The following is a 72,089-nucleotide window of genomic DNA, read 5'->3' on the forward strand; positions in this document are numbered from 1 at the left end:
GCACTGTCAGTGTTGGCTCTGAGACCAGGCTGGTTGCTTCCAGGAGAGAGGGGCATGCTCAAGGGGTGTAGCCCCTTATGAGCCCATGCCAGGATTGTGTTTCCTTTTTGTTACTCACTTTACACATAATAGATAAAAATGAGATATTTTTTCAAGAATTAAGTATCAGAAAGCCATGTGGAGATTCAGTGGGCATCAGGCCTCTAGCTGCTATTTAGGTCTTTGAGAATCTCTTCGTTTTGGAATTTTAAAAAACAGGTAATTATTTTGTAAGAACTAAATTATAAAGTAGGTGAGGGTCTGGAAAAAATGTGTGAGATGAGAAGATAGAACTCAACTCCTAAATTGTATATGATACAGTACAGAGCACTAAAATACTTTATGGTATTTTGATATGTGATACCCCATGCTTCTTGCCAGCCAGACTTCACTAAAAATCATTAGGGATACCACTTTGGAGTGTACTCTCTGGTGGAAATGAGATATCAAAAAAACAAGCAATTGGCAGTGCACCTAGGCAATATAAAATTGAAAAACTGGAAAATAAAAATTCTCTTTTTAAATATGACTTAGTATACCCACATTTCTCCTTGCAGTAGGTWCTTAATTCTTAAGTTTTCCATTCTGGAACTAGAACTTCATTGGAAAAAGCAAAGACATGTGCAAGGGATTTCAATCAAAGTGAGGCTGAGCTCTAAATCAGATGGTTGTTTTATGTGGCTACAAAGGATATCTTATTTTGTTCCCAACAGGTATGTCGCATCAGGTATTTGGATTTCAAATCAAACCAGTTTTCTGTCTCTTATTCCTGTCACCATTTAGAGCCACTATTTCTTGTGCCAGAGCCACAGAGCAAATGGTAGATTGATCTCTGGCTGTGGTAAAAGACGTTGCTGGCTGCCCAGTGTTTTCTGACAAAAGGAAGACATGTCTGACTTCAGCAGAGAAAGTAACGTACCCAAAGAGCCAGAGAATCCTGAATTGCAGAGAAATCTTTTCAGATTCAGTAGCATACAAAAATCCTCTGCTTCTYCTGCTAGACTACTTCTGACAACTAGTCAGTCACAAAACAGTCAACAAAATGGCATTATGCCAAACTGGACATTTATCAAGTTCACTCTGCTTGAGGCACAGATTTTAAAAGATCATTGAGACAAAGCCTCCATCAGGAAAAAGAGAGTGATCTTAAAGAAAGACTGATTTTACTTCTCTCTATAACTGTGACATTTATTTTAATTACAGAATAAGAGCATTTTCATGACAGTGTGACCTTTGGCTGCGTTTGCAGTCACTTGTTTGGATACAAAAATCTGAGGACAAGGTGTTAATTGGTATTGTTGAAATATTTGTACTGTTTTTATTTTATTTTTGTAATCTCTCTGTATGGTGAAACTGTGATGACTCTTTTTCCCTGGGAAGCAATGTGAGAATATGTTTGTGTAAGGCATCCTGATAAATAGTAACTGACGGAAGCTGGAACAGTGGAGATGTAAAAAAAAGATACAGAATAGTCTGACTGTTCTTTGTGTAGCTGGGATAAGTWTTGAACTGAAATTATAACAAGACAGAAGCTGGTGGGGATATAGAGAAAACCTTCTAGGAAGAAAGGGTAGTGAAATCTTGGATTACACCACAAAGGAAGGAATAGAGGCTCCATTTCCAAAGGTCATTAAAAACRGGCAAACATCTCTTTAGCCTTGCATATGCAGAAATGGCCATTACTTGAGGAAAGGAAATAGTCTGGATCTCTATTTCTGTTTTTGCATTTATCCAAAGAGATAATCAAAAAGCTAAATGCTCCTTCAGTTAAGAGGCACCCTCCCTAAGTGATCTTTCAATTTCTTAGGAATTCCTGGTCACATGACATCCTAGAAACGTGAAAGCAATTTTGGCTTATGAGGCTGTCTTTCTTGGGGAGAGAAGGACTGTGTGCAATAAATGTGCATTGATAATAATACATAAAAATATGAGCTTTGGAAAATCATTGAAGAGTTCTGGAAACAGGAATGAGTAATACTGTGAGAAGTGAGGAGGATAGGGAAGACTCATTAAAGGAAAATGCAGATTCCAACTGAATGCCACTACTACCAGTGGAATGACCATGTGTCTTAGAAGCCTGATGCAGTTTTAGAACAGAATTGTCCCTTAGCTGCTGCCTATTACTGTTACCCAGGTCCTCAAGTAGATCTTAAGAGCAGACAGGGTTTCTGTTCTTGTGCACTGCAGACATCTGTAACATCTCTGCCTGTGTGGGAGGACTGAAAGATGGGAAGCATTTGAGAACATCAGTGATGTTCTGTTTAGTTGAAAAACTCAAATTATTCTGTGCTGAACTGGGACCCACTCTTCTTAAACCTCCCAGGCAGTTGTCCTGACAAACTGAAATTCATTCTCACATTCTCAGACTTGCTGAATGCCCTTTGAGCAACTACAGCCCTGACATGCTACATCACAGTAATGGAAACACAGAGATCTGTTCAGGAAATTCTCTTATGCAGAAATATATATGTGTATATATATATATATATATATGTATATATGTATATATGTATGTATGTATGTATGTTATGTTCTTAGGCTAGGATTTTTTAGAGTTTGACCTGGATCACTTTGAAAATTAAGTTCTTGTTGACTTTTCTGTGAACTGACAGTTCATTTTTTCTTATGCAATCTCTTTAGAGGCTTTCAGTTTTATATTACATCAAATAACTAGCATCACCAGTATCTTCAGTTAGTGAGATAATCACTGTTACCTCCTAGTTTTCTACCCATAAGTATTTCCTTGCAGAATTCTAAATATCATTCTATCTTCTCTTTAGAAGAAGAAAAATCACAAATTGTTTTATATTATGAAAATTATAGAATATTGCTTTTGTTTTACAATAGCTCACATGCTGGTCAATCCTCTAAAGAGAGACTAATCTTAYTCTTAAGGAAAAATGTTTCTTCTTCAAGTTTGTGACTTATCTGRGGTGACCATCTCCACATAACCTGCAGGATGTGTACAAGATGCTTTTCATTTCAAGCTTTGTTGTATTTTCTCACATTTTTGAAATAAATTAATTATTTAGGCTTGTTAAGTGCCACAGATCAAACCCTAAGTACCGCAAAACAACTAGCCTTCCTGTGATTGTTGTGAACTAGAGTGAACCTGAGGAATGCATCTATAAAAGCATGCATTTGTTCAGCATTCCCAGTAACCTGAGAGTGCTGGGAAGAGTACCTGCCACCTACACCAACTAATACTACTTGCTTTTTTGAGGTTTCTCTGAGTTTCTGAGGTATGTACAACATTATGGGTGGTAATCAGAAAAAGAATTTTCTTTGCTGTAATTTTTGATGGCTGTAGTTACSTTGTTTTATCTATTTTGCTTTCATACTGCCTCCCTGCTCCCTTCCTTTATGTAAGTATGTAACTGCTCCTTCTGCTGCAAGTGACTTGAACTGTCATCAAAGATTAATCATCTAACATTAACCTTTCAGATCTTCGAAAACCACTATGTCATTACTTCTCTTTTTAATTCAACCATTCTTTTAGCTTGAGACTTCTTTCTTGAAATTCTGTCAAACTTTCAATATTTGGAAAAGTGTATTAGAGGAATGAAGACATACTACAAAGTTAAGTGATGGTGTGTGTGCAAGGCTTGGGAACTTGCTTATTGCTCTCTATCATTTCTTCACTTGATTTCCTGTTCAGCACTCCCAGAAGATTGAGGACACCCAGTACAGCTACTAATAATCTACAACAAAGCTTATTACAATGCTTAGTCTTTTAATGAAATTGTTGGTAATTTTTAAGAAAATGAGGTGTCATTTTTAAACCTGCTAATCCAGGCTCAGCAGAGGCGTGAGTCTCACTGAACCATATGAACTCACGTGTGTTACTTGAATACAAGTTTGCAACAAGGCTGAAAAGAAACAAAGGGTGAGAGTAAAGGCCACTGACTAAGTTTAAACTAATACATAAATAATAACAATARCAACAATAATCAACATCATAGCAGTTGTAACCAGATCAGACTTTTGGTCCAATTGTCCAGTTCATTTTGTAAGAGCGGAAAGCTTGGAGGACCAGCATCACGAAGAGAGCACAAGAAGCCCGCACTGAAAGGCCTCATTTGGAACATGTAATTGTTTGCGGCAATCTGGATTTACAAGACAAAAATCAACATCCTTTGTCTGTAGTGCTGCATTACATAGGTCAGCGAAACTCTTTCTGCAGAGGGTTTCTGCATAAAAAAATGATTAGTGTAACGCAGTGAAAGTGTGATCACTTGCTGTGTTGTGGTATTGCAACCACATGCCAGAGCCCTGGGAATTTCTTGTGGCTGTCCTGCGCATCAGTGCTCTTGGGAAGGGGTAGAARGCCACCATCTGCTGCCCCTGAACTCCCTGAAATCGGGCAGGTTCTCTGCTGTACGGCTGCTCCGTTTCCATTTGTGATAGTTTGTGCACAAGGAGGGACTTTCCCTAAACCAGGCCGTGCATGGTGCTTGCATCAAAAGGAGGCTTTCCTTAAACCGGACTGGGCGCAGTGGGTGCATCCAGAGGAGGCTCTGCTTGAACCAGACTGKACACATTGGGAACTCGCCTGTAGTTGTTCTGCAAGGGAACCACTAGAGAGCAGTGTCAGAGTGCTCTGGTCGTGCCCAGCAAACGCCGCGCGTTGGGGAAATTGAGCTGGTCCCAAATAAGAAAGGCACTCGGACTCTGTGTTAAAATGGTTTTGGAGCTATCGCTGTAAAATGAGAATAGTATGGATACTCTTACATCCCTGTAGATGCTAGGAGCCTGGAGCGGTGTAGAATGAGCAGGATGCCAACTCATGCACGGGATGAACATACTCTGCCTAGTGCAGTTTTGTATGCTAAGAATTTAAGCTTTGGCTACTGATCACACAAATTACAGCACAGTCGTTGTAAGTCCGATAAATAGTGTTTTTGGAATGCCATAATTTTTAAATGCCATATAAGCCCTGGTGGTAATTTTTTGAGTTTTTGTTTGGGTGGTCTTGTTTTGAGTTTGGGATTTTTTTAGGCTTATTTCTTTTAGTGTATTGCTTGGTTTTCTTATTTGTTTCTTGGGGTTTTAGGGKTTTTTTTGGTTGGTATTGTTTTGCTTTGATTTTGTTTGGGTGGGGKTTTTTTTGTTTGTTTGTTTGTTTTTTTGTTTAAAATTTGTTTCCTCAGCTTGCTTCCAAGACAAGAACTATCTGGAAAATTTGAATGTCAGAATAAATAAATCTATTGAAGGATACCTGAAGTTTTCATCACACTAATTTTTGACTTCCTGCTGCAAATTGCTATCCAAAATTGCTTGAAAGCACATAGGTGGCAATTGTTCAACAATATTGTATCCATTATTATTATTTGCTACAAATATTACACATTTATATTTCAGTTTTATGATTATTGAAACATTGATAAGAATGCATTTTTTAACAAGATCTGAAGTTAAATTGCTGATACAGTTTTGAAATGTTTTTATTCTCCCTCTGTTTCTTTCATAGTAGAAGTTATTGTGTTAATGAAATGGAAATAATGTGGCTTAAGGGACAGTCTGAGTACAGCCAACATAACAGAAATWTATCTGTAAATACAAACTGATTTGATAATTTGATTTCAATCAGTAGAAATTACCTGGTGGTTTGGTTTTTTGTTTGGTGGTTGTTTTTTTTTTCAGATTAAGAGATCCTTTGAAGAGAAGAAGCCAAAGAACTCAGTGTTTTGGCACTAAGCAAGTAAAGCAGCAGTACATAGAGCTCAATCTATGCTAGAATGGATCTGGCTGTTGTAATAAACTCATCCATGGTATGATGCAATGTTAAGACATTAATGAAAATTATATACCTTCGTCTAATTTACAGACAGTAAAAGGAGCAAATGGAAAGCAAATATTAAGTTTGAGATGAGTACTTCATTTTTTCCAAATCTATTTCTGTTTTTTTTTTTAATAAACTGAGAGTTGTGGATAGATCTGAAGATTACATTGATCACTGAGCTGTCAATCCTTTGTTTTTACTGAGATGTTAATATTGCACTGGTTTGCTTTTTGAAATTTCCAGTTTTTAAATGTGGAGATGGTAACATGCCCCAAGTAGCTGGGATAGATTGTTAAATCAGATAATTGCCAACCATTTATGTCCATCCATCTTTAATCCAAGATTCCCATGTACATGTGGCCATTCTCCAGAAATTCTGAATGAGATGATAGACAAGTATCTGTGAAGGTGACATCTGATATTTACAGTCCCTGAATCATGCTGTCAATGCCATCTGAATATTTGTCATTCCTATTAAAGAAAATAGGATCAGTCTGTTAATCTTTTGGCTTCTGTATAGTCTAACAAGTTGTAATACTTAGCTTCCCTGCCAGCAAATTCCTTATTAAGTAAAGATAACCTAAAACACAGCTAGTAAAACCTCTCCAAGATGTTAATATAATTGGACTCTTTTAAGCACGGAATTCTGCAGAAACAAAAAACAAAGCAAACAAACAAAAAACAAAAAACAAAAAAACCAAAAAACACCCAAACCAAACAAAAAAACCCCAGAAAAAAGTGAAAAACCCCAAAAACCAAACAAATGAAGCAAAAAAACACCAAAGAAATGAAACCAAAACCAAACCAAACAACAAAAACTACCACCAAAAAAAACCAAAAAACAAAAACAAAACAAAAAACAACCCAGAAGAACTGCACAGTGGCATGCTGAAATTCTTGTAAAGATTTCCACATAGTGACACCTATCTTTTGGGTGAAATTTTCATAGTGAAGCACAGGAAGACAGAACACCAATAAGGTTTAGGTTCTCACAACAAACATAAAACTTCAACCTAAACATATAAGTTTATACAAATAGCTCTTTAATGAGTGAATCTAAACAGATTTTTTAATTTATCTACAGCCCTTTCAAGATCAATTAGGTACACATTACTTTTTTTCATGCAATTTGGGTGCAATAAATAGTGAAGTCCAAACATTCTGACTAAGATTCTTAACACCAGATTGGGCTGAGAGACAATTCAAGAGGAAGCATAGAGAAATATTCRGAAGAGCTGAATCACAACTGAAGATTGGTACTGGCAGGGCTTCAGCAAACATAAATATTCATGAATTCATCTATGACTTTATTGTACCAGCATGGCTACAYAGAGGTCCATTTCACCTGTATATGTAGCAGGATTCTTGGGTAGAAGTCCTCACCTTCAGTGTCTGAGAAATTGAAGTCGCAGGGTCTCATACAATTCAGGTTGGAAAGAAGCTCAGGAATCTGGTCAGCTTCTAGCCTTGCCATTTATCTTGTGTAGGTAGCCTTTGCTTGCCTTGGTGTTTATATTCCTCCTCCAGGCTCAGTTGTGTTTGTATGTTTATTTCCACAGCATCAATTCCTCTGCCTGAGGGTCAAATGCTGTTCACATTTGACAAGGCACTGCAAGAAAATCCCACCAAACGGTTTTCCAGTTTTGAGCAGGAAGGGGCACAATGGTCTGAGTCCGGAGGTGCCCCAGCAATAAATGGGGACTTTTGAATTACTTCAGCAGCAGTGCAGAGGAGTATTTCCACTCTGCACCATGAAGTGGGCTAGGGAAGAAGAGGGAAGGAGGAGGCAGAACAGCTGCAGCAGCTGGAGTTGCCAGGATCAGCTTGCCTAGCAACCCCCTTTTTAGGCAAGGGCATCTGATTCAGAAGCAACAGGAACATCAGAAGCAGCCCCGACACTTGGTGAGCTGTGTGCACATTAGGGAGCATGGGAGCCATCAAAACACCCGCTGTAGAGCTCCGAAGCCTCCTCAGTTTATTGGTAGGTCTATCTAGATCTGCTTATCAGAACTTATTCCTCTGATCTGTGCATACAGAAAGAACTGTATATGGCTTATTGCAGTGAAACAGCTATTTATACCATACAGTTGTTGGTTTTCATTTTAGTAATATAGAAGCCAAAAGTAATAGAAGGATATACTGGAAAAATCAGTTGTATCATGCTATCTTACTCCATTTATGTTGGGATAAGCAAGTGTTTAATACAGTAGATGATTATGTTTTAATAATACATAGAAAAACAACAGCAGATTGTATAAGCAGAAACTATCTTTTATTAGAAGTAGAATAAGCCCATAGTATCATAGAGCATTATCAATGTATTCTGATCTGTTCAGATACATCCTAGAGTATATTTTATAATACATGACTAATATAATCTGTTATAATGCATTATATACATATATAATGTATATTTTGTTACAGTTGCAATTCAATTTGTATCCTATTATGATGCTGTATTCTACCTATAATAGGCTTACGCAGTCTTAATTTTATGTGTCATTGTGTATATTAACATTTATGTGGTTAAAATTTGTGTTATTAAAAGTATAGCAAAAAAATTACTTGTTGAAAGATTTTAGGTGTAAAAGATTAAAAGAAACTGAACAGTTGGGATTTGGGGAGAGACACTAAACTGTCTCTCTGGATATGGTCTTTAAATCGCCTGCTCTTTGTAAAGAGCCCTTCTGGAAGAGAAAGGTTAGTTAAGTCTCCTCACTGTTTCATTTGATTTCTGGACAGATAAAAATAATAAATAATGTAGTGATTGTGTCTATACCCTGAGGGATTTTTTTAAAAAAAAATTTTTTTTTGTTTTTTGGTTGAAGTTGAAGTTGAAGGGAGCAAAATATACCAGGCTGTGTTTCTGCATTTTGTTTGATTTCTTGAAAAGAATTATAAATTTAGGAGATAAAACCCATCCTTTCCTTGTTCTCATACTCTTTTATTTTTTACTCTTTTGGTTTTTTTGCTTTTTCTTTTTTTCCTGGCAGGTGATCTTAGTAGAAGGGTGGCATGATTTAGGTAACAAAGACTATGACTGTTGGCCCTTGGAAAAGCCAGATGAGTATAACATGTTGGACTGTGGAGGTGAGTGAGTCATAGAGAAAGGTGATATCTTACTTGGGAAATCGCTGAAACCCCAAAACTGAAAGATTCAAAATAGTACTTTGCTCATGGTGGGTGTTACCCCATGGTGGAAAGCATCTGAATCAGTGACAACCTCTCTTCTAGAAAAATAAGTGAAAGAAAACAACTGTAAGGTACTTCAGAGTAATTATGTATCCAGTTTACCTTTGTTCAAACAGAAAAAGTAATAGCAACGRCTATATCCCTTTGCCCAGAGAGAAACTGAAAACATTTTCTTTCTCATTAGAGAACCAAAAGCAATTTAATCCAAGSAAAGCATGGAAGCTGCGCTGCATTATAGGAGATCTACTTGCTGAAGTTTTGTAGTGTCAGTTCAAACGTGCAATGTGCTTAAAAAGTAAGCCAATAAGCAAAATCACTGATTCTACATTTCATGCTTTTCTACCTTGCTCAAAACTGTACCATGAGTAAAACAAAAAAACAAACAAAAAAAAAAAGGCAAAAAAAAAAAAAAGCATTTACATTATGAGGTTAAAAAAAAAGGATATTTTTTATGTTGGTAATTTGTTGAGATGAAGAAATAACACAGGGGTAACTGAAATGTGGTAAATTCAAGTTAAATATAAGAAAAGTTTCTTATACTCTAGGGATTGTGAAATAGTAGRACAGGTTTGTTACAAAATAGTAGAACATGTTTTTTTTTTTCTCAGAAAGGTTGTGTCTTCTCTGTTCTTGGAGATTTTTAAAAGCTGACTAGATGAAGGCTGGAGAAAAGTCCTTGAGATGACCTTGCCTTMAGCAACATAGGCTTGGACCAAATGATTTCTGCGGATTCCTTCCAGTTTTAATTCTTCCGTGGTTTTGTGACTGTAATGAATAAAAAACTAATGTAAAGGAACACTTTTTGTTTATGTTGTAAAAGGTAGGACCAGAGACAAGTGTTCAATAGGATTTTTGAAAAAAAMCAAGAATACCTCAGAAGGTGATTGTAATAAAACGCTCCAGCAAGTATACTGMTGCGTCACACTCTGAGCTCAGTGTTACCGTTTTCTCCAATTCATTGTGTTGAAACAATGAGGTTCAAAGACTATCTGATATTTCAACTAAGACTTTCATCCCTGTGTGAATTTACCGTCATTTTAACATTGAAACAGTTATTTATCAGTACAGATGCCTTGTTTAAAGCTATTTTTGCTACAAGGGAAACTAACCTGAGTAGGTTGCTTAATTAATGTATACCCATGGCAATCAGTTTTAAAATTAACTCCAAACTCCATCCTGCCTTTTTTGTGGCTTTTCTTTGCCATTTTCTGGTTGTTGCTAGAAGCAAAGCAACAGACATATATTGTAGCCACATTGCTGTGGATTTAACAAAAGATCTTCAAAGCTTTTATATGTGGGAGTAGCTATCATTGAAAGAAGAGTTTGGTTTACCTTTGTAAGACCTTTAAAAGGAAGTAGAAAGTAATTTAACTAAAATTTGTGCTGACCTTTTGTCTTCATTCTCATATTTTCTTTGAAGCTCAAGTCTCTTACCTTTTRGTAGAAATCACACTAGCATTTTTTTTAAAAATCTTTGTATCATAGTTTTTCTCTTAGAGTTAGCAATTAAAATGAGTTTTTACTTTTCAAGGGAGATAGGAAATAAAGAGGTTATTTTATAATTTRCCTATTTATATCTGATAGGAAATTAAGGAGAAAATAGTGGTTTCAGTACAGTGCAAGTGAAAAACATACATACATACMTAAACAAGTATGAGTAACATGGGAGGTCATAACCAAACAACAAGAACAAAAAAATGAGGCTGCTTGTAAGTCAAATTTACCAGTCCTCTAGCAAATTTAGTCAAGGGGTTCTTCCCTTCTGGTAGAAGGGTTTAATACTTCCTGACATACTGAGTTATRAAGTTGCATTATGTAAGTAACTTGATGTGGCACAAATTAAAACCTTCATCCAACAATACAGAMGAATATAGGTGGATGGAGTGGGATGATTTTGATAGAATTGTTAAAGTTTATGGATTTAAAACTTTTCCCAGCATTTTTTTTCATTCATTCTCAGTCTCAGAGTGGGTTATATGGAGTCCCAGGGCAAAGAGACATGATGGGGGTTAATCATCTTTCCCAGTTAAAATTGTGAAAATGGAAAATGACAGACTGATTAGTACATCTTCCACTGTCCTCTGTTCTACATGCCATATGGTTCTATCAAATGTGAATGCATTCTTAAGTATGTAATTATTAGTAGATATAATTTGTGTCTCATGAGTTAAAAGATTTTGACTGAATTCTGTGTGTGGTAGAGTTGTCTGTTCYTCTTCCATAATAAGGTGTGTCTCAGTGCAAGCAGCCAAGAATTAAGAGCAATGTTGCCTGATCAAAAGAATAAAGCAAATATACTAGGACAAGCAGCAATGCCATATATTGGGAACAAAGTTAGTTTACATAAGATGAGCAGGTTTTTTTTGGTTACATTTCTACAACTGCTTCATCTTTTCTAAGTGAGTGTCAGAATACTTTAATTAAAATGCATTTGTGTTTACCTATAGAGCCACTAAAATGCATCACTCTTCTTATCAGATAAAAAGTAATGGAAGAATACTCAGGGCTACTCAGAGGGCAGTGAAACACGGCAGTTGCCCAGAGCAGCTGAGGATGCCCAGTCCCTGAAAATGTTCAAGGCTAGGTTTGATGGGACTTTGAGCAACCTGGCCTATTGCAAGGTGTCCCAACCCATGGCAAGGGAGTTGGAATGATATGATCTTTAAGGTGCCTTCCAACCCCAACCTCTCTATGATCCTATGAATAGATGAAAATCACTACAGAGAAAGTTTTAGATTTGTGTGTATCTGTTAAGTAAAAAAGTATAGCAAATATTCTGACCCATAGTTGTGTTGTTTCTAGGACTGGAAATGACATGGGTGCAGAGGCCTCCAGAAAAGACTGTGAGTGGGGAATCCTTCAATGTGACCTATGCAGTCTTTGCCTCAGACAGATTTTATCAATATGCTGTGCAAAATAGAATCCTTTCCCAAAGGTATTACTTCTGATAGAAATGCTGCCATGATCATATGAGGATTTTGTGTGCACATATTCAGTAATATAATTGGAACACATACACTGGGACTCTTCATCAATTCCTTCTGTCCTTTGGGTTCTCTTATGGCTTTGTTTGCCCTGCTATGTTTTGCTTTGCTCTCAGMGCAGCCATCATGGTATGTTTGCCTGCTAGGTTAGAGACTGGGCACATCACTACTGTCACAGTGCGATTCCAAACACCACTTTTAGCCTTCTSTATGCATAGAATTTATGGCTGAAGTTTAAGCATGAGTCACAGACTCTCTGTATCTTATACTCATTTCAATCATAAGTATGATTGAAGTACACAACATGGATTTGAAAAAGAGGTAGTCCAACCCTGAATCCATTGAATTTGGCAGTGACCCTTGCTTGATTTCTGGGATTAAAATCACTCGAAAAGCATATATGTCAACTCACACATTGTGTTGATGATGCAGCAGTTAAATATAGAGTAAGTGAAAGTACAACTCCAGATCTAYAGATTTGGATTTTTAAATCCAGGGGTAATACACTCTGATTTSACACTTTTGTCTGATCCTGGCAATTCTCCACACAGGAACACCTGGGACAGAGAGTGGAGCCCCACTTTTTGTGCTGTTAGTATAAGAGATGTTTGTGGAACATTTTCCTCTGCCTTAGTATTCACATTGMAAAGTTCAATTTATAAAAGCTGTAATCCAGAGTTATTTTATTTCATATTAAAATATGGTCCATAATCTATTTGCCATGGCAAAAAGTTGATTGTTTTTATCATGTATGTTAAAAAACTTACTTAAAATTTGTTTCTCACATTTTCTAAAATGTATGGCTAATAATAGTTCKGAGAACTTAACCATGAAGCAGTTTTTTTCACTACTTGGCATGAATCTGGCTGACAGTAAAGGTTATAGTGGCTGACCCAAATATGTCTGAGGCTGGCAAGTCAGTGACTGGGCCTCAGCGGAATTGGGTGAACCCATGATAAAGTTATTGAATAAAAAATACAGAATACAGGATAAATTCTAAAAAGGAGCCCTAAAGTAAAGTAYATAATGGAATTAGGCACCAACTTAATTATGCATTTTTCTTAACTTTCAGTATGATCTCAAAGGCTGATAAATTCTAATATTTAATCTGTTTAGATGTTTTGGAGATTGACATATTTGCTTATCTCATGTTTTGAATACATCTATGCTCTTGTAAATCTGGCCATGAGTACAATCTATGTTAACTAAATCCTCTGTGGTTTTGTTTATTTCTCAACATMAACACAGTTTTCTCATAATGAACCAAGCCTTGTATCTTAAATCTACCTATTATTGGCTAATTCTTCTTTCATTAAGAAGAATTGTATTCTGAAATTGTTGTATAAATGTCCAACACAAGTGCATAACATTTCAACTGAACTTCAGTTAATTCTGGCTGTATCTAAGTATATCATGTTTCCAGAAAACAATTTTATCTTACAGCTGAATTTATTAGGATGATAACTGTTGAAAATGTAACCGAGGAAACAGTGTTGCATCACAATTTCGAGGTGAATACATTAATCTTTCAGGAAAAAGCTTTCAGAAATTGTTTTGTGGAACAGTCTATTTATAAAGTCTACTATAATTTGTGGTTTGGGGAATTGTATGTGTTATTGTCCATTATACTTATTTTCCTTGTCAATCTGGATTGTGGAGCAAAGACTGGAGCTTAMTGGTCTGTATGAGTGCTATGCATAGATGAAGGTATATAATTGCAAACTTTGAGACTGGAAGTAGCCAGGGACACATACGTCTGATAGCCGAAGTAGAATTACTTCATTCTGGCACAGAATCTGTCTGTGCCAGATGAAGTAATGTCAAGTAATCCCACCTGGTCATGRCTGGAAGAAGTGGAGATTGGTCCCTGCTTGCAACACACTGCTGAAAGTTCCTAGTGTGTTGCAGTAGGCAGAGGTCCGGTTGACAACAATCTCCAGTTCTCCAGGAACATTTCAACCAGAAGCAGAGCAAAAAAAGGTGTTCACTAGTGTTTATCTCACTGCATATGTTTTTGCTGCTWATTTCTCTGTGTAGGATAAAGGACAAGATCTCACGTGCTTGTTGCAATTTTTCTGAATGAGGAATAGATGTAAAAGTTTTTCTCTCTTTTCTGTTTGGTTAGCAATGCTACTGCTGCGAAGGAATTTTGTGAGGAGCATGAATGTCCTTCCAGATGGAAAGATGCAAATGGAGACAACTGCTGTGTCTACCATGCCAACATTCATTCCTGTCCTTTGGCCTTCATGGTTAGTGTGATGGTGTCACATCATGTGATCTGTTCTTGCTACTGGAYGAGACATCATTGTAATAATCAGGTTCAAGTTCATGAAGTATTTATGTGATTACAATTAGACCAAATTACAGTTCACTAAAACCACCATGGCAATGTCTGTCAGTTTTAGAAATTTTTTTTTGCACTGGATGCAAAGAAAGTGTCTGGCTCTTTGGACAAGGTGATATTCAGAATCTCTCATTAGTGGGACCGGTCTCATCTCTGAGTTTACCTGGCTTGGATCACTGTGCAGCCAACAGAGAAAGAAGGACAGATCACTGCATTCTAAAAGAAGCATTTGGAAGTGTTCCAATCTCTCCCTCTTTTAGAGGSACTGAATAATTTGCTTGGATTACTGGAGTTGAGGGGTATAAGTATCACCAGCTGTGACTTTTAGAACTGAGGCTGCATACAAACATCCTGAGATGGAATTGTTTTTCTCCATTATATCRGAGCAAAAAAAAGGAATCCAAATACAGGTTAACAAAATTTGTTCATGCAGTGAAAGCACRATCCATGCTTAGCCTGTCTGCTTGGCCTCTCTTTGAATGAATACTTCTAATTCCAAAGTCCTGATTCTAAAAATATAGTTTGAAACACCTTGATTTTTTTAAATCTCTGAGGTAAGCCTTATCCTGCACAAGAGCTCTCTTGCAGTTGCCCAATTTTTCTAGTAAATTTCCCTTCTGGCAATGTGACACATTCTTCATGRACAAAGAGTGTGTAATAGGAAGCCTAGTGTACATACACATCTTGCAGCTGTTTCATGTATCTTTCTGTGTGAAGGCCTAATGACTCCACAACAAATCTAATTCGCTTCTTGGCAGTCTGTTCTTAAGGACCTGTTTTATTACTGATTCCCTGATAGCCTTAACTGGCACTGGGACTTTGGTTTAAAAGAGGAATCCATGCTGGAACCATCACATTTTTGTCTAGAGCCATAGTAAAGAACTTCAACATCCCATTGCTGTGGTGACCTCTCTGTTATTTCTATTTTTAGGATTAGTTCTACTTGGAATTATGGTATKGAAATGGCAAAAGCATGTTCACCAACATGCATCATCTGGTTTCTTCATAGTATTGTAAACATAAGAGTTTCTGCTGTAAGCCATTTGACTGTCATACAGTTGAATATCACTGCATAAAATTGAATATACCTTCAATGCAAACTTTTTCCATTATTTGAGAGGAGTTTTGGTTTTTGTTGTTTTATTGAGTGTCATGAGTTCTAAAACATTTTATTTTGGTTAATATGTGCTCCATTTCTTTTGATTTGGTCTATTTCTCACAACCCTTTAAAGGAAGTGTCTGAAGAATTAGGTGAAGTTAGGAGACAGACTTAATCCTTTCAACCAAATAAAAAACTATGTGATCTTTGCACAGCCAAAATTAATCCTCTGTGTTTGCAGTTGTGGGAAGTTTACATCTTAATAGCTTTATTCAGAAATGCTCTGCAAAAGGTCCTGAAGAGGTGCCTCCCTTCCTCATTATAGAAAAAAAAGAAAAAAAAAACCTGCTGTATCAGAAGGGGCACTTCAATAAAACCCCTTGAGGAAAATACCACAAGTGGAATATKACTCTGCTTCTGGTTCTAACACAGCAAATCCTGAAGAAGTGAACCAGCTTTATAAGACTCTTTATTCTAYGAGTACACTACTGGGACATATGTATTTTAAGAAATAACAATATAGGTGAGATTTTAACTGAGTATAAGACCAATTGCTTCCCAGTTTTTTTATCTTTTATTTTGTCACAGACCAGTGTTACTTGTCCTTTGGCATTTTGATAGCTCTGGTTATAAAATATCACTTCATTTGCTGTTAGAGAACGTAAGTAATTTTGAGAAGGTAAAAGAGGAGGAGCTGGGAGTTCTATTGTATCATGGTTTACTGACATAACCAATATGTCTGCTAAAGGCTAAAGGAGGAATATGTGGTCCATGGATCCCCGATGATGGTCAAATATTTACTCACACTTTGTCTACCGCTGGCAAAATGAGCCAAAGAAACTGGACAGCCAAGGTAAAGTATGTTTATTGCATATATGATTTTATCTGATTTTCTCATTTTCAGAGCTTATGTGCTAGTAATTTAATGCAGTTCAGGTACATGTTCCCCATCTCATTTATATGTGTGTGTTATAGCATAAGTTATGCGTATAGCTGAGTACTATAAATTCCCAACTGACTTGACTTGGAAGTAAGAGCTTTGCTTTTGCTTTTTTTTTAGGTAGTTAGTGGAAGTAGTAGGGATGGGAGGAAAATGAATGGGCATAATCTGCCCATTTGAGGTCCACACTAACAATATATTGCACTACTGACTGGACTGTGATGCAGGTTCATATGATAATTGGGTGGCTTCTACCTGGCAGAAGTAATAGGAAGCATACATGGCAGAAATCACAGGCCTGTTAGCCCTGCTTGGAAGAAGAASTCACACTAGGAGTGGAGTCAGACCAGTCTTTCTCACAAGAGCAGTCTCTCCTGATTCTGAAAAAGTGTGTAAATTCTTCTGAAGGACACCACAATCAGTCAGTTCTTTTTATAAAAGCCTATTGTATGCGAGTGAAGTTTTGATGCATGCTGGTTTGTTCACTTGTTTGGCAGGTTGTTTTAGTTCACATGGGTGTGACTTCTCTCATTGCACACATCAGAGTTGGGAGAATGCAAGCTGCTCTGGAAGCAAAAACCACAGTCCTTCCTGCAGTAGGTATGATATAAAATGAAAATGTGAGGTAATTGCAGATTGACTGCAAATCTCAATGCTTTTATCACTCATGCATGGCTACCAAGAGCAAAAGGGGCTCCCCCACCAACTTACCTTTGAAAATACACAAATGTCTTCCTGAAATTCTTCTTAACATAGCACTGAAATCTGAAAAAGTGTTTGAGCTTCTAACTGTGACAATGAGCTTCAATCTGCAACAGTAGAAAGCCACTTTTGTGAAATAAGCAATGTGAAATACCGTGACCATTGGCTTCAGGTACTACAAGACTTGTCTGTAGCTCATGGGAATGTGAGAATGTTCCTCCAGCTAGTGTTCTGAGGAACTAGACACTCTTCCTCTGAAGGGGAGCAGGCTAGTCTTAAACATAGTGGAAAGGTAGAAATCCATAGTGGCTCCCTTGTTTACATCAAAAATTGAACCCAGTGGTATCAGTCTTTCATTCGCTGTAGTACACCTATACGGAGGGAAACAGAAAAAACTGTGGCAATTCTCTTAGTGCTGTAAAACTTAAAAAGTGAACTTTGTTTAATAAATTAAGCACATAACCTGAAGAAAATTCTTGGCTAAAACAAGCATATTATCACAATACTCTTGTTAGCTACTCTTCTAAAAGTGTAAGAATATATTTCCCAATGTTATGGAAAAAAAAGAAAAAAAAAACAAAGCAACTCCAGTGTGAATAAAAGTATTAATCTATAGAATTTTCTACTTATTTCAAAACAACTGCAGCTGAATTTTCCAGGAAACTTACAATATATCAGAGAAGAAATTTTTCAAAATACAGCTCTACCCCTGAGGCAGAAAGTGACATCTGTTATTATCTTGGTATTATACTGGAATTAATGAGGCTGAAACAGAATTATTACTGAGCAGTGATTTTTTTCTGTTGAGGCTTTTTTATTAAAAAAAATTACATAATGACACAATAATACCTTCAGCTCACCTCTCAAGGCTGAAGTACAGCATGATATTAGTTTAGTCACAGAGGTAAAATTGAAAGACCATTCAAGACATGGGGGAAGGAGTTTTGTTATTTAAGACTTTTGTTTTAAATTACATCTGCTACTGCTGATAATTTATATAAGACCTTGGAGTAAAGTAAAGGAAATACTTGAAGTGTGGGTTGCAAGGGTTCTTTCTGCAGTACCCAGTATCTTCTGCTGCTGCTGAGAAAAGGTCATTGGCTTCTAACGATCATGAGGGCTGGATTAAATACAAAGAATACAAAAGAAAATGCCTGCCTTGAAGAACTTTAAATTTAAGAAAAAAATCCTATATGGATAATGAGAAACACGGGAGTGATTAGGTGATTTATACACAAAACATGTCAAAGGCTTGAATGTAATTAACATTTAACCTGTATTACTTCAGAAATTCAGATTATTCTTTAAGTTGCTGGGATGAATGGTATCTCTGAATKCTTCAAAATTTATTATTTCTGTGACTCTTGAGTTTCCCAGATCAAGAACCACATGTTTAAATCTGAATGCAATCTTGTGGATGGATGAAACTGCCTAAAAATTTTCTGTTATATATTTCCTTTTCTAATCAGTCTGTGGAGATGGCTTTTGTGAGGAAGAAGAAGGTTGCTCCATCTGTCCAGCAGACTGTGGGGAATGCCCTCTTTCTGCTGATGTTAGGATAGCAATTGCCTTACCAATATGTTTAGTCTGCACTGGCTTCATTTTGACAGTCATGGTAAGTACCCTTTCTCTCTTGTTCTATTTCTTTTCTTTTACTTCCATGATCTTATTAGATAAGGAAGCTCTCTCTCAGTGGAGGGATAGATTTTCTTCTGCACTCAGCCACCTGCATTCTATGGAAAAAGGCAGAAAGAAGGGAAACAACTCTTAAAGCTTCCTAATGTTGTAACTCACATTGTACTAGGCATTTTCGTCCTGTAAAGAGAGAAGACTGAAGTGGAGTGTAACCAGGAATGGGTTTATGAAAAAAAAATTCCACAACATGTGAAGTAGGGGATGCCAGCAAAGTAAAGGTACTTTTCACTCACAATAAAACCCTGCTATGAAATYAACTGCTTCAAAACCCTATGGAGGTCAGAATTGTAAAAGAATTCAGAAATAAATTAGGTAAATTCATTAAGGGACTAGCTCCATCAGAGGCCATTAAATCTCAGAGTCCAAATTCAAATTAAAATGCAAAACATTGGGATATTCTCAAAAGAATCATGGGGAGAGGATAATTTTTTTTTCTGTTTTGGTTTGTTGATTTTTTTAACAGGTTTGTTTTCGTAGTGTAACAATCAGCGTGGTTCAATTCAAAGTGATTAATTTCACACAATTTTCTCAATTATTATAGCAGACTCAAGAAGGAAAAATGAAAGAGGAATGAGAARAGAGGAGGAATATTAAAAAAGTAATTTCGGGTGTCTTTGAATGAAAATGTCTGTGTAAAGAGAAGAGAGAATGCTATTATGGCTTACTACTTAACAGTACTTCTGGAAAAGAGGATCTATATTCCTTATATGTGTGCATCTTGAAAAACATGCATTTACGAGTTTTATAGAAGAGGTTTAGCAGGTTAATATGGCAGTTGTAGAGTCATTRTATTGACTATGTTTGTAACAGGTAATTTATTCAGAGCTTGGCCTATATATCTTGTAAAACGATAGGCTCCTCTTTCCTCAGGGATTCCTTTTTCCATCTTGCACTGCAGTTGCAGTGAACATGTGAGGTAGGCAGCTGCACTGAGATGCAATGAGTAGGAGAAAGCTGGTGGCCCACAAACTGAGGTACTAAGGGAGGACCAAATTGCATCATATGTTTTTCTGTACCTCATTGTGTGGCTTTGTGAGTTAGGAACAGAACCATTATTGAAAACTATTTGAGCATTCATAATCCACAAGGAAGTTGTGACGATGAGTTTATAGGAACTGTCCTGTAAAACCGTACGATCTGATAGAACTATGCAATTGGACAGATGAGAGGTTGAGACAGTTTAGGTAACTGGCTTTTTAGAAAGAGCAGTGGAGTTTTTTGGTCTTGTATATGCATATTTAAAGGTCTTATAGCAAAATTTACCTGTTATTTCTTCTGGTTTTCTGAAGGTTTGGGGTTGATATTTTCCTTCATTCTTGCATTTCTGTATACATATTCCTGCTAACTTCTTCAATAGCAACATCATGAGTTTTTAAAGTTTTATTGGTTTTATCATAACAAGATAGGAAAGATTATTTTAGACAATTCAGTAACTGATATTRCATAAAAGGAACCATGTAGGAAACTAATGCCTTCTTTAATCACTTGAGTAGAGGAAAGGATTCCTTTGATATCAGTGCCAAAGGAAGTAAGCCTAGTAGTCACTTCTTGCTAATATGTYTTTGTAGACATATGTTTGCAAGATAATATGTAGGTTTCTTTCCTCAGAAGCCTTTCGAAATAAATGGGATGAATTAATTTTGATTYACTGAGCTCTATATTTCTAACAAATGTTGACCAATATATCAACACAATGTCCACCACCTGTTCCTTGTCTGTTATCTGGACTTTTATTACCTGTTTCAATGAATGCATCTTTTCCAATATTAAATYACTCACTATAGAAAATAGTATCATTATAGTAAAATACCACTTTGATYTGACATTTTGTCATTGACTGCAGTCATAACAACTGGATAATTTAATCTGGTACTTATTTGAAAGCATGTTTTTACACTGTGTATATTAGCTTTGTATATCAGCTCTACAGAAAATCAGCTATATTAGCTCAATGCCTTCTTTACAAAGTAGCCACAGAATCCCCGCCTAATATTCTTTATGCTAAAGTATTTGACATAATATGACCTAATTTGTAGGTCATGGGCTAATTCTSTTACAGGATATAAGATACACTGCTCCTTATCTTGGGGTTACGATGGAGTATATTCATGCACTTACATAGCATAGGGCACTTCCATAAGATGAGATCATGTAAATCCCTCATCTGATGTCCACATTGAAATGTAATCTATAAATGTTAGCAATAATGGACCATTTGTTGCCAATGCAAAATATGACATGTAATTGCTTCTACAACTGTYTTGGTTTAGAGACAAATTTTAGGAGGATTGCTCTAGAATGAGTATTTCCTCTGAAGAAAAGGGTTTCAGCAATCCCTTCTGAAATGAATTTTCGGGATCAAAGYGAAAAACCTGTTTATTTGACAAACAAGGTGCCTGCAGGGCATGGGAAAAAATTAATAACTGTTAGATATTGAACCTTCTCACCMCAAGACAAGAATATAGACTATACAGTGCTTAATATATTTATTAGATGATGTTTTCTTCTAAGCCAGTTCTTAATCCTTTTGCTTCTAATGTTRCTTGTAAGATATATGCTGTAAATTTACACATCAGATGTAGTTTGGATACTTTTAAATTTTCATATTTTATTTTAGAAATCTCTGATTTAATTCCTTCAGAGACAGGAGGGCTGCATTAGGAAAAWATTTGTTTCATTTTTATAGTGGTTTCAATATCAGAAACAAAAGATGCTTTGGGATGAAAGCTGGATTATAGACTTCAATTGCATCAAACAAGGTTAGTAATTTGTTATTTTGRTACTGTGATCACTTTTCCTAATAATTTGGAGAAATAATTTCAATCGTAATTTTTGTGTTTTAAGCATCTTGCAAGAAGGGAAGCGGTTTGTGAAAGATATATCCATTGTTTCATCCTTTTAACCTCTGTGAGCTGATCATTCACAGCTTTGTTTATCAAAGCTCTAGATGACAAAACTATTTTAAATAGTTGCCTTCTTTTTATTTATGTTGATCTGTCAATTGAAAAAGACAAGACTATCCCAAAATAAACAGATAACCTCTGGAGTTGGACAAAACAAATTGCAGCTGCTATAGTGGATATATCCTTTTGTATACTTGGTCTCACTAAGTTGCTCTGGAATTGCACAAATATATTGAGGGATATAGCACTGTCTTAGTTTCTCTCTGTGTATGCTGTCTATAGCAGACTTGCTACAAAAAGTAATTCATTTTGGCCAGAGTTTTGTAGGGGTTTCTTTTCTATTTTATGTTCTGGCAATAAACTATTATTTAATTCATTCTAATTAAAGAACTTGAGAATAAATTCAGGTGTTATTATGTTCTTTACTATTCTGCACTTAAWATAGACATAGATTATTTACTTTGCTTCCTTCATTTAGCATTCAGAAGGAAAACAATACCTAAATCCTCAGACAGGTTAAATCTGTAGAAGTCTGCTGAAGTTGACAGGTGTGTGCTGATGGTACATTCTCATTTTCTGTCTTTGGAAGAAATTGCTAGGCAGATGTATGCTTTTTCTGGATTCTGTTATTGTGTTGCCAGTGTCAAAATGTTCTTGTGATAATATATAGTGAAGATACTTTCAGCCTTAGACTTGAACATTAATTTCTATGTMGTTTTGATACAGGAACCAAAATGAATTTCAATCTAGATTTGTGAAAACAGAAATGGAGAAAAGTAACATAAGCAAGTTTTGGGCTGATAGTRAATTAACAGATGTCATAAGCATCACTTGTGAGGAGAAACAAAAGAAAGAGACTGCAGGAAATTAGTAGCATGATCAAAAAATAACACATTAAAAATAATTTGTCAGCTCCAAAAAGAGAACTTTCTTGGAAACAAGCCTGCAAAGCAACAGTACTGTTTAAGACCTTAAGTTATAATTAGCAACTTAATGAGGACTGATAACATTGTAAGAAGAGAGACAATATGTCWCCTCTGAGTAAAGCTTTTCAGAGCTACTCACAGCAGCCTGAAATGCAGTTATCTGAATGAGAACACATCAGCAGGGTGTATCCAGGGTATGTAGCACTCAATATGAAAAATTAGTGTTATTTTTTCCAAGATAACATCTCTTTTTGGCACCATATATAGAGATATAGATATATATGCACTCTTATTCTCAAAGCTCTCTCAGGGATCTCCARTGTATTTTTGGGTGGAATGCTGTAAAAAGCTTCAAATGTCTATGCAATTTTGAACTGCATATGGGTAATACTGTGGTGTGGGAACATGGCAGTCCTAATTCAAGGTGATATACTGAACTTCCTCAGTGAGATATTTCTACCAGGGAGAGTTGAGAGGTCTCAGCAATGCTGAGACTAATTGGCTAAATCTGGACTTTAATTGGAGATGGTGACATGATATSTAGTTCATTAAATTTGTTTTGAAGTCCATTTTTTCATCCTGAGCTGGTCAACAGGGATTAAAAAATGTACWTTGAGATCACTGGGATTTTTTTCCTCTTACTGTATTGTTGCTTTTCTCTGACTTCTCTCTGGTGTCAGAATCACTTCCCACATTCTTGTACTTTACAGTCTTCTAGGAGCTCCAAATAGACTTGTTAAAGTATGGCATAGGGTTTGCTCTCCTTCCCTGGGTTCTGTCCTTGGCTTCTATGTAACARTAAGGGCTAATCATCTCAAGAGCAGAGAAATGAAATTTGCATCAAATCCCGAGGATTAGTGAGAAGGATCTTGGCAATGAATCATCTTTGAAACTTTTTAACTTTTATTCAGCATTAACATTCCAAGCAACGGCTTTCTCTTGTAAGTGTAACAAGAGCAGATGAGATGCAAAGATTTGGAGAATTTTTTGTATTTGTTTGCCTCTGGAGCCTCCACCTGTGCAATAATAGGAAACTTCATGTGCCTTTTTTAATCACACATCCCATTTAGATTGCATTATAGGGACAGCAACAGGAAGCATGATGAGCACTCCTCTAGCACCCAGTGACTCCAATATCAGTTGTGTTACTGCTCTGAGTTCCTGCACAGGAGCTGCCAATGTGTCCAGGAAGAAATACTTCACCCAGACTGGGAGATAGTAAGTCAATATGTTACCCATTTACTGCAGTATCTACTATATTATAGTTTCATCTTGATTACTGGTTCTTGTCACTTTACTGTTGACAGGCACCAAAAAATCTTGAATTTATCTTGTTAAGCCAAAGCTGTTAAGTTAAGATATGACTTCTGTACCAGATACTGGCTGTGGAGTATCTTATATGCCAGGCTTCTGGTTTGGTTGTCATTTCCCCTTTTCTCTCAGGGACTTGTTAAGAGGCAATTGGTGCATTAAATGTCCTGCATCTATTAATGAATGGCCATTGCTGTTCGAATGTATCCATAACTAAGGCTTTTATGCACCCCCTTTTTCTAAAATGCATGCAGAGCAAGCTAGATTCTTTGCACTAAAGAGTCACATCCTCTGCAGTAGCACATTAGATATGTTGTGTTTAAACCAGCTGACACAACTCAAGATTCACAGCATTTCACCTCTGAATTGAATTATAAACATGCATATCATATAAGGACAAACTGTATAGCCATAACCTGCTCCACAAGGTAATTTTTCCCATAGATGTGAAAAAATTAAGGGGTTGGAGCCAAACATATGTAAAAGTGGAAGCAATGCTTGCCATTTGAATATAACAGGGAAAGATCTGTGCTTTGCAGGATGAAGAAGCTTACTTAGGATCATTGGCTGGTGAAACAAGCGCCCTTTTAGCTTAGCTTGTGGAAAGTCACAGCCACTTCACTGATGAAATACTGTGTCTGGCATTGATCTTTTTTTCTGCTTCTTTCTGAATGGTGATATTCTCGTCATCATCATCATCATCATCATCACCATCACCATCATTGTCTTCCTCAGAGGAGGAATGAATGTCAAAAACATTCATAAATGATGAAAAATGTAAGAATGGGGCATTCATTGGTGAAGCACCTACAACTGCTACACTAGAGACATATTTATAGGGTGGGTAACACTAAAATTCCTGCAGGTATCTCCTCTAACAAGGAAAATTATTTTACTCTCTATCAAACTCAGCTGCCTCTTTTCTTAGAATGGTCAACCCCGTGAGAACAAAAGTATGTTGAATATCGGTGCAGGATCTACAGAACAGTAGTAAGAACTAATGGATAGGAGGGATGTGGCTGTACGCGTTCCTCTAGCTCTGACATTTCCTTTGCTGCTATTTCATCATCAAACTGCCTCAAGTGACTCTTAAAACTCACATTCCAAATGTGGTGCACAGATCCAGACTGGTTGAATATAATCACTAATGCTTTTTTCATCAAAAGAAACAGGGTCTTGTCCCTTGTCTTAGATGCAGATTTACAGCCACATACATGCTTAAATTCTCTGCCTCATCTCTTGAGATACAAAGCTGTTCCCCATTAGAAATTATATTAATTCCATTTTTGTAGTGTTGGTGGCTTTTGACATTTCCTTAAAACCTTGTGAACAGCATTTCATTCTGTTTCAGTGATGGCAGAACAGTGGCCATAAAGAAAATAATGAAGAAGGCATTCACACTGTCTAAATCCATACGTAAAGAAGTAAAGCAAGTGAGGTAAGAGGTGAAATTAAGAAGTGTATGCTTTTCCATTTTTACACTGAATTTTTAGGGCTTAAAATCTTCCTGAATGTGAGTGTAAATTAATATTCCTCTTTCTTTCAAACTTTKCTTGAAAGAAAGCAAATATCAAAATTTCCTGGTGTCTCTTTTTTCTTTACAAATTTGAGACAAGGTACTTGGTTGTCGAATTATGCCGCAAAACCAGGAAGGACATCTGTGAAAATTGCTGTTGTTCTGTGATTTTCACAGGGAACTTGATCATCCCAATCTCTGCAAATTTATTGGAGGCTGTATAGAAGTTCCAAATGTTGCTATTGTCACAGAGTACTGCCCCAAAGGCAGCCTGAGTGATGTGCTCCTCAATGAAGACATTCCTTTAAACTGGGGTTTCAGGTAAAAAAAACCCAGCTTTTGAAAAACTAAATGACATATAYTGTGTTATATGCTGTTTAGGATAAGATGTTAATTTTAGGTGAAGTTCTTGGATAATTAGGCCTGTASTGTGATATAGAGAGAATGAAGAAGAAAGAAAAAAAGTTTGAATATCCAGTCCAGCTTGTCATTTGGGTTTTTTTGAGAAATCATATRTTTAGTGCTGGTCATGCTAAGCCAATGACTTTTCAACTATTTCCCTAGTTCTACTGTGAAACTATTTTAAAACCCTTTTTTCCCACAGAATTTTGCTTTGTTCCCAAATATCTTAGGCATCCCTATTTAACTAAAACCCACTACATTTTTGTTTGTGAAGACATATTGATGAAATGGTTAGCATACCTACAAATACTTTGTTATACTCACCAATACAGAAAATGAGTTCAGATTGCCAATGAAACTTTCTCAAAGGCTTTGACATATTGTTTTTTGAGATTGTCTTCTTGACGTGCCCTTTCTGCTTCTGCTATATGTTTGCCTTCAGCAAAGAAAAATGGTTTTCAGGAAGGAAACCTTCCAGATAAAGCAAGGAAGGTAATAAAATTGTTTCTCTTGTAAACATGTGAAACTCCCAAGGATATGAAGGTACTGATAATTTCTAGAAGAAATCCAACTGTCTTGGCCTTTGAGCTCAGAGAACTATGAGTTTTCAAACAGTCACCTTAAGTGTTTTGGAAATGTGTGCATGGGARCACAAACTGAAAGCTATAGGGAGGGTTTCTGTAAACTTCAGTAGGCTTTGGAGCCATTCTTGAGTGAAAGTGGAAATACTAACTCACTGATTTTTGACTTTCAGGTTTTCTTTTGCTACTGATATTGCACAAGGAATGGCCTATCTCCATCACCACAAAATGTATCATGGACGGTTGAAGTCAAATAACTGTGTGATAGATGACCGGTGGGTTTGTAAAATTGCAGGTAAAGAGAAGACTGGAAAAAAAATTCAGAACTGTCTGGCTAACTCCCAAATTACAGATTTCACACTCAACACTCCTCCAAAGTGTCTTCATGTGGAACATTGGGCTGAAGCAAGTTTCATGTCACACGATCAAGCCATTTAGTATGTGTCACTGATGCACACATMAGATCCCACAAGTGATACAGTCTATGAACATCAGTCTGAGCTGAAATTCTGCCTCATTCTCAGCTTTGATACAGAGAARAACCTGAGGCATGGGCAATTATGTAAAGAAATGTAGAGATGTTGACTGATTGGTAAACACAAGGTAGTTTAATGGAGMAAAGCTCTCAACTCAGAGCTTTTAAGTCCTGTTCACACACTGAATTGTRTTCTTCCAGAGTTGGAGCTACAGGTCAGGTCTACTCTTGGTACAGGGAAGACAGCCTGTGGGAACAGGAAAACTACTGGAAGTCTAGTTTAGTTTGCAGCAGCCAAAGGGAATTAAGGCAATGATAATCTCTTCTACATTTTGCCCAGAGTAGTCATCATACTCTCTAACCCACAGCCATCCTAAAAAGCAGCAGCAACAGACTTGTTTTTCAGTGGTGCGTCCTATGACTAAGGCTCCTACATGGGGCCAGGCATGCTTCTCCAGCTCCTTCACTATCCTTCTGCCTTCAGAACTGCCTACTCTGTTTGAAGCCTGTTCTGGAAAAAAMCACAAAAATTAGATATAGTTGGATTACATCAACTACATCACCTTAGCACAGCTCCTCTCAATTAAATAGGATCTGTATGAAATTATTCTGAAGCTTCTGTTTTGATTCTGTTCTGTGTCAAAATGTAATGATTTCAAATTTTCATCATTTATCTGGATGCAATATCAAACAAACTTCCCAAATAATAAATGTGGGAACTATTTAAAAAAACACTGTCCACATAAAGATTCAGTCCCTAGGAGCATCTTAATTAGAGGTCACTCCAGATAAAACCAGATGTCTTCATACAGCTTTCTGGACGAACCCTCAGAAGAGTGCCGTTTACGTAAGAAAGAAAACAGAAGTCATTTGTTTTTTTCTCYTTCTTCCTGATTCTGAGTCATATGCTCAGAATTCCTTCTATATTAGGCTAGAAATATAGATGGAAAGATGTTTCACATCTATGCTGCCTTTGTTCTGATGCTAGTGGTGTTCATGTAACGCCCACCATCTGATTTTCAGTTGTTATTCTGTCTAACTAGTAATTACTTGAGCAACCTGCCACCAGAGATAAGGATCAAGGGACAAAGTAGAACAGAAATCTGTATTTACAAGCTAAATATTGCACTGAGGTGAGACTATTATCTGAATAAAATTTGATAAAATAATAAAATAATTCTGATTGGAATGGGTTACATAATTTGATTTCCCTGCTGTCAGGCAGTCTTGCCCAAACATTTGGATTTCCAGATGCTGTGTTTGCCATAGTTTAGGGTGGCAAGAYCACCCAAACTGCACTATTTTAATACTAAGATGTGTATTTAGAATAGTGAAAATTAATTTCTTTAGACTGTGTTACTGTCTACTATTGCATATGTCTCATGGAAGTATCCACTGAATGGTTTACCATTTTCTTCCTATTAGATTATGGCTTGCAGCTGTACAGAAAAGAAGATTCTCCTGACAGATCAAGTTCATCCCAGCAGCATTTGATACAAATTTACACTGCTCCTGAAATACGCTCTCTTTCAGATTTTGAACCCAATTCTATGACAGATATCTACAGGTAGCTTAGTTTTCCTGATCTCACTTTTAGTAATCTCAAGTATTCTTTAATGACAGGCTCAGTGTRATTCTGTTACCACTCCATGTTTGATTTGTATTTTTGAAAGGATTTGTCCTGGTACAGAGAACAGCATAGATATCATGGGTTTTCTCTTTCAAGGTAGATAATGAAATACTGAATTCACTAATATTATTTAAAAGCAGAGTTGACCTAATGATTTATAAGGAGCCACTTGACTGGTAAGAAAGAAAGGCATAAAGATCTGCTATTATCTAATTATCCTTTCTTTCTGTTGTTTTTTCTTATGAAAAGTAGATTATTTCCAATAATGCCAATACTTTGAAAATTAGTAGCATCAGTGTTCCAGGATGTCATAATGCATCCTGTAATTCTATAATTAAATGTCAATATGTTATTTTGGGGTATATATACAATGACAATACTTGGTTTAAAGAGGAAAAATAAAGGGAAGAAAAAAATTGGAGTGAATAGCTCCATTCTTTTCCTTTTAAAAGCTTTTACAGAAGATCACTTTCCAGTGGATTTGCCTGCGAGTGGTGGATTGCTTCTATCCAACCACTTTTCAGATACGCAGGATTACAATTGTAAACAAATGTCTGCATATACAATGTGCTTAAACATCATTAATTTTAATCCATTCTATCAGATTACCTCAGCAAGAATTTGAAGTCTCAGTAGTATTTGTAGCTATAGGCTTAAATATGTTCTTCCTCATAGCTTCAAAATAGCACAGCTAAGGCAGTTTGGGATTTCTGTGTGCTGGTATTTCTGGCTACTGTMATTTTTCCTGGCAGTCTGTACATTTTCAGCATGAAGTGGTCTTAGAAAGAACTGTGCTCCAGCTAAACAATCATTTTASGATTGTCTTCTACATTCCAGTTTATCATTGCCCTGCAGCCAAAATGCATCCCAGAAAATGTTTCCTTGGCTTGTCTGTTCTCACTTTGCTCCTGGTCAGGATAGATGCCATTATTTGACTTCACAGGCAACTTAGCCTCCCGATGGCATTTCTTGCCAAGGGTTCCTTTAAAATAGTCCAAAAATCTGATTTGCTTATATCATRCATGCCTATAATGAACTTTTGATAGATGCAATGAATGTTTCCTGGATTTATCTTGCTGTCAATCCACATGTCTGCAGAATCCACATCTTCTTTTTTGGCACTGCACTTATTAATTTCTTKGTTAAAAAAAAAGGTAAAAGTGGTGAGAGATAAAACTGAAAAAGGGAGAAGAGCAACATGCTGGCAGTGAAGATAGAGATATGGCCTGTAGCATTGAAAAGGCTGTCTTCTTATCTGGGCTGTTTTTTAGAAATTGCATTTTAACAAATTTTATGTTTGATGGTATAAGCAGGAGATAAGTCTTCCTGATACATGTGTGTGGGCTCTCTGGCCAGGCAGCATTGATCCAGTCTTGAAATCCTCAGTGTTTWTCTGTGCAAAAATTCCATTAATATTTCTGAAGGTAGGTCCCAAATAAATGAGYAGAAACTGCCGGAGTGGCACTTGTAATTTAGTATGCTCCTACAGATGAATCACTTGCTTTTAAAGTTCTCTAGGGAAAGTTTTGGTCAGATGGGAAAGCTAAACTGGAAATGAGAAYAGGAGCATGAATGTAGCTCCTGTTTTGACCTAAGAGGCTATTTCCAGTTACAGTTTTTCCTATATTAGTTCTTCTTGATTTGTAATTGTCATGTGAATTTCACTATTCATAATGTTAGGATTTTATTGGGAAGTGCTGCTGATGAATTAAATAAAGACTGCTTTATCAGCGTTACCATCACTTAATTATTATCCTTGAAAATCTGATTCAACTTTGCTGCCTCACCAGGATTGATATTGCTTTCTCCTAACAAAATTATAWCACAAAATAAATATAGAAAACTCTTCAGATTAAATTCTAAATTGTTCAGCATGTTTTGTATGTATTATTTTCCAGTGGTGGTCCACAAGTGGGCTGTAAGATAGATAAACATATCCTGTTACCAACAGAATGTCTTACAGAACAGTACAACCATTAGCAATAGCAACACAGAYGGAAAACCAATATTCTCCATAAAAATAAATGTTACCAAGCTGAGAGGCACACAGCAGTAAATTATTGCACAGTTTCACTATAGAAAGAGGTGAGAGAATATCAAGCTTGGTGGTTGGAGGAGGCACTTGCTTTTAAGAGATCACTGTTCTGAAAGATTTACAGTGAGTTCAGTAAAAAGACTAAACTCTCAACTTTTACTCTTTCTATTCTTCATCCTTGATGAATGTGTTTGACCTTAGTTCAAGTGAGGAAGATGGYGGTGAAAATATAATTCAGAAGGAACAAGCAGAAATGCTTACTGTAAAATATCTCCTCTGGACACCCTGTGTCATAGACTTTATGGACATTTTCTAGAACAGGGATCTATAGTGAAAAGCCACTTCTCCAGCTGATGATTCTTACAAGCCTGCTCTTGTSCCTTGAGTAGAGCAAGAATCAGACCTCTGTGTTTAACTGATAGGAATCATGTACATAAACTTGCACGTATCACCTCTGGATTCCATTAATTCTTCCAGAGAAAATTGCTTTGCTGCCCATCARACTAAACATCGCTGGGAATGATAATCATGAGAGGGGAATGCTATGAAACATTCAGTAACAGATCTCTGAAAACAAAAGTAGTAAGAAGTAGTAATAGCTGCACCATTGTCATCCTTCCCYTTGGGATATTGGGATTTTAGTCATAGAATGGGGAAGAAGAAATCACTGACTCAATTAACTGTTATTTCATTAAGATTTTGCTTCATTTTTATTCTGCAGTTATGCCATCATTTTACTAGAAATTGCCACAAGAAGTGACCCTATGGCAGTAAGTAAAGATGAACTGTGGAATTTGCATGGCAACTTTGATTCCATTTCTGCTGAAGACACAAACCAAACTTTGAGTTACTGCACCTTTGATGAGCATGTGTTTTCCTCATGATTTTATGGATGCCAGATCAGTTCCCATGAAACATGCAGTCAGAGTTTCCCCATAGATCCACCATTTTCCCCTTTCAGAGCTTTGAAGAAGTGCATATGATAAAAATATTGTAGCTCCAAAACTGCCTTTTGATTAGTTTTGTGAGGCTTAATGGCTGGGTGGGTGCAGGGAGAATGTATGTATTGACATATTCCTTTTTCTCTTGCTTCTTCCTTTTCCTGCCATTTACAGGCCCTTTTTTAGTGGAATCTTGCAGCAATAAGAATTACCTAGAAAAGCAAATTAGTTGCTCTCCGTAAGGAAAATGTCTATTTTGCATGTGTCTTTTGATCAGTGCTAAATGGCAAACAGAGAAAAGAATTCACCTTGAAATTGAAAACAGATGGTCTGGATATGTAAACATGTTCTCTCTAAAATCTGCTTAACAAAAATTGTTAAAATTAAGACTTGAAACTACCATTTTCCCTGTTCTGGCAGTTTGTGATAATAGATTAATGTAGTCCTTGAGATTTCTTAAAAGTTTCCCAATATCTTGTCAGGTATTCATTTGTTTCAAAAGTTGTTTATGTCATATAAACACTGAGATTAAAGCCTGTCAGCCATGGAAAAGCTTTTAAACAAAGTGACCCAGTTTAGACTGGGTTATGTGTTTTTTTATCCTCCTTTTTTTTTTTTTTTTTTTTTTTTTCTTATGTAAAAAAGCTGACTTAGAAGTGATAGGGAAGATGTTATAAATGTGATGATGGTAATAGTAATATATTTTCAGTGGCTGGCATCAGAACCATACCACTTGTTTCAATATTGTCTAATCCCCTTTTCCCTAGAAAGAAGATGTCATTTCAGCTGAATATTCTTGGTGCCCTCCTTTGGTAGAATTAATTTCAGGAAAGGATGAGAATTCTTGCCCATGTCCCACAGATTACATAGAGGTGGGTGAAACACAATATTGTGTACTAAAACTTTTTATTGAAGTGAATTTCTAACATGCCATATAAGTTTTATGGTATTTTTACCTTTGATAAATATGAATAATCCAGAAATCMAAAAGTACACCTCAAACAAGACAAAATTAAATTATTTAATATCCTTAATAAAAACCCCATTATTGTGACAAAKAAAGATTCAGTTGTCCCCTTAAGCTGCCAGTGTAATAGACTATGTTTTAAATATTCTATCATTGATTTTTGTGCAATTTCATTTTATTATAAAGTGTTAAATTCCATACATATTTTATATTAGTAATATCTGGCTTACTGACAGAGGGCTCTCAAATAATGAAGTCTGTGTCTCAGGCAAACTATGAGTTTGGTTTGATTCTCATGCAACAAGCCTTCCTCTTCAGTACCCTCAATAAAGTGCAACTCCTCCCAGTTTAATTAAATTAGAACAAGGTTGTGGCATCCTTACTTCAGTTTAAGTTCAATACAATTCACCTTTGCTGGTTTGTAGCAAACTAAACATGAAAAACCTTCCCATTAGCAACACTGAATTTTAATCAAAAGTAACATTCTTAARGAGTACTTCAGCTTTTAATCTTTTGTGAATTTTGTGTGAAGACAAGTCTTCTGAAAACAGTGTGTAACTCCAATTGCACAACACTGTCTTACAGGACAAGAGCTTAAAYAGCGTTCAGCAGAAGGAATGCATATATCTGACTCATGATTTGCCACAGTAGCATTTTCATTAACTAATAGCCTTCATTCAGCAAAAACCTGTAGAACACCAGAGACTGGTGTTCTGACACTTTTCACCAGCTGCAGATAGCTCTGACACTTTTCACCAGCTCTTCACCAGTTGACAGAACTTCATGAAGCCAGTTGGCCCCAAGAAAACAGTAGTATTAAGTTAAAAGTCTGCTTTTGCTGGTAATAATAAAAGGCTATTTGCTTTTCTCACTCTCCTTCCCTTCTGCAGTTAATCAAAAGRTGCAGAAAAAGTAATCCATCCCAAAGGCCTACGTTTGAACAAGTCAAGAAAATGTTGTACAAGATGAATCCTGTTAGCCCTGTTGACATGATGATGACTCTGGTAAATTTATCTTTTTAATCCAATCCAAGTTATTCTGCTCACTTCCAATAACTTTCACCTCTATCCTTCAGGGTTTTTTTTTTAATCTTATGCCCCTTGTTTGGTGAGAAAATTCAGTTACTTGTTCACCTCTGTTGGGCTGACTGGAGCTGCAGCTCTGCTTGAAACCCAGCTTTCCTTTTCATTCAGTTTTTTAACCTTYTCAACTGCTTGGGGGCTGAACGCTTTTTGTCAGTCAAATTTTATTTTAAAACTATATTCTCCCTTTCCTGTGGCTCAGGGGTATAGGATACCTGCGTACCACAAACAGCACATTTACAACTCATTTTAAGCAGAGTATCTCAAGCCCATCAGCAGAGAAAGGAGATTCCTGCCTGTACAGGAGGAGGAATTATAAAATTCTTTGTTATTTAGATGGAGAAATATAACAAACATCTGGAGATACTGGTATCTGAGAGAACCCAGGATTTATTGCATGAAAAACAGAAGACTGATCGTCTGTTGTACAGTAAGTTATAAAGAAAAAAATACTGGATACTCTTCTCAAAAATTATTTTATTTCASCTGTCTAACTAGAAACATGAACCCTTTGATAGACGATTATTTGGTAGGTAACATTAAGCCAGCAATGAATGAATATACTTGTTTCTTGCAAAGAAAGATATTTAGCTACTTTCTATATTTCCCCCCTAGAAAACAGTTCATTCATCCAAGACCTATGGCCCCTAAATCCATAGTGCTCTGACTTTGAATTGGTGTGGCAGGCCTTTTGTATAGTTAAAAATGATGTGGAATTGTAGTTGGTTATTTTTGATGGCAATGTATGTTCTAGGATTCTGCAAGAAAAGAGGCATAAAGGGATGGGAATAACAAGAAAGGAAAAAAAGAAGGATGGGAAAGTGCAAGATGGGAGAAACAAAGATGATTTAAAAACAAAACAAAACAAAACAAAACAAAACAAAACAAAACAAAACAAAACAAAACAAAACAAAACAAAACAAAACAAAACAAAACAGATTGTAAACAAACCTAACAGGTGGCAAGCACTAGCAAGAGTTGACATAGAAAGAATTAGTAAAATCCTAAGTGACACTATTAGAATGTAACCTTACTCTTTCTTGGAATGTATAGATACCAGTTTGTTTGAACTAGAAGTTATGGGCTGTGTGAAAAATCTGGATGTGTTATCAGTGAGATTTATTGTGAATTCTCACAGCAGCAAATTCTGATGCCAGTGTGTTTTCACCTTCATAGTATTTTCCATTAATGATATTTTTTGTTCCTTTAAACAACGTGTTATGTTTAATGTGTGCTTTTATTCATGTAAAAAGATTAACAATACTCTACTTTCTAAAACAGGTATGTTGCCAAAACAAGTAGCAGATGATCTCAGGCAGGGAAAACATGCACAAGCTCAAAGTTACTCAAGTGCCACCATCTTTTTCAGGTAAATAAAAATGAAACTGTCTCCTACAGAACTTCCAGGCTTCTAGTCGAGGTGAAGCTCCTAACTGAGTGCAGAATTTCTATCTCAGCTGGTATCTATTGTAACAGGTGGCTCTGCAAGAGAGTGTCCTCCAAAATTCTCACACCTCCCCATTTCTTGTTATGATTACTTAAATAAAAAATTACATTACTCTGGAGCTCTAAAACACAGTAGCACATCTCTTTACATGTGTTACTCATGCATTAATGTATGTTTATTGAGATAAACCTAAGTAAAGTATCCACCATTTAAGTGTCTATCCCTAGAGTCTACATAAATTTAGTTTTACTTTTTTATGCATGCAGCAAGCAATATATAAATGGCATGCCTTCACTTGTCATGAATGAACAGATATCAACTTCCCTTTTTTTATTTATACATAAATGGAAGATTTATACCAAAAAAGAAGATTGCTTAGTCTGTTGCAGATTAAGGTCTACCTAAAAAATGCTCTACTGCATTGGTAAGCAAAAAGACTGAACTCAGTATGTCCTTTTAAAAGGAAGGAGTCTTCTGTCAATTTAAATAAATGAAGAAAAAAATATCCAATGAGATAGTTTTTCTTTCATTGTGAAAGAAATATTGAACAGAGAAGGCTGGTATAATGCACTGAAAAATTTTCACTGTATGTTTAAGGTAGCTAATCATCAATGATTAAGACAGTGGATGAGTATGCTCTTTCTGTTGTGTTTTAACAGTGACATTGTTGGCTTCACTGAGCTGTCCAGCAGCAGCACACCGTACCAAGTGGTAGATCTCTTGAACAAGCTTTATACCACCTTTGATGAAATCATAGATAACTATGATGTCTATAAAGTTGAGACAATAGGAGATGCCTGTAAGTTTCTTGAGCTGTGGACCGCGACRGGGCCTGGGGGGTGTCATCTCTTAGTTGAGAAGGAAGAGCAGCTGAAGGAGATTTGGAAAGCTTCTTACCTCTGGGTAGACCACATAAAACAATTAGAAGATGAGTGCTAACAGAGCCCTAGCTAACAGAGCCCTAGAGCTAACAGTTCCCTTCAGGAACATTTTCTGGCATACTTTTATTCATTTGTACAATTGATGAGTGTTGTGAATGGGACAAATGAATTGAGTAAAATACTGCTTCTGTTTATTTGGATCCTATGACTTGTAAGGTCTGACTTTAAATCTTGGCAGCAGATTAATCCCAGCTGGCATCTTCTGTAACAGGATCACAGCTAAAAAAATTACCTTCTACATGGGATCAGAGATGCCATACCCTAAGCTTTATTATCTGTCATTTTTTAAAAGATAATAACAATCTTCTCTCTCCTAATACACTGGAGGAGCTTGACTGCCTCTTTTCTTTGAATTTTTGGAAGATGGCTTTATATTTGCTATTTTCTGAATCTACTGGGGATTAAAATTGAGTTCCATAAGGAAATCTAATAGGGCTTTTGGATGAGACAGACTGGAAATCCTATAAGAGATATGGACAAAACCCCACTATCTTTTCTCTATGGAACTGTTGAACACATTCTTGAGCATAAAATTCCCGAACAAAGGCACCCCAGAAATCCCTAAAAGACCTGTCTCTTGCCCTACACAGTAATACAACCAAAGAATCATAGCATATCCTGAATTGGAAGGGGCCCACAAGGATCCTAGAGTCCTGCTCCTGGCCCCACACAGGACCATCCCCAAGAGGCACACCATGTGCCCGAGAGCATTGTCTGGGCCCTACTTGAGCTCTGTCAGGCTGGTGCTGTGACCACTGCCCTGGGAAGCCTGTTCCAGTGCCCAACCATGCTCTGRGTGAAGAACCTAAACCCCCCCTGAACACAACTTCAGGCCACCCCCTTTCRTCCTGTCACTGTCACCACAGAGAAGGGATCAGTGCCAGCCCCTCTTCCCCTCACCAGGAACTTGTCCCTGCAGTGAGGTCTCCCCTCAGTCTCCTCCAGGCTGAACAGACCGAGTGCCCTCAGCCCCTCCTCACACGGYTTCCTCTCAAAACCCTTCACCAGGTTTGTGGCCTTCCTTTGGACACTGTCTAATCACTTTATGTTTTTCTTATGTTGTTGCACTCAAAGCTGCCCCCAGCASTGGAGCTGAGGCCGCCCCAGGTCAGAGCAGAGCGGGACAATCCCCTCCCTTGCCCGGCTGGCCATGCTGGGCCTGATCCCCCAGGACACGGGTGGCCCTCMTGGCTGYCAGGGCACTGCTGGATCATGTTCAATTTGCCATTGACCAGGACACCCAAACCCCTTCTACAGGACTGCTCTCTAGTGTCGTATTCTCCAGTGTGTCTCTATGTCCTGGGTTGCCCCATCCTACGAACAGAATCTAACATTTTCYCTTAAACATAATGAAGTTRGTGATTGCCCAGCCCTCTATTTTGTCAAAGTCTCTTAGCAGGGCCTCTCTTCTTTTGAGGCAATTTAGTCACATCAGCAGACTTAGTATCCCATCCAGTCCTGTGTCCAAGCCATTTATGAAGATGTTGAAGAGCACAGGGCTGAGCATGGAGTCCTGTGGAACCCCACCAATGACAGGTCTCCTGTCTGATGTCACCCCATTCACTGTAACCTTTCGTGCCTGATCCTTGAGCCAGTTGCTCACCTATCACGTGATGTGTTAATCTAGCCACATAACAGTTTGTCCAGAAGGATCCTGGTGGGGTCAATATTGGAAGCTTTGCTGGAATCAAAAAAGACAATTACATCAACTGTCTTCCCGTGATCACCTGGGTGGGTTATCCTGTCATAAATAGAAATCAGATTTGAGAAACAGAACTTTCCCTTCATGAAACTGTTCTGGCTGTGACCAATGACAAYGGTGTACTTCAGGTGATTTTCATTATCTCCTAGAAAAATTTTCCCTGTAATTKTACCAGGCACTGAAGTGAGACTGACAAGCCTGTAGTTTACCGGGTTACCCCTCTAGCCATTCTTGAAAATTTAGGTAACATTTGCCAGCTTCCTGTAGACTGGGACCTCTCCAGAGTTCCATGACCATTTAAAGAGCATTTTCAGATGTCTTGCAATAGCTTCAGCCAGGTCTTTAGGTACTACTGGATGAATTCCCCCCATAGAGTTACGGGGATTGAGCTAGAGCAGCAAATCCCACATAGGTTCAGGGTTAAGCAGGAGTCTGTCCATTCTCACAGCCATGGCTCTCCACCTCAGCACTCTGGGACCTTCAGAATCCATTATCAGTGTTGATAGTGCATAGTGCAGGAAGCATAAGACAATGCCTAGTTGGAGTCATTGTTTTATTTTATAGTATTTGCTCACCAATCAAAGGTACCAAACTGCCACATTTGCACTGCCTGTGCCACTTTAAGCATTCTCAATGGAGGGAAGGAGGAAGAAAGAAAGGGTTGGAGGGAATAAATCTTATTTAAAAGTAAGAAGGAAATATAATATTTTTCATAGCTGAGATAATTACACACGAGTGGTTGCCCTAGCCTTCATTTGTTTCTGAATTTCTTTGTTCAGCAGGCACAAGTGTGCCTTGGGATATGAAGGAATAGGGCTTCTTTCTCTTTTTTAACTTTTTAAATTTTTTATTGTAGGCAGCATGCTTTAATAAATCTATGTGTAATGCCAAAGGTTAATACAGTTGCATTTTTGTATTCAGATATGGTGGTGTCAGGAGTACCCAAGGAGAATGGGATCCTTCATGCTGGTGAGATTGCAAGCATGGCTTTAGACCTTCTGGATGTGTGCAAGACTTTTAAGATCCCACACAAGCCCAATACGCTCCTAAAGATAAGAGCAGGAATACATTCAGGTATGTTGAGAGAGCTGCAAGAATCYTCCTCTGGCTTAAAAAGTACATCTATAGTGGCCATTTCCTCTCCATTAAAAATAAAGTTAATTTCTTGATATGCGATGGAACACATCATAGAGAACATCCCAACAGAATAAATTACTGGATACATAGGATATTGGTACCTCAGTGTAGAATAGAACATTGGAAACAGCCCCAGTGCCTTTGCTGATGTGAGTTAGAACTGCCATTTTGTGTCTGTTACTTGTCTTTATCAGATGCTCTCTTTTCAAAACAGTGAGTTGCTTCTTGACACTCTGATCTAGCCTTTACTCTCAGACTCCCAGCTCCCTGATCTGATGTATGCTTGCAGCTCCTTGACAAACAGCCAGAGTTGGATACGTCCTGTGCAGCTCAGCATCTCCCAATTAATCACCATACATAGTCTKACCAAGAAATCATATCTTCTATGTTTTAAATCACTTATAAGACAGATGTGTAACCTGTGTAAAGACAATACTGACACTCAGTCTTTATCCAGTTAACAAATTTGAAGTAAAATAGTGTAGGAAGAGTGTGTGACTTATGTTATTTATAAATACAAAGTATCTTGTTTTCTATTTCGTAACAGGGGCAGTTGTAGCTGGAGTTGTTGGAACGAAAATGCCACGATATTGTTTATTTGGAGATACTGTGAACACAGCTTCTAGRATGGAATCTACTGGTGAAGGTAATAAGTAACAAACTGCAGTGGGGTTTTATTCATCCCTGAATTAGTTCTGAAAAAATATTATGCTGAGTTTTGAGTCCTGATTTGCTTAAATGATTGCAAATCCTGCAAGGAGTTTCTTGATTTCTGGGTCCAGTCTGCCTAGGGACAGATTATGAGAGTAATATTCTCTACAACCATTTTTGTAAACAGATGCACTAATTTCTCAAGTCTCAGAAAGCAATTTTTGTGGCTTTGAAGTTCTCTGCAGTAAAAAAGGTGAGAATAAAATAAAATGAGAGGCAAGTAGTTACATGCACTGTTTCTATTTGTTCCTGGCACCCATCTGGATTCATAGTAAAAATATTTTCATCACTCCTCTTTTATTGCTGATAACTTTCTCTTATGGAGAGCAAAAGCAATAGTAGGACACCATGGGAGCTGTGTCTATGTTTAACCAATGTAGAAGATTGTGTCTTCTATATAGATGTGTCCTCTAGCAAAGAGATTAAGCAAATTTCATGGAGGTACGTTCACCTTCACTTCTTCCCAGGAAATAACTAAGCTCTAATTTTTGTTAGTAACCTTCATCTTTATCCAATATGGACATTTGAACCTCAGATTCTGAAATATTTTAGCTGGATCTACAAGAACTGAGAGAAAAAAAGATCAAGTGATTCAGCATCAAAGAACCCTGATGGCTTGTTTCCTTTCATTCAYGAAATGAAGCTGAATTGTTTTAAGGTTCACATTGCAATGCATTGTAAATGGATTTGAACTAGGCACAGACAAGATCATTCAAGTCTAATTACATGGTAAAAAACTGATGCTTTCAACATCTATCATGATCCTCTAAAAACAAGGCAGAAAGACAGGTGAGTGGTCCTACATGATAGTTTTGAAAGTTTTGAAAGGATTTGAAAATCACCAGCATCCATTGTCTCTTACAATTTTATTTTTCCAAAGCAAATGCTARCCTGGATGGAACATCTAAAACTTATTTTTCGTTCTGTCAGTCTCCCAGATAACTCCTTTTATGCTTTTAATGTCACCTCATCTGAACTCCTTTAAAACAAATACCTTCAAAATCTGCTTCCATCATTCTTYGTAGCTCATCTTTTGTTCTATATGCCAGTCTCTTTTTCAGACAGTGTATCAACACTATAGACTTAAGAATAAAGACAAAACTGTTTACCTTTCAAGCCTTTATTTTCTCTCCCTCTTTTTCTGGCCATATACATCTGTGGATCTCAAATTACATTATCATATTTTAACCCTAAGATAATTTTGTAACCAGAGCACGGATGGCAGTTTCTTTAATTATTAGACTTTGCTGAAAACTGTGTGTGCAAAGAAAGCGCTGGCTCCTTATTGACCAGGAGGTAGAACTGGGTATGGTTTTCTTCACCAGGTGAAAAGGACGCTCATCAGCAGCACCAGCTAGACAACTGTGAGGATTACACAAATATTATTAGATGCAGAATGAGAAGAGTACTGTTTGTTGACAGCCACATATTTGTCCTGAGATGCTCTCACAAACAGGCCAGGATACTGGAGCTTGTGCAACAGTTTCCAAACACAAATAAAAAGGAATGAAAGCAAAGACTTGAAAAAAAACATAAGGGGAAGTTCATTAATGAGTCTTGAAATTTTTGTCACATATTGGGAGATGGATCTGTCTTAGTTGTGTAAATTGTTTGCTAATATTATATTTATCTTTCTTGCCAGCTCTTAAAATACAGTGCAGTTCAAGTGCATACCAGCTGTTGGAGCAGATTGGAGAGTATGTGTTAGTATGCCGTGGGAATTTACAAGTCAAGGTGTGTATGCAACATTTATACTCAGCTTTTCAGAGAGAAGAGTGAGAAAGTACACTGGAGTCCCTGAATTTTAACCCATGCAGGCCTCTACATCTTTCAGTCCTCTAATTCTCACAGTGTTTTGGTGAGACTGATTCCCATGCCTGAAGAGAGCATATTCAAGTTCTAAGCCAGGACCAATTCCATGGGCTTGTTCATGGGACAAACCTGGTAMGTCAGAGATTAAGGACTTAATCAAGCTTGGAAGTCCTGCATGGCACATTCACTGTCACAACTGCTTGAAATCAAAAAAGATCTTTCATAGACATAACTAATCATCATATGAGTTCCACAAGAAAATTAACATATTTGTGGACCCAGTTTTGGATGGGATTCAAAGAGTGGTTTTAATTGATACCACTGTTATCTTAAGGAAGGGTTTWAAGCCTCATTTTCCTCTATGCAAAGTGGCTGAGAGGCACATAGATCTCCTTTTGGGACTTGTTTTGAGTTGTAGTAAGAAAATTATATAACAAGTGGAAGGTAGTATTGTAAATCCATAACTAATTTTCTTTCAYAGGGGAAAGGAGACATGGTTACATACTGGCTTGAAGGTAAGAAAGCCTCTATCATCCTGAAGGCAGGCACCAGCACTTCTGTGACTCCTCAAGATGCCATCAGAGCTTCATATAGTCTGATACCAGGTGTCCTTCCCAGTGATCCTCTCTGAAGTACTGCTTCCTAGTCACTCGTTAACTCCAGTATCCCTTCTGCTTTCAGTGTGTTAGGTCATCCTGCTGAATTAGAAAATTAGAAAAGAGGTAACACACCCCTTTGGCCTTGTGAATGTATTAGCTCAGGCKTTATTTACAGGTGTCTCTTCCAGCAGCGGCACTGAAAATACAAAAAAAAGCAAAAACTCCCCTTGAGGAATAATATATAGAAGTTGCTCACCAGCTACCATGGCAGAAGGTAGCTCCCTGTGTTACTTCTTGAATTGGTTTTGATGTGTAAGCCTCTGCCAGCAGCACAATGACTTCAAAATCAGCTGTCTGGACATTCCAGGCTGTGAGATGCTCCCACAAGAAATGAGAAAATGTAGTGTTGCTGTTTAGTGGTGTCATAAACCTTGCGGGTCTGGTTGGTTTTGTGCYGTGAAATGGAAAAATGAGATGTGTATTGTGTGAGAAACTGAGATCCATCAAAAGAGGAGGATGAAGCAGAGAAATTATAGTGGCTATAAACTGAAACAAGAATTGGTACTCCTACTTTTCATTTCATCTCCCTTGTCTGGAGTATAGGAGGAAGAATTAAGAAGAAAGTCTGGTGTATTTCCATACAGCCAGTTCTAGTGACACCTTCTATCTTGATGCAGAGACCTGAAAAGTGTTGGGAGAGAAATGCAAGGTATTGGATGCTGTTGCTAAACTGAATAAAGTTCACTACAGCTGCTCTTGTCTTTGGCTRCTCTGGGATTTCTCTGAAAAACAGCTCTTAACATTAGCTGATGTTATGTAGTTATTTTGACTAGGGTGGCAGTGAACCTACTGTTGCTGACTAGCTGTCTGTCAGTGAAATCAGGCAGCACTCTGAGTCACTGTGTAATTTAGGACACAGTTTAGGAAAGGTCATTCCTGAGCCAGCATTTCCTGTAAAGAGAGAACCATCACTACAAGCGGAGTAATCTCTAGATGAGCATGATTCTGTGAGCATTGCTGATGTTGACTTTCTTTAAAGACTTACCTTTCAAGGATAATCTATTTTGTAGAATTTAGCCAGTTACAGTTCAACTGATTAATAAACAATCTAGCAGAAGTGAAACTGAGAGACAAAGGATACCAAGAGTCACAACAGTTCCACCACCATAATGTGAGCTAAACCAGATAAAGCTAACTGGGAGGAGATGAAAAGAAAGAATTTGGAGTGACACAAACCACTTATTCCTGCATATTCTGCTCCCTTACACTCCAGCGTGTCCCTGATGCTAGGTACAAGTACAAAAGCATACATGTAGTAGCAATTTTTCTGGTATAAATGTGTGCAGCTTAAAGAAGCAGCTGACTACTTGTTCATGCTCCTATGAAGCTACCATAGCTACCATTTTTAACTGCAAGAAGTATATGCCATGTGGTAATTACAGGAGAGTCACACTACAGTCTTTCTTCAGCTTCTGTGGGAAATAAATGCAGCAATAATGATAGATTTTTCACAAATACTCATCAGGTAGAAAGTTAAATCCTACCAAATTATGGGAGATTTTATTGAAATACACAGAAAAAATGTAGAACATTCTGAGCAAAACTATGTCTCAGAAGTCTGTGACATTCTGTATCTGCCACTTGAATAGAATTAGAATCTCATCAAGGGTATAGACATAGCTGATTTAAGCACAGGAGATCCTAACATAGACTCCAGCCAAATTTTTTAAAAATCAAAATTTTTAATTGGTTTTGGATTTTTTTTCTAAGTTTAAAAATTTATTTCCTTGTTTTTGAATTTCATATTAGAAGGTATAGTGCAGTTACTGTTTTTGTAATCTTAACATAATAAACCTTTCAATTGGAGCCCAGAGATACCCTCTAATGCATACATTTCCTTTATCCAGATGCTATCTAAAAATTGTTAAACTCTCTGCTCTATTATAGTGCTTCATGATATATTAAATAGYTTATATGATTCATTTAATTAGCATTTGTTTACATTTGTATTTAAGATGTGCATATCCTTATATAATGTGGATGTGAAAGCAAATATTTTGTCTGTAGTATTTTAGTTTTAACTCGTTTGCTTTATCTTAATGYTGTCTACAAAATTAAAAGCTTTAAAACAATGAGTTTAAAGTCTTCTAAATAGAAATGAGTGATGAGTGACAAATAGCAGACTTGTTGGATTGACAGCTTTCACTACTGACAAGTCCTTTGGTAGTATTCAAGGTCTGCTGAAGTAATAGAGACTCTTTCTGACTTCAGGAGGCTTGGAGTCTGATGGTTTTTTGTAAGAGGTACAACTTGAAGACTGCCTGGGTCAGCCTAACTCAGTTTTATTGTTACTTCCTGATCCTCTCCTCAAACAGAGCATCTTCAGAATGAGAACTAGATTATTTTCTAAGGATCGTTGAATCTGTCATCTTTCCTGCAACTTCAAGCAGTAGCTCTTATTAATGTCAGTTTGTCCGATGACTGTGATGATATGACTGACTCCAGAAGATAGAAGTACAGTAGTAAATGTTACAGATATAAACAGAAGTGTCCTCAGTCAACTGATAAGTCCTTTAAGATTTATCTCAGACATTTTGACACATGTAGTCAATGGCTACAGCCATATTTCAGATGCAGGAAAGTGTTTACCCGCTGATAAACCTGAACTGTGATAACTAGCAGAGTGCTCATCTGTGAGATGCTTTAAATCCACAGAGCTCACATCCTGGATTTGGAGCTAGTCAGCTAATCTAGCAAGCAGTCTTTTTTAAAATGGCAATCTATACTAGAGGTATATGATGTGTTCTTCCTTTTCTTGATGATTATATCCATGCCAGAAAATGGGAAAGCAATTGCAATAATAGACCTGAAGAAGTGAAGGTGATATATATTTTATAGATAATTTCTTCACTCAGTGGYCATTCATTTTCTACCATCATGCAAGATAATGCAGAGAATACTAATACTCTATTCATGATGTGGTGATTTTATGGAAAGATTGGGCATTCTGATTATTGTTTATTGCAGCTCCATCTACCTGGYAGTGAGAATGCAGGCAGGAACATTAAAAAAAATCACACAACACAAAAACTGACTGATCAAAGTCTTTTATTAGATTGATAAACCTTCACTATATTGTTTCAACTTYAATATTGAGGAACAGACTGAATAATCACAGTATTTTAAAAAATCACAACAAGTAAAGCCAAAAAATCATTCATGTATTTCCAAGTGTAAAATTTCCTAAATTTTATTCTAAATCATGGGCACTGGAAAAACACTGTGTTTTGCCACCAAAAAGWTATTCTTTATCCCCTAGATTAGGCAGCAAACATACTTTACTTAGCTTGTTATTGGTATGTGTGTGGGATCTCCAGTTCCAAGGTTCTTGTTTTTTGTAATCAGAAAAGTTATCGGCTTCCTTGTAAAGCTAATTAATCAAATGAAATAAATTAACTTATTTAAATAAAAGTGAAGTGAAATCAAATGTCCTTTGCAAATAGTGAAGGGGCATAATATGAGTGTTGAGCCTGATGGCRCAGCCAGAGGATGCAGGGTCTCTTTAAGATATATGTCTGATTTCCGAGCTTGTAGAACATCTCTCCCACCCATTCAGACTCCTAAAAATTACTAATAGCCCTTCCATCTGAATTGACCTCAAAAGTAGAAATCTTTGGTTTTTTAAAGACTGTCTTTCTGGGGCTGTCCTTTCAAACCTGTAAAAAGACAAAGCTATACAAGATTGTTCTGATTATACTCCAGCTGAGTACCATCTGCTTTTCAGCTAACGAGCACTTTGTCCTCCTAATTACTCTCCCAATTCTTCCCTACTTCACTATAAAACATTGCATTGTGCCATTTTTTTACATTCTAAACTGGTATTCAAAGATAAAATATTTTTGCAATAAAATGTTCTCTCTGAATAAAATATGGGGAAATTGCCTTTCCTCCTAATGTAAATTTGAGTTTAAATTTAAATGCACTTTCTGATGTAGGGATATAAAGCGACCAGAATTTTAAATGTGACAGAGTGGGTGTTTAGAATTTGTTTGTGTGGGAACCCTAATGACTGAAACCTTCCAAAGAACACTCATGAATCTACATGATGTTATTTAATGTCCCACAGCATAGTAACCACAGTTCTCTGGTTCTCACAGCAAATCAACCTACCTCACCTTCTTATTTGCACATCACCTTTCCACTGCACTATGTCTTAAACACAAATGCAATCATTTTTGGAATTAAATTTCAAAAACTGTATTCGACAGTTTTCATACAGCACTAAGTTTGAGTTTGAAGCTCCACATGAAATGTTTAGCATTGCACCTTGTGAAATTTGCCTTGGATTTCAACAGCAACAAAAAAAAGAACTTTCTACCACTGAGTGCTAAATAAGAAGCTAATGTGGTAGCATCCTTATGTTCATGACTGTGCGCAATTGCTGATTAGTACTGCATTTTATACTAGAATACAGTGGTGTGAAAATAAATGTATTGATGACATCTAAAATCAGATCCCCATTACATAGTAATTTTTTTCCGCAGTTCTTGTATCATGCCTTCAGGCAGGAAAATACTCTCTATCCTTACCTGAGGAACTGTCTGGGTTAGCTACCAAAGGCATGATACACAGATGGAACAGTGCACTAAACACACTGCTTTTGTGACCACAATTTAACACAGTTAWTCTGACAAAGTAATGAAATACTGTGTGTGATGCCTTTTGGTCTCTTTTGCTTTTATGAAAACTTAYATACTACTTTCACTAGAACATGTGAGAGTACAGAGCCAGATTTTSAAAGTGTTTTTACCCTTTTTCACATCCTAAATATTGACACTTAAGTTTGAAAAAATGCTAGAACTGGATCTTTCACAATTGACTAAAGGTTCAGGGCTTTTACCAATGGTTTGAGGAAATGCTGAATGTGAAGCACTGTAAAAAATCAGTTTTCAGTTGCCAAGATTTCACAGGGGCTATACTGAAACAGACCTGGAATGTCTTAACTCTGTTGGAAGAACTGTGTGTTCTTAAAGAGCCACAACAAAGTTGTTCTTAGAAAAAGTCTTTTTCTCCTAAAGAAGGGCAAGAWTTTTAAATTGTAATGATTGACTTGAGGAAGAAATGTTGGGTAAGGTGTTGGAAAAACACCTCTGAGGGGATCTCGAATTAATACATTGCTATGATTATACATTCTGCTACCTGCCCTTGCAGACAAATGTATAACATATATACATACACCCATCCAGGGTGMAGTTTGTAAGTAAAAGCATTAAGCATAAACACTTCTTTGTATCTGACACAAGGCTAATCCATGTAAGTGTTCCAAACAGAAAATAATCAAATATTTAAAAACTAACAAAAGCTGAATCTCCATATCTGGTAGAGACATAGAGGGTCTGGAATTCTAGCACTGATAGGAATGCTAAATTAAAGGTAATGCTTACCAATGAAAGTTTGCCAAAGTGCATGGAAAGTGACTTCTAGATCCACTCTCTGTGATTTCTGTACATAAAAGGGCCCATACGACCAGAGAAGTGATAAACACACCACGGTAGTCACAGTAGGGATGGCATGTCAGACTGGCTGCAAAGTAGATACGGGCTCAGCATGAGCYGCTTTGCAGCTGATGCCCCATGCTGTGTGTCAAGAGAACACCTCTTGCCTACCTATTARGAAACTCCTCTACAAATTTTAACACATTTTATATTAGAAGCGTAGTCAGAAGCCTTTCAGGACTCAAAAATTTCCTATGCCATGACTTCACTGGCAACATGCTGAGAGTCAAGGTCCTATGTGCTGATTGTGCTCTGCAAGTCAATATGTTAGTCTACATGCATGTGAAAATCAGATGTGAAGTGCTTGATGGTCTGACAGTCATCCATCTCAAACCCACGGCAAAATCCCAAGCCTATGCTGCAAAGACTGACAATATAATTGAATATCTCAATGTAACAGCTTAGATTGGATGAATGATGYAGTTTCAAATTGTACCACCCTGGCCAAAAGCAGCAGCTCACTCTGCAAAGTGTGGTGTGTAGCAGCAGAAATGGTGAGAGGGGGTCACAGTAGCTGTTACTCTGGTAATTACAGCATAATAAATAGCTACTGGAGCCAGGACTGCAGAGAGTTTGGATCAGAGTGGGAGGAACTGCCTCTGCAAGAGTATGACATATCTGCAGAATACAATACTAGTCCTGAGGGAAACATACTCTGAGCACACTCACCTCGTGATTGTTCAGTTCCAGGCCGAAAGGACCAGCTATTGTTTTGCACTCCGGAGGACAAAGTGCTGATTAAAACTTCAAATGGTCTGTTAAGATTTTGCAGTGATAATTTGCAGTGATTGTATGACTGTAAAAATGCTACTTGTGACAATAGAAATTTAAACAAAGCCACAGAAAACTGTCCTATGTTGATCTGTACATCACATTGTCTCTTAGAAGAAGATAAACTACACTGTAGCACTATGACAAATGCTATTTCAAAAATAAAGTTTATAAATCTTAAGAACCTTCTCTGAATGTCCAAATTAGACTTTTCCTTCAAATGCTTTATACACCCTGACACTTATATTTTAAGATCAGGCAATATGTGGTTCACAAGATATCCCCCAAGACATTTATTCCCCAAGACATTTATCCCCAAAACAGAGCTCCCCTACAACTGCATGCGCTATTTGGAAGATAGCATTGAGGAGAGAAGTGCGACTTTCACCTGGAGGTTTTTTAAAGTAGCAAGAACAGAAAGAAGCTCTCATCTCTGGTCATGGCTTGGAATCACACCCCAAGCTGCAGTATCCTGAAGCCAAATTTACACTAGAAGCTGCCTCTGAAAAGAAAAGTAATTATTCCTGCTTGTTCTAAGATCAGCACTGTTACTACAAGATTTAGTGTCCACATGAGCTGAACAAAAATTAAGTCCAGGTGCTCTCAGGTCCGGGCATGTTATCTGGATAAAAAACTAGAAAATGTTATCATGCTGTCTGGGATCAAATATATGGTAGATTTCTACTGGCAAAACTATCAAAAGGTTACATTATTAAAAAAAAAACCCCAAAACAAAACAGAACCACAAACAACAAAAAACAAACAACAAAACCAAACAAAMCCCCCCTGAAACATCTAACTCCCACAACAAATAATAATCTAAACCCCTTTATTTTCAAATTAATAAGTCCTTATTTTTTAAAATGGCAGAATTAATTTCCATTTCATTCACTCCTAAACTAGTAGAAAAGAAAGGAAAAATAAAAAAAAGAGGTTTCAGAGGCAGTACTAATATATTTCTGTAATTCTGAATTCTCACACATTTAATAAACAACTTTGGTGGATTATGGTTGATAAGCCTAGAACTATTGCCTACAATTGTATTTTATTAAGAAATCTTACCTCAGCTGAATAGAGGGATGACATTGCCTGTAAATATGACATTTTAAAAAYGTTTTTTAATACATCTTTCTATATTGTGGGAAGTTTTCACTCCCATTAAACTTTGCTTGAATACAAACATTCTCTTTGTTTTTACACTAAGAATGGAATAAAGCATATGACTCAGATCTGCATGTCTATACATCAAGTTACAGATTTACTATTCCACTTGTCACTAGAGTTTGCTGTCTTGTCTTGAAAAAGACCATGTAACTTTTGACAGAGAACATCTAATCCTAGACAAAATGGAACAACTTGACTTTTGCCTATACATATTTGCAGAACTGTACAAATCTAGGTTCCCAGCCGGCTGGTGGTTTGCTCCCTTACAGAAGGCAAGTGATTACTCACAGCCCTGTCAAAGGCAGCAGGCAGGACCCAGTAGCCTGTTTTCTCATGGTGGGTCTGACCTCCAGCACCCCGTGGCACAGGAGACCCTCACCTGCTTTCTTCAGAAACAGAAAGCAGAAGACCCTACTCATCATCCTGTGCATCAGCAGTATGTTAGCCGTTCAGAAGTCATGAAGACTTCCTGGTGCCATTAAAGACCTGCTCTGCACATTGCAGAAYAAGGTCCTGCAGTGACTAAGCCTGTAGGAGGCAACTGCTGACAACAGTGTTTTATGTTGAAGTTGAACATGTCAGGGAGAGGATCTGTTTTAGTGGAATTCCTCTGCTCACTGGATAAAGCTTGGGCTGTACAAAGTGAAGTACTGTGCCTGCATGCCTGAGCAGCAGAGCTGCCTCTAACCACCTATTCAGAGTCTTTGCCTGACTTAAACTAGCTACAGTTTTTTGAATTTGTCCTACTAGTATCCAGATACCCTACCAAAGCCTGGCTAAAGTATTAACATCTTATTTGGTCTAGAAGAAACCAAGCTATCCAATGTAAAAAATTATTTCCTTCTTCTGGAAATGTCTTCAGATACTAGTTGTCTGTTACGATTTGACATTAAGTTTCTGAACAAACAAACACACAAGTATATGTATAAAATTTACATTCACTTCCCAAACAATTACATGGCCATGAAAAGCCTCATTTGAGTGAAAAATTCCATTTTCTACACAACATCTGAGATTGCTACAAAAGAAAGGCTTTTTTTTTTTCTTATTTCCTACTCTGGTGACTCAACACATTTCTCTGGTACAAGTTATGGTTGATAAAAACCAGGTAGGTAAGAACAGTTACTAAGACATTCATCACTTTCATCTTTTCAACACACACAGGAACTTTCTGGAGTTGTGGGAGTTTCCTTGCAGGAACTGGGGCTTTGTGAGATGTTAGCAAATTACTCTAAGCTTTAGCAACCATTCCCCTAAGACTTTAACACTTAGAGCAGCTGCTTAGCATGCACATTGTGTGATAGCACATCCCTGTTACCCACATTGCAGAGGCCAGGTAAGATGTTTATGCACAGCATGGAACATGCAATTTAGTGTTGGACAGAATAGCCAGGATATGCATTTCTGTATGTAAACTGCAGGCTCTGAATTTGTATGGTTAATCCTCATGACTTGCTTCACATTTTCTTGCTATTTATCCATAAGCTGTGAAAAAAACATCTGTCAGTCAGGTCCTCTGTTCCCTTCCTCCAGAAAAGCATGGCTTTGAGACCCCTGAGTGGACTGTCACCATGCAACCCCCATAGAGAAACATCTGGCATTTTAGAAAAGGCACAAGAAAACGGCATTTTCAGAAGAGTCAGATCCCACTCTGAACATAACTCACACAATTCTATTCCTGAAGCAATTTTTGAGGTACTGAAATATATTTTAAAGACCTGAGTTCACTGACATCTGCTCCTAGTGTCTGCAAGAACTGTGTCATGATCATGTTGCAATCTCCTTGTYGAGTATGCCTCTAAAATCCAAAAGTGTTAGAAACATTCCAGTGAACTCAAGACTGGTGGAGAATTAAGCTAACAACTCTGAATTCATGCTATTGATGATGGATTAGTTTTTGAAAACTCTGCTGAGCCTATCTGGTTCCCAGGAGACTCTCAGAAGAGCCCATGGGGATCACGACATCTATTCCTTGACAGAGAGGAAAATAAAATCCTGTCAGGAAGAAGGGAGACAAATGACTTCTATACTCCCTAACATCAGCCAGCTGTTGCAGTTCATGCTGACATCTCTCACTCCCTCCCAAAATGAAGTGACACGATTTCAAAAACTTATTCAGCTATAGAGCACCACATTCTTTCCTACAGCAGCTCCAGAGTTTCATTCAGCTCTAGATCTCAGCTGACAGCCACTTCTGCCCTCCTGCCAGTGTGCCTACAGGCTTGGGCACAATAGGCAGCAGGGAAACAAAAGGGAGAGAAAGCAAGAAAACAAAATTAAAAAGTAATTTCTTTTTTTTTTTTCCAAAACGAAGAATTGAATTCTTTAACCTTTAAACATGCTTGTTTACTTACAGAAAGCGTACTTCAGGCACAAAAGGTTTGAGTATCAGTCACATACCACGTTAAATTGAAATAGTTATCAGGATTGTCCCATGCAGTCAGCTATATTATCCCCTATCAAGAAGCTGAAGTTGCAGTTTTTGTACACATACATATATATAAAGTATGCATCTATCACACAATGGTCTCCTGGTCTGTGTTGACTCCATCGGGGTTTATATAACAACAGTAACTCTCGTAAGGGCTGTTATCCTTGTAAGAGCAGACAATGATACTGTCTTTAGGAGCCACAAAAATGTTATCTTCAACGTCAGGGCAAGGAGTGCTGTCCCTGCTGGGAGAAGAGCTCTTCTTCTCCAAGGCACTGTATGTGGAACCATCTCCCACGAACACGTTCTCCGGCATCTCTGGGTAACAGCTGTCCAGGTATTTCAGCATCTCCTCCTGCTCTACCTTTTTGGTGAGGCTCTCGCCCTCTGCCGCGGCAGCGGTGCTGGTGGTGCAGATGAACACGGTGTCCTCTGCCCTCATCCCTCTCCTGTCCTTGCGGTACGCTTTCCTGGCCAGCTCGTTACAACTTCCCTTGCCAGATTCCAGGTCCGAGGGGGTCCTTAGCAGCTCCATGCCATCGCGGTCCTTGACTTCCTTACAGCAGGGACGCATGTTCTCGGGACATTTGGTGCAGCCGTCGGTCTTTCTGGTGAGGGCAATGGCGGCGATGCCCGGCAGGCAGATGGCCGGCCCGATGGCCAGCAGCGGGATGTCTCCCAGGGTCTCTCCCTTGATGCCGGACACGGTGAACATGAAGCCGAACACCAGAAAGACGCTGACCAGAGCCACCACCAGCCCCGTCCGGGGGTTGATGTCGTCGGGTCTCAGGGTCCGCGCCATCCAGCTGCTGCGCACCGGGACAGTGCCGTCCGGCGGAGCGCCCCTCTGGGCAGCGGACAGACGCTCCCGGACAAGCTTCCGAAGTGGCCCGGGCAGCGCGGCGCGGAGCACCCCGACAGCCGCCAGCGCTCGGCTTCCCCTCGCTGGAGCCGCAGCCGGAGGGCGGGCCGGGGCCGGGAGCTGTCCTGCCTCCTGCCTCCTCCCTCGCTCCCTCCCTCCCTCGCTCCCCGGAGCCGGTCGGAGCGGCTCTGCCGCCCGCGGTCCCGCCGCACCCTCCCACGCTGCCGGCGGGCGCGGGAGGCTCAAGCCCTGCCAGCGGCCGGGGGCAGAGAGYCCGCAGCAGCGGCTGGGCAGGCAGCGGCCGCCACGGTTCACCTGCCCGGCCTCCGCCTCCTCCTCCTCCTCCTCCTGCTGGCCCGGCCCCATGGGAGCCCCGCACGGCCGTGAGTACGCGCACCGCCCGGCGCGGGATGCTCCGGGACCGGGCCGGGGGCTCGGCGGGCTTGCCCCTACCTGATGGCCCCCGCTGCTTGGCCGGCCGCTGCCGCCGCCCCGGGCAGCCTTTCCCTCTCTGGAGGAGGGGAGCGGACCCCCGACGGGCGTCTTTCCTTGAGAAGCCGGGGTGGGCATCCTTCGCACGGGACCCCGCACCTAAAGCCTCTTCCTCGGCGGGGACGGGGCTTGCGAAGAAAATCTTCTTCCAGAGAGACAGCTGTCCTGCCCCGAGTCTTTTCCTGAGTTAGGCACAAGCGGGGGACGAGGCTTCAGGAGATGCTGTGCTGCAGCTGGATTTCATCCTGAAGGCGGCCCTTAGGGATGAAGCCTCTCCTGATGTTGTTCCCTCCCCAAGAGTGAACCTAAATGTTGGGGTTCCCTCGGTATCCATGGCCTGCCGACAGTGATGGTGACGTTCTGTCCCTGTGATTTGATGCACTTCGGTGATGGTAATTTGAAGTGAGCACCACCAGCTGAATGAGTATAGACAAGGATCTGAAATGGGTGGGAAAGTGGAGAGGCAGCAGCATGTTCAGGCAGGTTGCCAGTGATACAAAGGAGTAAGAATGCTTTCACTTGGGAYAGAAATACTCGGAGATGAAAGGGAGTGATACCAGAAAGCTTCCAAGGAAAGGGCACTCTGAACTGACAATCATGAAACCATGGTTTCTCTAASTCTTCACATTAACATGGTTCATTTTTCTCATATTACAAGTTTGGAAAGCTCAGAGAAGTCAATTTAGAAAACACTCAAGCATTTCTCAAGTCATGAAGAGCATGGGTATTGCTTGTCCTCCCTACCATACAACATAAGGGAGTATCTTTTTATTGTAGATTTCCAACTTGCCTTGAGGAGAGCAAGCCCAAGAATATCCTTTCAGAAGCAGGAAAAACTCCTGCCTTACAGGATGCTTTCTTCATAAATGGAGTGTCAAGTTATAATAGTTTTTGTTTAATTTGAAGAATGGGTAAATGGGATAAAAGTACACACAGGAGAGAGTTTTTAAGTCAATGGCAATGGTCTGGGTTTGAGATTAAAATTTGTAATGGACCATGATCCTTTCAACTTGTCTTCCAGAAAACTGTCCAGCAAAATTCCCCATGAGCCTCTCACCTGTTGCAGAGTGGGCTGAAACAGGAATGTTTTGAAATTTGTTAGAAATACATTTCTTGACTTAAAGCTTTAAAAATCAAAACCTTCCAGCTAGCACAAGTTAACTTCTACTTTTGCCACTGTGCAGGATTTAGCAGTAGGAGAGACGACTGTAGCATCTCAGCTTCTATTTTCCAGAGTGAGAATTTGCTGTTTCTTTCCATCTGCTGTTATTCAGATACACAGCTTTTATGTCCTCACATTGGAATGAATAGTGCTTTTTTTTTTATCCATCAGCTAAATTCTAGATGAAAGGAAGTGATTAACCTTCAGCCAGCCTGTCCCACATAACTAATAAAATGTTGTAAAGTGTAAGTTATGAAGTTAGGAGAATGTTGGTAACTAATGTCATGAAAGTCAGTGTTCCTGCTCCCTGACCTTCCTTCATCTCCCCTAGTGCATTTGAATAGTCTTTCAAAAAATTGGAAATTTTTCTTTTGTTGAAAAACAAATTATGATGCCTGGGAAAAGCAATTACCTGAAGCTGTATTCATCAACAGTCCTTCAGAGATAGAAAAAGGACACAGAAATGTAAATATTAGTGGCATTAGTGAAGGGGAAAATTGCTGTAAGAGCTGAAGTACATGTCAGATTATCTAACAGGAGTAAAAATGGCCCTTCAAATTTAAGCGACAGGCTTACTGAGATGGAAGATGGAACATCTACTTTGGAACAGAAAGCTGTTAGTGGACAGAAAAAAACACCGAAAATGCCAGGACAAAGGTGGAACTAAATGTCTTCAATTTATCCCTTTGTGAGTGATTTCAAGACAAGATTGTATGCTTCCAGCAGGACGGATAGGAAGGGAAAACAATCACCCAGTTCCAGGAAAGCAAGCCACAATTGGTAAAATTGTCTTTCCAAGCTAGAAATCAAGAGGTCAACAAGTGCCACTTAACACAACCGAGCAACAATGCAAATGGTTGAATTTTCGATACTGTTCATAACCAGAAAAAAACCCCAAAAATTACTCCTTTGAGATGAAGCATGTTTCTCTTCTGGTGCTGTACACAAAAATTAGGTACTCAACAACTTTTTTACCTCAGTTACCTTCAATGGCAGCCTCTCTTCCCGCATCTCTCGAGTGGATGGACGGCGGAATGGGGACTGAAGAAGTGCTCTCTACGGTAATAGATCAGTTTTGTGATCACCTCAAGAACCTGAACAGACACGTCTATGGGATCCAATGAGGTACTGGTTTTGTCTGGGGTAGAGTTAATTTTCTTTATGGTGTCTGGTATGGGGCTGTGTTTTGAATTTGTTCTGAACTCAGAGTTGATAATATAGAGATGTTTTTGTTATTGCTGAGCAGAGCTTACAGAGAGCCAAGGYTTTTCTGCTGTTCATATTGCCACCCTGGTGAGGAATTTGGGGCTGTAGAGGGGTTGGGAGGGGACACAACCAGGACCTGTAACCCCARCTGACCAAAGGKATATTCCAGACTTTGTTCAGAATATAAAGTGGGGTGAAGAAGGAATCTGGAGTGATGATGTTTGTCTRCTCAGGTCACTGTCAGTGTGACAGGGTTCTGCTCTTTTGGGGATGGCAGAACACCTCAATGCCCATGTTTGGTGAATGAATTCCTTGTCTGGCTTTGCTTATGTGTGTGGATTTTAGTGTCCCTATTAAAGTGCCTTTACCTCAACCTGTGTCATTTCTACCTTTTATCCTTCTGATTCTCTCCCCCTTTCCAGTGGCAGGGGGTGAGCGTGTGGCTGCTGGGGTTTGGCTTCTGGCTGGAGTTAAACCATGACAGATGCATCCCAGAGTCCCAAGSGAATTCACKGACATAGTTGCCATGCCACTCTCCATGGCACTGGAAAAGTTGTGGCAGTCAGGTGAAGTCCCAGGTGACTGGAAGAGGAGAAATATTAGACTCATCTTTAAAAAAGGTAGGAAAGAGAGGTCTGGGAGCTGCTGACCTCTGAGCCTCACTGAACTGACTTTTCCTACTTAAAGCTATCCAGTGCTCTCTAAATTGTCTAGAGAAGGGTTTGATGGGTGGACTGTTCAGCAGATAAGGAATTGGTTGAACAGTCATAGCCAGAGGGTAGTGGTCAACTGCTCAATCTTCACATGTGGGTTGGGAATAGGTGGTGTCCCTCAGGGATATGCCTTCGGACAAGTATCATCTAATGTCTTCCTTAGTGATGGACAACCACTGACAGGATTGCAGCCAACCCTTGGAGGGTTTGGGTGTTGTGGTTGATATGCCTGAAGGACAGGATTCCATCCAGAGGGACCTGGACAAGTTCGAGAGATGGGCCATGGGAATCGCTTGCATTTTACAAGACCAAGTKYRAGGTGCTGCACCGGGATYGGGGCAATGCCCGGTCCCAGCACAGGCTGGGGATGAGCAGATCGGAGCAGCCCCGTGRGAAGGACYTGGGGGTGCTGTGGGTGAGAGGCTGGACATGACCYGGCCATGGCACTGCCAACCCAGAGAGACAAACGTGTCCTGGGCTGCATCCAAAGCAGCGTGGGCAGCAGGGGAGGGAGGGGATTGTGCCCCTCTGCTCTGCTCTGCTCTGCTGAGACCCCACCTGGAACACTGCATCCAGATCAGGGGATCCCAGCACAGGAGCACATGGATCTGGTATAATGAGTAAAGAGTAGGGCCACCAAGATGATTAGAGGGATGGAGCATGTTTCCTACAAGGAAAGGCTGAGAGAATTGTTGAGCCATGATTCCCATGGGCCCACTTCTCCACCTTGTCCCTCTGTATGACATCCTGTCCTTCAGAAGTGTCAACCGCACCACTCACCTCAATCTACAAAATTGTGGCGAGTGCACTCAATAACCTTGTCTGTGTCATTAATGAGACATTAAATAACGCTGGAGACAATATGGACCCCGGAGGGACACGACTTGTCACTGATGTCCATCAGGACTCTGACCTGTTGACCACTGCTCTCTGAATTTGACAGTCTAACCACTTTCCTATCCTTCTAACAGTCCACTCATCAAATCCATCTCTCTCCAATTTAAAGAGCAGGATTCTGTGAGGGATCATGTCAAAGGCTTTACAGAAGATAAATTACATTCACAGCCCCTCCTTTGTCCACTGATGTAGTCACTCCATTCATTCTCTATTTCTCTATTAGTCACTGGGGATTTCTCCTGACTGCCACGTCTTTGCAAATGTGGTGGAAAGTGATTTGGCAACTGCATCAGCCAGTTTTCAGGATTCTAATGCATCTAAGAATAGATCCCATGGACATGTCTGTTCAGGCTCCTCAGGTGATCCCAAACCTGATCTCTCAAGAAAGGAAGCACTTTTCTCACCCATCTTGATGTCTGTCCACTCAAAAAGTGGGGGAAGAAAGACTGACAATAAAAAAATATTGTTGTGTACCTCAGCCTTCTCTCATCCATTGTTACCAGCTTTCTAGTTGTATTCATCAGAGGAGTACATTTTCTTTGATCTTTCTTAGTTATCATGGAGCAACTGAAACAGCTATAAGCAGGGCTAGATGTGCTTTTTCTTTTTTTTTTTTTTTTTTTTTTTTTTTTTTTTTTTTTTTATGTAGGCTTGAGGGTAGAGATCAGAAAAGAGTGGACCAAGATGGATGTGGTGAAAAGGGTACCAGTTGAATGACAGGCAATTTTTCCTGGTACTTCTTCCTTAAACTCTTCTCTGAACCTGCTGTTTTGCAGATATGATTGCCTGCTTCAGTCAATGGCTTTTTGCAAGAGCAAAGCCTTTCTCTGCCCAGGAGATACTACAAAGCCCATGGAGAAGCGTGTGTGCCATATTTTTTAGTACCTTAAAAGATCTGGCAGATGGAGTTTTGAATTAATACATACGATTGACAGCTGGCTAATCTGTAAGATCTCAGCCATTCCATGCAAAGACTCCACAARCCTTAATAACATCACAGGTAAAATTAGACTCTTAATTTTAGAGCTGAGCTCTGTGGCAATGCTACAACTTGATACTGACTGTTTCTGAGCATGGGGTCATGTCAGTCCTACCTATAATTTGGACATGGAACACAGGACTTGTTTTTCTAGCAAGTTCTGTGTGGATTGGGATACTCAAGTTTCAAGCCTTTACACTAATGCACTTGTGCCCATGTTTGAGCCACCCCATTAGCTCGAGAAGACAGTCAGTCATTCTGCTGAGGTCACTGGCAGGCACTTCAATCCAACTCAAGAGCTGCTTCACACAAGTCCTTCCTGTCTACAGCAAGTACTCCTCGCTGAGAGTGGATGCTGAAGGCACAACATCCATCTCCAGGCCTTTTTGTACATTGTGTTTTCTTGGCAACATATACAAAAGGAAATACTTGACAATTTCTTTGTAATGTGCGACTATGTGCTGTGATCCTCATATACCTCACTTAAAAGGTTTTTTTTTCCTCCATTTGAAAATGCTTGTTGTTTACCCAGCTTCACATATCATAATTASCATATTTATATTTCTTAGGGAGTCTGTGTAGCCACTTCTGAAGGCTCTTTTGTGCCTCTGGACAGCTGTCAAAGCCCCCTCAGGCCGTTCCCTGTGTCTTCATGTCCTCAAGCATGAGAAGTTCACCTGAGGGAGGATTTTTGGACTCTGACTGTTCACTCAAGCCCCTTGAGGGTCTTGCTCTTTGTGGACAATCATTTGTGCTTGACTGCTGCTTGCTGGCCAATTGGCCGGATGTGGAAGGGCTCTACTGATGAGAGCATCTGATCAATAAACAAGGGGCAAAAGGGAAATAACAGATGCCTGAAGGGTTTGTGTTTTGTCGCTGAGCCATCACACCAGGAGTGGGATTCAGAAACCCTGGTAGTGAGTCATGCATCCGTCTTGAGGTGACCTCGGGGACTTAGCAGGATTGCTGTGGAAGAGGTTCAGGCTGCTGCATGAGTCACGGCATCAGGCAATAAATTAGCCAATATAATTCACCGGGACTTTGTCTATCTGCATCGCTCTGCCTGATGTGCTCTTTCCCTTTGGGAAGCTTCTGATTAAATATACTTTATTTCTTCTATTGAAAATTGCTCACAAAAGATGCAATAAACTCAGGGGAGTCACCCACAAATACTGTGTGCTATGCAYAGTGGTGAATAATGGGTAGCTTGCTTTGTCCCAGAGAACTTACCAAATGCTTCTTAAAAGGGGTCTCTAATTGAGTTGCTTGTCTGTGGAGAAAGAGGAAGGGAAAATAGGTTGTCTTGACCTAACGCTGCAGAGGAAGCTAATAATTTTTGATATGCTGAAACACTTTTAAAGCTGTTTTAAGCATAATCATGTAGAAATGACCATGTATTACRGTACTTGCCATGACTAATTCTTTCTGTGAAGCTTGCTGACATCCTTCCTGTCTGTTTAGGAAAATTTAGTATAAAACTRAGGGAACTGATCAAAAGGCAATGCATGTTCCTTGCAGACTCTGGAAGACTGGAACTTCCCAAGCCAATTAAACTCGGAGCAAATTTAAATGGGCATGGATATCCTCAAAGTCTACAGCCCATTTAAACAATGCAAATATGTTTAAAAAAACCAAAACATCGTATGCTAGGGAAATGAAAGAAGCGACAAAATCTTTGTCATAATAGTCCTGATTGCCTGGCCCCTGATTACTTTATGCCACATCTGCACCTTTGCTAAGATGTAGCAGCTAATCCAGGAAAACATTTCCAGGAATATGAATGACAAGAAAATAATCAGGAGCAGTCAGCATGGATTCACAAGGGGGAAGACATGCTTGACCAACCTACAGTGAAATGGTRGGCCTGGTAGATGAGAGCAGGGTGGGTTCTGTCTACTTGGACTTGAGTGGAGCCTTGGACACTCTCCTGTGAGATCCTCATTCTCAGACGGTTCTGTATGGCTTGGATAAGCAGATGGGGAGCTGGACTGAAATCTGCTCCAATGGGCACACCCAAATGTTGGTGTCAGTGGCACAACATCTGGTTAAATGCCAGAATTAGCAGTGTCCCCAGGGGTCAACAGCGGGTCCTTCAACAAACTTCATGGATGATCTCATCAATGCCTGTGAGTGCGTGCAGGGGGTCACAAAGGACAGAGCAGAGCTCCTTCCAGTGGCGCCCACATGGGCACAAACAGAAACATGGGAGGTTCCCCCTSAACTTCAGGGTATGCTTTTCATTGTCAGGATGACCAAACACTAGGGCAAGTAGCTCAGAGAAGTGGTGCAGTCTCCATGCTTGGAAATACTCAGACACCTGGACATGGCCCTGGGCAGCCTGCTGTGGATGACCCTGCTTGATCAGAGGCACTGGACCAAAGGAACTTCAGAGGTTTCTTCCAATATGCACCACTCTGCAATTTTTTGATGGCAGAGAAAACGATGGATGAGCGTGAGCATGTGTGCATGCATAGGCTGATCAGTCTCTTATCACGGTGTGTGCTGGAGAGAGGCAAGGAATTTTTTACTGGAGATGGGTATGGGTGTTTACTGGTATGGGATTGAAGGAGGTGAAATCCRCATGGCACACCAGGAATTCTCTGGGTGAAAGTGTGCAGTGGGGCACAAAGTGTGCTCATAAGGCACGGGGCAGCTGTGTCCATGAATAACATGAGATCTGCTTTTTTCCAGGAGGAAGCCTGCCCAATCCCTGTCAAATGGTGATGGCYTCCCTCCACCATCCGCTCCAGCAGATCATCAGCCATCCCCTGGCTGGAGGCACCCAGAGCAGCTTACTGCAGTCCCACGATAGCTTCTCACTCTCAAGCACTTCCCTGGCAGTTCTCCTTCTCTCTATTCTTGGGAAGTGCCTGCTGCTTCACCCCTGCCACCCTGCAAGCCAAGTGTCTCAGAGGAGGTTTCTCAGCTGCTGCCTGCCACAGACACTCCTCGAGTGACATGTCTCCTCAGTCCAGCTGGTGGCTGCTGGTGGCTGTTGTGAGGAGCTTTCAGGGCCTCTCTAAAGACCCCGGGGAGAGTGGTGAGCCATGAGATAGGCACCTGTCAGCTCTGCTGTCCCAGTGATCGATGGCCAGCAGTAAGAGCAGCTGGGGATCAGACCAAGAGTGTGTACACACTGTGAAATTTCCCTTTCTGTGTTTGGCTTTCAGGTGCACCAGAGACCGAGGTCAGGGAGTGACAGAAGTCTGTCCAGGCTTTGTTCCAACACTGTGAACATGTGGCTGAACACTGCCTTCAGAGGAAAGAGTCTTTGAGTTTGTATCCACAGGTACCATCTGTGAGGAGTTGTGGGGAAGAATGTGTGGAAATAGGAAGATCTTGCTGTTTTCCTCCATGGATGGGATGAATGGGTAGGAAGAGGCCTTTGCTGTAAGGCCTCTGTGACAGAGTGGGGAGAAATCAGATGTTCTGTTGTCTGAAGAAAAACACCAATGCATCACCATGGCTCTTGCATGCCTCCACTGTCTAAAAAGAACTGACTTGTAGAGACATCACTAAGAGCAGCTAAATGTGTACTTGGTTGGCCTTAGTGCCCTACTGACTAATGGGGCAGCTTATGGGCGTAGCTTTACAAATGGTAACATTTCCTCGCTATGGATTTGTTCCCTTTTCCCATAAGCTGCCCCCATAAGTGTCCTTTATCAAACTAAGCCATTGCACATGGTGAGGTGACAACAGCCATGAGCTAGCCACAGCTCTGTGCAGTGTCAGGGGGTGGCATTTAAAGGAAGGGCTGTTTGTGCACTGTGCTGGGAGCACAGCTCTCTGAATGCTTTATGTACAGAAACACCAGATCTKGTGTTTCCTGCATCAGCAGGTGGGTGACCACAAAGGGCAAGGGCCAGTGATGGGGGAGGGCTTTGCCAGCACCACACACCTTTCAGTGTAGTGGGGTGTTGTGTTTCAAACGCATTTGATGCAGGGGTGTAATAAAGTTTTTATTGCTGTATACTTGGTGTGCTTGCAACACTTAAGAATTGGTAAAAAACCTTGCATGCTGATATTGGGGGATATCAAATGGCTCCTGATTGCGAGTGTGGGTGTAAATACACTGCTTTTCACTGCCTTCCTCTAGGRTAGACCTGTGTCTCTGGAGAGACAGGGAAGGATGTGTAAAAACAGCTTCATGTGTTGCAGAGAAGGAGCAGAGCACGTGAAGGTCTCCAGCTGTCCCACGGGAGTGAGGGGTTGGTGAAAACCAAGCTTTGAGCACAGGCTCAGAAAGGCCAGAAATGGTCCCATGTGTGTAAAACTGTTTAATTCACTTTACCAAAGAATGCATCTTTCATTCACAGGGTGGTAGGGAAGCCACAATAACAGAAATTTTACAACTTTTTTCTTTGTGCTCCTTTCTGTAAAGTGCAGGTGGTTCCTCAGACTCTGATGGCACTTTGGGTCACCAGGATGTGTGGGCACTGTCTSCTTAGCTGACCTCCTCCCAGGAGCCCTGTCACAGCAGGACAGCTATCAGAGGTCTATCCCAGGACCTGCATGCAGGTGAGCACAACGTGTGCAGTGTCACCCTGACACAGGATAAGGATCCTTGGGGCTTCCAGCTGATTCCAAATGCCCTCCTACCAAGAGTCATTTTCATTTTCCATCCAGGGAGCAATGTTCAGATGAAGCTATAAAATACGGGCATCAGAGACTCCTTGTGGAGACAGACAGCTCATCCCAGGCACAGTCACCCGGCTGGGACACCCCCTGAACCCACCTCCCTAAGGAAAGTGAGCACTGCWCAGTCCGGGATTCTCCTCTGCTGCTGTCATGGTCTCTGAAAATGAACAACCAGCCATTGGTGTATTTTGAAACGTCCCTTGTGCTTTGAYAGGAAGCTGCAATGTGGCAGGATGATTAATTAATTACCCTCATGCTGCCACAAGCATTTCCAGTCCCAGCTGAAAGGAGACTAATTAAGAACCTCCCTATGGTGTCTATTCTAGATAACCATTTACTTTGATACAAATTAACAAGGGCTTTTCTAATGGTTTATTTCACAGGTGACTCATTAGATTAATTTATGTGGCAAACAGCAGGAACTTGAATAGACATTTTGAGTTGCCAGCCACCAAAAGTCAAGGCAATTTGGCCAAAGAATGCACTAATTTTATCAAGGCAAAMCACTTGCTTCCCTCTGATATTTTGTGTCATGTCATTTGTTCTCACATGTTTCCTCAACCCAAGTCCAGAAGCTTTGAAAACTGAAGGTGACCTTTCAAATGCAGGTTCTTGGGAGGTGATTAATACCCCCTGAGGGGTTTGCCCATCAGAGACATTTGAGGTGCTTGTAGGCTGCTCTCCGTGTGTGCACTCCGTTATCAGTGTGTCAGCATCTCCATGAAGATTGAGGAACCAAAATTCCTGCTGCCCCAATGATCCCTTCATCTGTGACTGTGGAAAACACTGACACATGAGCAACTCCAAAGCTTTCACAGCATCTCCCACAAAGCCTAAGAGAATCATAAAAGGGCCCCATGTCCCTCAAACAGCAGGAAGGAGCATCCTTCCTTTTTACCTTACTTTCAGATGTTGAGTGTGACCCTGCTAACAACTGCGCAAACAGTTTGTCTTTAGGAACCTGCAGGAGTGCCAGATGTAGTCTGAATGAAAATAGGATTGAAAATGGGTATAACATGGATTGAAAATTAACCTAGAAGCAGCCTGGTTTTCTCCACACAGTCTGTCCTGACGGGAAAATGTGCAGAAGGATTTTACCTTCCCTGACTGTCTCTGCACTACCTTATCTTTATGATTGCAGTTGTGAGGGTGACTCCATATTTGACTCCAAACTGGGAGTGAGTGGATGACAGTGAAGATTGCAGGTTGGCCCTCACATAGCATATGATTGCACTGCTTGGAAAGAAAACTGGGGCCTTGGACAGGGAAGGAGGGCAAAGAGCATGGGCTGAAAGGCCTTGGTGGCGGAATAGGGTGGTGCCACAGCAACTAAATACTCTGTGTGATTTTCAGCAGAGTACAGTTCTCCACATGACTGAGATCGGGTTTTTTGTCATCACTAGAATTGATTGGGAAGGTCTCTTTGAAATGAATATTTGAACATTTAATATATTTTCCTTWTTCCTGGGAGGGATACTAGCCAGTTCCCTGTTATCAAACACCATCAGAAACTTAGGTTAAAGCCTCAGAGATTAATTTTCCTTCCAAGTTTAGTTGAAATTGGCTTGTGGATTAGCATACATAATTTTAAGAATTATCTTAAACTGGGAAGGGCACCCTACAAGTCATCTGCTCTGAGGCACACAGATCATCATTGCTGATGAACAGGAGTGTTTCTGTGCTTCTCTCTCTAAAATGCTGTCCCAAACTAAAATCCCTAGATTCTTGTCCAGGCCACCACATAGGAAGTGAAAACTAATAACATCAGTGGGATTATCAATTTGCATTTCTCGGCACCTAATTGTTTGTAATTCTTTCCTCATCTCCCCCACTCCCAGAAATTCTATGTGACCAGAATTTGGAACATTTTCCCTGTTTCATGGCAACAGAGCTATGCTGTAGAGGCTCCACAAAGCCTCACACATCATGATTTTTATCCCTTCTTGCAGGCTGGCAGTGTGTAAAAACTTCCTCCCCAGTTCTGTCTGACCCTTTTTGCATGCAAGCAGCTACAGTGCATATCAAGTGTGACTTCATTTGCTGTAKCTCGCTGCCCTCTGCCTCCTGAGCCTCAAGGCTGATGATGATGATTTCCCTGGTGGCAGAGTGCTGGGATGCTGCTGACCCATTTCTCGAGGAAGGCACCACGGAACACAGGGTAGCAGCAATGCCCAGCAGCTCTGTGAAGCTGAGTGCTGACAGCCAGAAGGCAGCAAGGACTGGATGCAATGGCCTCTGAAATGCGCACTCTGCGCTTTCCCAGCAGATGCTTCTGCCATGGCTGTGTGGCAAAATGTGCTCTCGACTCACAAGGCCGACTCCTCGCAGGTGAATACTGGCTCAGTGCTGTCAGCTGGGATTTCTTCCTGCCAAAAGCCTCCAAGGATGCTATTCAGCACGGGGCTTCCAGAGTTTTGTTTTTTTGGGTTTTTTTTTTTTTTTTTTCCCTGAGGAATAGCTCCATATAAGCAGCCTGTGAAGGACAGTGAAGCACACTGATGAAGTTTGTACTGCTATGCTTTTCTGTCTGGTCCTCTGAGCATTTCGTGGTGGCCTCCTGAGGTCACTGGCACTGCTCTGCTGACTCTTACCTGGCATGCTGCTCCCTTGGCAGAGCTCAGTCTGAGGGAACAATATTTCTGTCTACCGAGGTGCTCAAGTCAACTGCTGGGTGCAATTGGATGACTGCAGTTGTCATTCCTTTTGAAACCATCAGGTGGTGATTTTTCTTGTACTCTTTTRTTTACTATTAAATGTGTTTCCAGGAGCACTGTGTGTCTTTTAAGGATACTGTCTGTGAGAGCCCCCAGGTTGTAAACTCACATGTCCTTTGTGCTTTGGTGTTTTAACACAAGGGGTACTTGGGCATGTTGAGAGTCTGTCTGGCCTCTGAAGCTGACCTGATGTCTGCTGATAATTTTCCAAAGCAGAAATTCCTAAATCCCACCCTGTTCTGCCAAAGGGAGCCACCARCCACAATGTTATCCCATTGCTTATTGCAGGATATCTGTTTTCAGCAAATAAAGTTTCTTGTGATGTTTTAGCATTGATTCAGACCSTGTGTCCCTGACAGGATCTTTTCCACATTTCCTATTCAGGTGYTAGCTGCAAAACATGTAACCAGTCAGAGGGGAGAAGACTGGATAAAGAATTCCTCGGCAACATTTATTTGACACATTCATCCTCTGTGATCAAAGGCCTTGTCCTTATCCTGTTGAACTTAATGCAAATTTTACTAATAACCTCAGGAGACCAGGATATTAGTCTCTCTGATTAGTGGACAAGATCATCATAACATTAGCTTTAGGAGAAATTAAATCCCTTCTGTGGATGGGGGGGRAAAGGCAGGTATTCCTCTTTGCATGATGCTTATTCTGTCAACTGGCAATAAATTGAGACAGAAGCTGGTGTCCTGTCAGCATGCTGTAGAAATTTCTCTCATCGTCATGTATTTAGCCCAGAGTTTTGAAAATGTCTCCTTGTAGATGGAGCTGAGCTAAGTTTACCTCCGTGGTTGCAGCTGTGCCTTTCTTGTCCCTGCAACCATTTGTGCTGCAGAACCTGGCACTGCACTTCCACTACTACTTTTTATTCTTTCCTAGGAGACTTGTTAGAGGGAGGGGTGTTGAGATAATTTCTCTGTCTTCCCCTGAAATTTTTATTTCTGGAGTGTGTCTCCAATGTACTTAGAGAAAAGGAATGAAATTCGGCARTATGACTGTGCTAGCAGAGCGAATGTTTTGCCGGTGGAGCTATTTCCTCTGTCATGTTAGCACTGAATTTGCTCTGGTATTCCTGAAAAGCCTTTAAACACTTCATTTCTTCTTTAGAGTGAGCCAAAATGGTCCCTTGTGTGAAAGCTCGCCTTGGGAAGACAGTGCTAAGCCTCTTATGAGAGCAAAGCTGTGCCTGTGTTTAGACTTATTCCATCACCCTCTGTGGCATTTGAGCTGATTCCACTCTTTATGCCTATCACTTTCTCATTTCCCTTGGCTAGGATCCCTCTTTCTTTCTGCTGGAATGTTTGGAGGGCAGGCAATTCCATGGCTGCCTGCAGATGAAACCAGATCAGCTTTCARCACTGAGTTGTGTAACAGCTGCCCACTGTCACTTCTGAGCCAGTTTTGGGACAGTGTCATCAGCTTTGTCAATCCATATGTCCCAGGGAGATTTTTACTGGATAAAYGCTTCAGCGCGTATTAACTGGATCAAATTCTTAAATGTACATCTGAGACACAAAATGTCAAATGGAACAGACAACTTTCATTAACCAAACAAAACYGTAATTCATTGTAATTCACAATTTCACTCTGCTTCTGAAAAGTAAGTCTCAGTGTTGCATTTGTATAAATTTAGCTTGGTTTAAACAAAAGCATGATCAATTCAGCTTGCTTCACTTGCCTGGTTTGTACTAGTTAAATTACTTACTAGCCTAATAGCCTAAATTCATCCATTGCCTTAATATTTCTTTAACTAACTCAATTCAAATAAGAAACCAGTCACATCTGGTGCAAAATTTGCTGAATGATAGAGAATTGTACTGCTCAGTAGCTCACGGTCTGACATTAACTCTAGGTCACTTCTCAATAGGCATCCACAACATGGCAGCTGCCTTCAGGGTGGCCAGAGGAATGAAGAAGATGAATGCTTATTTATTTTATTTTATTTTAAATAACTGTCTCAGGCTRTAAACAAATTAATAAGCACACCTTAGCCAGGTGTGTAGTATTCATAACTCTGTGTAAGGAGCTCTGTTGCTCTGATAAAGCCAATTGCTATATGTTGATTTGAGTTTTTCACTGATCAGACTTGTCTGCAAGAGGTTAACTCCTTGCAATTATCCCATATTTGAAAAGTGAGTTTGATCTATTTCCTTCCAGCACTGGATAGCTTTTATTAGGAAACGTCAACCCAGCATTCTGGATCCCTTTGAACAATGGATTTCACTATGGAAGTTTACATAGTATTTTTTTTCCAGAAATAACCTGGGTTTTTTTTTCTGGATAAATTCCAGCTCAAGTAATTACACTTTGCCTTCCCCAGTTCCCCCAAAGGTGCAATTAATTCAGGCACTCTTAGCATAAAACTGTTACACGCTGMTACTGTACATGGCTAAACAGCTGTTGTACTTCCCCCAATGACAAAAACACCTCAGGGGTGCGTGAGCTCATTCCCTCACATCAATCCCGTGTGCTGTGCCTGAAGGGTTCCAGTGCTCACAGTCCTCCAAGAAAAAGCTGGTTACACAAACATTTATTGTGGTCTTCCTAGACCTGATAATGTTAATCATCCTTCTTTGTCCTGCTGGTTGAATTCACTCCTGAATGTTGAGCTCCCACAGGTGGGGAGGGTCTCAGAGCAGGGGATGTGCCAGGTGCAAGGACAGGATGTATTTGCATGGCAGGTGTTGTTTTGAATGGATAAAAGGGCACTCCAGTGAGGAAATTGGTTACTTCCCAATTACTTAACAGACCTGTGACACCTGTGCTGGCTGATGTCTCTCTGTGGTGAAAGAAAAGTTTATAACCTCGGAGATCTAGTGGAGATGGAAAGCCCATAGATGCAGCAGAGCCTGTTCTGCTTTTCCTTTTGAACATGTTTTTACATCTGTTTTTCTGACCAGGTCTCAGTCTGATCATTGCAGCAAGAGCATGTTGCTTTGATGCCCACTCAGTCCTAGCTCTAATGATGTGGTGTGACTCCTGTGGTTTGTAAAATCAGCTCAGTGCTTGTCTGACTCTTGTCAGGCTGGAGCCAGCTGCCACATCTGTCTCAGAGCTGAACAGAGGCATTCCCAGGCCTTGTCCAGCTTCAGAAAGTTTGCCCCTGTGTTAAGCACCGTGGTAGTGAAGATGTTTCWATGCCAGGGTTGGAAGCAATGGCCTCTTGCTTCTGCAGTTCAAAGAGCTCAAAAGCAGCGTGAGGCACAAAGGAAAGCCCTGGCTGCACCATCTTCTCAGAGGGATCTCTGCACGGCTGGAGGARCAGCTAGCAGCAGGAGGGCTGCACTGAGAGAGGCTCTCCAAAAAAAAAACTTAGTAGGACAAGGTTTAGAAGGGGGAATTTCTCTACCATGTGCTTTGCTGTTTGACTTCCAGGAATCCTTTTGGACACGTTGTAGGATTTCTAGTTGTGCCAACTCCCAGCATATGCACCAAGTCTGCAAGATACAGTGGGGRCAAATTTTTTTGTGCAGCTGCTGTGGGATGGGATAACCCACACTTCTGTCTCATCTGTCCGTGTGGATGCATTCACCTTTCAGCCCACAAGGGGCTCAGTTCAGCATAGTTTGAGGGATGAAACTTCAGCTTCTGGGTCAGGCTGGCTTTGGCAGTAGCTCCGGAGGGAGGTTTTTCAGTGCCAGGTGTCGTGCATCAGTCAGTCTCTGATGTCCATCAAGGCTCCACTCAGTGCCAGTTTACAGCTTCCTTCCTGCACGGCTGTCAGGGGTGGCTGTCATCGCACCAACCCCCTCTTCCGACYGTGACATCGGCATCCTCTGACCATGACACCGAGCGCTGGGTGAAGGCATGTGCCTGCCTTTCCTGCGTGTGCCTCCAGAGCCAGCCAGCTCACATTTCACGTGAGCTCAGTCTGGGGGTGGACACATTCGGTACACATCCTTCCTGGGAAAAGGCTGTCGTAGCTGAAACATCGCTTCCTCCAAGCCTGTTGGCTTCCAAGGYGTGGAGTGGAGAGAGCAAGTTAAAGCACTAGGAAAACAGGCTTCATCTTACGTGTGTAATTGGGCAAATTGACATTCTCCAGAATGGGATGGGGAACAGAGCTGGAAGGGTAARAGTGAAAAAACTCAGGGGTTGAGATGAAGGGAGTGTAATAGAGAAAGTAAAAGTGTCACACACATAAGCAAAGCAAGGAATTAATTCATTGCTTCCCATGAGTAGACASGTGTCCAGCCATTTCACACGTAAGGGTGACCTTGGAAGACAAAAGCCATGACTCTGAACTTCCTCCCCTTCTTTCTTCCCCCAGATTTATATGCTGAGCATGACACCAKATAGTATGGGATATCCCGTGGGTCATTTGGGGTCASCTGTCCCAGCTGTGTCCCCTCCCAATTCCTTGTGCAGCCTCCTCACTGGTGGGGTAGGTGAGGAGCAGCAAAAGCCTTGGCTCAGCAGTAACAAAAACACTCCTGTGTTATCAACCCCATTCTCATCACAAATCCAAGACACGGCCCCATACAAGCCACTGAGAAGAAAAGGAATTCTACTCAAGCCAAAACCAACACACAGACCACCGTCTTCTCATTCTTACATGCCTGCATAAGTGATGACAAGGTTTTGAACATAACCTAAAGCCTTTTCAGAGGGGCTCTCCACAGATCAGAGTGCTGTCCGACCCTGGTGCCCCTGTGGGATATGCCCCTGGTTTGAGAGCTGTGCCTGCCAGCCCCCTCCCCACACAGCACCCACCCAGCCAGGAAGGGCCATAAGGAGCTGATGCTGCATCACCCAGGGAATGGCATCAGGCACAAAAGGAGGCTGGTGCCCRGAGGAATATCTGAGGGATTAGTTTTGCATTCTGGGCTTCCCACCCAGAGATAAGTTTGGTCTTTACCTTGTGCCAGATACGGAATCGCTGTGGGGGGCAGACACTGGAATCCATGTTTCCATTGATTGGAGGCTAGGGTGTGGCATATTGAATTATCATTTTGAGGATGATGATCTCCCGCCTCTGTGCAATAGCCACAGAGACCAGTGAAGATGTAGCTACCCTCCTCCTCTTCCCCAGCTTTCCCACTSTGTTGTCTCAGTTTGCTTCATCACCCTGTCCCCTTCTCCTTCCTCCTTAGTGTCTGCCTGACAGTGATCCATATGGCTTTAACAGAATATCATTAACCTGCAGCACTACAGAATGCTGGTGCTTTCTCAAAAACCTGCCACTTTCTATTTTTACRCTCTCTGAAGCACAGGCACCTCAGCCCAAGATGAGGGGCTGACCTGCTGCTGTGTACTGATCTTGGCTGCTGTATCCCTGCACAAGTTTCATTCTGCTGGTGCTTCAGGGATGTCTTGGATTCCAGGTTGTGTTTCTTCAGACTGTGACCCCACTCCAAATTTGAACAATATCACATCTAAAAGGGTAGAAGTAAACTTGCATTTTCAGTTTTCAGATATTCATTTGGAAATTAGGATGCCTTTGAAATATGACAAAGAGGATGTTGTTTTGCACTATTTCTATATTTCAAATTCCCTTCTTGTCTCACCCTCATCTATTTTTTTCTCCYGCTTTCACAAGTGCTTCAAGAAATGAGCTAACTTGCCTTTACAACACAATGAATGTGATGTGGCACATCACAAGTGTTCTTGTGCTCTGCTTCCACCATGTTCTCTCCTTGACTTGTTCAGGTGGCTTTTTGAGCAAGAGTATGATAACAGTTTGTATCATATGAAAAAACAAGGACTCAGTTTTTGTCTCACCAATTCTAGGTTATATTTTCCTTATTTAGTTGCTGGATAAGCAAATATTTGCTGCACTTATTTCATGTGGTGGCTTTCTGCTCAATGATTTATGATCTTTATGATGCTTTCTGCTCAATGATCTTTATGTAGTACTATGCTATGTAAATTTGGAATCAGGGGGTGTAGATTTTTACATTTCAGGCTGATTGCAAACCTTCTCAGCATTTAGCAGCCATTTTGCTGGCAGCAGTTTAATCACATGTCCATGAATGCATTTGCAAACTGCCTTTTTGGGGATGTCAAAGTAAGTTATTTTACCTCAGAATAAAAAAAAAAGAAAGAAAACTGTGGAATCCAGCTGGTGACTTCCCAAATCAGGAGGTTTCTTCTTAAAAGGCTTCTCAGACATCTGAAGCTCAAAGCATGTAGACTGGACTGTTGTGACTTAAATCCTTTGGGCATTTTGCAGCAGTTTTTAACTCTCAAACTCCAAAGCAGAGGAACATAAGGCATAGTACCAGATTTGGACATTTTATATATTCTCTAGTGAAAGTTGCTTATATAATTTAAACGTGCAGTTCATGCCTTGCAGCCTCAGCCTGACTCTGAGAACTTGCCATGGTTACAGAACATGCTGGCTCCCAAAACCAGGCTGTTCCATATTGGCTGTTTAGATGTCTAAAGTACATTTAATTAAAAAAAATTAAAAACTAAATGGGCAGATGGCTGCTTACCTGGAATTCCTCCGTGCTTAGAGAGGAGAGATGCAGTTTGAGTGGGACCAATAATTTATTGCAATTTATTTCTTTCATGACCTGGCCATTTATAGGCTGGTACAAAAAGGGCATATCCTTTTTCTTTCTTCAGCTGCAACATAATGATGTGGCATACAACAAAA

General features: G+C 39.8%; 2 protein-coding genes across 2 annotated transcripts; one reads left to right on the forward strand and one right to left on the reverse strand.

The window, feature by feature from the left end:
* The first annotated feature begins 7,748 nt into the window (after positions 1 to 7,748).
* On the forward strand, positions 7,749 to 41,927 carry LOC130572931 (atrial natriuretic peptide receptor 2-like). The gene is made up of 23 exons (XM_057364983.1): positions 7,749 to 7,802; positions 8,815 to 8,911; positions 11,816 to 11,952; positions 14,118 to 14,246; positions 16,189 to 16,293; positions 16,878 to 16,980; positions 18,552 to 18,697; positions 21,464 to 21,536; positions 23,689 to 23,824; positions 25,269 to 25,355; positions 25,611 to 25,754; positions 26,590 to 26,711; positions 28,317 to 28,458; positions 31,278 to 31,330; positions 32,272 to 32,369; positions 33,355 to 33,468; positions 33,883 to 33,976; positions 34,828 to 34,915; positions 35,653 to 35,792; positions 38,558 to 38,710; positions 39,321 to 39,419; positions 41,127 to 41,218; positions 41,778 to 41,927. Exons 1-23 carry the CDS (start codon positions 7,749 to 7,751, stop codon positions 41,925 to 41,927), a joined length of 2,556 nt encoding a protein of 851 aa, XP_057220966.1.
* Positions 41,928 to 49,101: 7,174 nt separating this feature from the next.
* On the reverse strand, positions 49,102 to 52,755 carry TMEM215 (transmembrane protein 215). Its single transcript, XM_057364958.1, has one exon. It carries the CDS (start codon positions 52,616 to 52,618, stop codon positions 51,902 to 51,904), a length of 717 nt encoding a protein of 238 aa, XP_057220941.1. The 5' UTR covers positions 52,619 to 52,755; the 3' UTR covers positions 49,102 to 51,901.
* Positions 52,756 to 72,089: the final 19,334 nt, after the last annotated feature.

This window comes from Malurus melanocephalus, unplaced genomic scaffold, assembly GCF_030028575.1.
Source record: "Malurus melanocephalus ecotype Western Australia unplaced genomic scaffold, MMel_1.1 scaffold_45, whole genome shotgun sequence".
NCBI lineage: Eukaryota > Metazoa > Chordata > Aves > Passeriformes > Maluridae > Malurus > Malurus melanocephalus.

Coding starts and splice junctions, on each gene's coding strand:
- TMEM215 (XM_057364958.1), bottom strand. CDS start 52,618: ATGGCGCGGACCCTGAGACCCGACGACATCAACCCCCGGACGGGGCTG.